The sequence below is a fragment of the Rhea pennata genome, chromosome 34 (genome assembly GCF_028389875.1).
Source record: "Rhea pennata isolate bPtePen1 chromosome 34, bPtePen1.pri, whole genome shotgun sequence".
Classification (NCBI taxonomy): Eukaryota; Metazoa; Chordata; class Aves; order Rheiformes; family Rheidae; genus Rhea; species Rhea pennata.
Genome location: NC_084696.1, coordinates 431,643 through 493,079, shown reverse-complemented (window position 1 = coordinate 493,079; position 61,437 = coordinate 431,643). Strand labels below are relative to the sequence as shown.

General features: G+C 70.8%; 5 protein-coding genes across 6 annotated transcripts in view; all 5 read left to right on the top strand.

The window, feature by feature from the left end:
• Positions 1 to 1,136: 1,136 nt before the first annotated feature.
• On the top strand, positions 1,137 to 16,346 carry VARS2 (valyl-tRNA synthetase 2, mitochondrial). Its single transcript, XM_062598535.1, is given in 22 exon segments — positions 1,137 to 1,212; positions 2,121 to 2,240; positions 3,921 to 4,032; positions 5,074 to 5,162; positions 6,050 to 6,094; positions 6,096 to 6,141; positions 7,049 to 7,098; positions 7,100 to 7,177; positions 8,214 to 8,238; positions 8,241 to 8,316; positions 8,423 to 8,504; positions 8,626 to 8,702; positions 9,150 to 9,244; positions 9,247 to 9,327; positions 10,356 to 10,426; positions 10,548 to 10,673; positions 11,637 to 11,741; positions 12,381 to 12,449; positions 12,535 to 12,613; positions 14,669 to 14,804; positions 14,871 to 15,055; positions 16,282 to 16,346. Coding segments are annotated over 22 exon segments (1,821 nt in total). The 5' UTR covers positions 1,137 to 1,203.
• LOC134152843 (valine--tRNA ligase, mitochondrial-like) lies at positions 14,827 to 20,484 on the top strand. Its single transcript, XM_062598534.1, has 5 exons — positions 14,827 to 15,024; positions 16,388 to 16,598; positions 16,737 to 16,848; positions 19,486 to 19,557; positions 20,267 to 20,484. The coding sequence occupies exons 2-5, from the start codon at positions 16,497 to 16,499 to the stop codon at positions 20,482 to 20,484; spliced, it is 504 nt and encodes a 167-aa protein (XP_062454518.1). The 5' UTR covers positions 14,827 to 15,024; positions 16,388 to 16,496.
• LOC134152858 (uncharacterized) lies at positions 20,340 to 28,007 on the top strand. 2 transcript variants are annotated; one of them, XM_062598557.1, is made up of 4 exons: positions 20,340 to 21,280; positions 22,325 to 26,163; positions 27,038 to 27,138; positions 27,793 to 28,007. In XM_062598557.1, exons 2-4 carry the CDS (start codon positions 22,335 to 22,337, stop codon positions 27,859 to 27,861), a joined length of 3,999 nt encoding a protein of 1,332 aa, XP_062454541.1. In that variant the 5' UTR covers positions 20,340 to 21,280; positions 22,325 to 22,334; the 3' UTR covers positions 27,862 to 28,007. The 2 variants fall into 2 exon arrangements, with proteins under 2 accessions (XP_062454541.1, XP_062454540.1); XM_062598556.1 differs by having other exon boundaries at positions 22,325 to 26,175.
• An 18,543-nt stretch (positions 28,008 to 46,550) lies between these two features.
• Positions 46,551 to 56,492, top strand: PPP1R18 (protein phosphatase 1 regulatory subunit 18). Its single transcript, XM_062598560.1, has 4 exons — positions 46,551 to 46,637; positions 48,419 to 51,246; positions 54,941 to 55,157; positions 55,933 to 56,492. The coding sequence occupies exons 2-4, from the start codon at positions 48,427 to 48,429 to the stop codon at positions 55,950 to 55,952; spliced, it is 3,057 nt and encodes a 1,018-aa protein (XP_062454544.1). The 5' UTR covers positions 46,551 to 46,637; positions 48,419 to 48,426; the 3' UTR covers positions 55,953 to 56,492.
• A 1,168-nt stretch (positions 56,493 to 57,660) lies between these two features.
• Positions 57,661 to 61,437, top strand: part of DHX16 (DEAH-box helicase 16) — a 23,060-nt gene continuing 19,283 nt past the window's right edge. The window contains 8 exon segments of the mRNA XM_062598559.1: positions 57,661 to 57,889; positions 58,433 to 58,483; positions 58,485 to 58,627; positions 58,629 to 58,682; positions 59,751 to 59,904; positions 61,045 to 61,101; positions 61,191 to 61,272; positions 61,275 to 61,437. The exon segment at positions 61,275 to 61,437 is cut by the window's right edge and continues 7 nt beyond it. Of these exon segments, the coding sequence (XP_062454543.1) occupies positions 57,686 to 57,889; positions 58,433 to 58,483; positions 58,485 to 58,627; positions 58,629 to 58,682; positions 59,751 to 59,904; positions 61,045 to 61,101; positions 61,191 to 61,272; positions 61,275 to 61,437 (908 nt within the window). The 5' untranslated portion in view covers positions 57,661 to 57,685.

Here is a 61,437-nt window from a genome sequence, read left to right as displayed (position 1 = left end):
TGTCCCCCTGTGTCCCCGTGTCCCCCCGTGTCCCCCCACGCCCCCCCCGTGTCCCCACGCCCCCCGTGTCCCCCCCACGCCCCCCCCACGCCCCCCCCGTGCCCCCCAGGCCGTGGTGGAGCGCTGGCTCTGGCAGCGCCGGGGGCTGCTCCCGTCCCCCATGTCCCCCCGTTCCCCGTGTCCCCCCGTGTCCCCACGCCCCCCCCCGTGTCCCCACGCCCCCCGTGTCCCCCCCACGCCCCCCCCCACGCCCCCCCCGTGCCCCCCAGGCCGTGGTGGAGCGCTGGCTCTGGCAGCGCCGGGGGCTCCGGCGCCAGGACCTGTCCGCGCGCGCGAGTTCCTCGATGAGGTCTGGGCCTGGAAAGAGCGGTGAGAGCTGGGGGGGGGGCACGGGGGGGGGGGCGACACGGGGGGGGGGGCGCGACACGGGGGGGGCACGCAGGGGGGACACGGGAGGGGGACGGGGGGGGACGCGGAAGGGATGTTGGGGACATGGAGGGGATGTGGGGAGACACGGGGGGATGTGGAGGGGACGGGGGGGGCCCGGGGGACGTGGGGGGGGGACACGGGGGGGTGGAGGGGACGGGGGGGGGCCCGGGGGACTTGGGGGGGACACGGGGGGGGGCGATGGGGGGGGACACAGCGGGGGTACGGGGGGGACACGGGGGGGTGTGGAGGAGACGGGGGGGCCCAGGTGACGTGGGGGGGACACGGGGGGGATGGGGGGGGGACACAGCGGGGGTACGAGGGGGACATGGGGGGGTGTGGAGGGGACAGGGGGGCCTGGGGGACGTGGGGGGGGGACACAGAGGGGACGTGGGGGGGACACAGGGGGGCGTGGAGGGGGTGTAGAGGGGACATGGGGGGGCGTGGGGGGGATGCGGAGGACCCGGGGGGACACGGAGGGGTCATGGGGGGGGCACGGAGGGGTCATGGGGGGACATGGGGGGGGCACGCAGGGGGGCATGGGGGGACACAGGCAGGGACACATGGGGGAAGACATGGGGGGGACACGTGAGGGGGGTCCGGGGGGGGGTCCCGAGGGGTCTCGGGGGGGTCGTGGGGGGGGGGGGGCGTGGGGGGGTCCCCGGGGGGGGGCCCGGGGGGGGGTCACGGGCGGCGCCGCAGGCAGGGGCGGGCGAAATCCTGCAGCAGCTGCGGGCGCTGGGGGCGTCGCTGGACTGGAGCCGCTGCACCTTCACCATGGACCCCGTGAGCCCCCCCCCCCACGCGGGACCCCCCCCCCACGGGACCCCCCCAAACCCCCCCCCCCCCGTGACCCCCACGGACCCACCAACCCCACCCCCCACCCCGGCGACCCCCGGGGCGCTGGGGGCGTCGCTGGACTGGAGCCGCTGCACCTTCACCATGGACCCCGTGAGCCCCACCCCCACGCGGGACCCCACCCACGGGACCCCCCCAACCCCCCCCCCGTGACCCCCCCACGACCCACCAACCCCCCCCCCACCGCGGCGACCCCCGGGGCGCTGGGGGCGTCGCTGGACTGGAGCCGCTGCACCTTCACCATGGACCCCGTGAGCCCCCCCCCCACGCGGGACCCCCCCACGCGGGACCCCCCCAACCCCCCCCCCCGTGACCCCCACGACCCACCAACCCCCCCCCCCCACCATGGCGACCCCCGGGGCGCTGGGGGCGTCACTGGACTGGAGCCGCTGCACCTTCACCATGGACCCCGTGAGCCCACCCACGCGGGACCCCCCCCACGCGGGACCCCCCCCCAACCCCCCCCCCCGTGACCCCCACGACCCACCAAACCCCCCCCACCCGCGGCGACCCCCGGGGCGCTGGGGGCGTCGTTTGGACTGGAGCCCGCTGCACCTTCACCATGGACCCCCCGTGAGCCCCCCCCCCACGCGGGACCCCCCCCCCACGCGGGACCCCCCCACGACCCCACCCATGACCTCCCCCACCGCGACCCACCAACCCCCCCCCCCCCACCGCGGCGACCCCCAGGGCGCTGGGGGGCGTCGCTGGACTGGAGCCGCTGCAACCTTCACCATGGACCCCGTGAGCCCCCCCCGTGACCCCCCCCCCCCACGCGGGCCCCCCCCCCACGCGGGCCCCCCCCCACGTGACCCCCCCCCACGTGCCCCCCCCAGGGCTTCTCGCGGGCCGTGGCCGAGGCCTTCGTGCGGCTCCAGCGCTCCGGGCGCCTCGAGCGCCGCCGGCGCCTCGTCAACTGGTCGTGCGCCCTGCGCTCCGCCCTGGCCGACGTCGAGGTGCGGGCCCCCCCCCCCCGCCCACGCGGGACACCCCCCACGGGGGACACCCCCCACGTGGGACACCCCCCCACACACATGGGACAACCCGCACAGGGGACACCCCCCACATGGGACACCCCCACGGGGGACACCTACCCACGGGGGACCACCCCTGCCCACGCGGGAAACCCCCACGGGGGACACCCACCCCACGTGGGACACCCCCCCCCACACACGGGACACCTGCACGGGGGACACCCCCCACGTGGGACACCCCCCCCACACACGGGACACCCGCACGGGGGACACCCCCCACGTGGGACACCCCCGCCCACGCGGGACACCCCCCACGTGGGACACCCCCCCCACACACGGGACACCCGCACGGGGGACACCACCCCCCACGTGGGACACCCCCCCCTCTACACACGGGACACCCCCATGGGGACACCCCCCACGCGGGACACCCCCCCCCACACACACGGGATACCCCCACGGGGGACACCCCCCACGCGGGACACCCCCCCACACACACACGGGACACCCCCATGGGGGACACCTCTCCCCACGTGGGATGGCCCCCACCCCCCACGCGGGACCACCCCCACCCACGGGGGACCCTCACCCATGGGGGCACCCCACCATGGGAGACACCCCCCCCACGGGAGACCATCACCACGGGAGACCCCCCACCCATGGGGACCCCTCCTATGGGACCCTGCCCCCCCCGGGGACCCTCCCTGGGGGACCCCCCAGGCCCCCCTGGAATCCTTTGGGACCCACTGGGACCCCCAACCCCCCCCCGGGGACCCCCCGCAGCCCCCTGGGTCTGTGCCGTGGGGGGGGGGTGGGTGCCATGGGGGTGCTGTGGCAGGGGTGCGGGTGCCATGGGGGGTGTGGGGGTGCCGTGGGGTGCTGTGGGGGATGCCATGGGTGCCGTGGGGGTGCTGTGTGGGGGGGTGTGGGTGCCGTGTGGGTGCCACATGGGTGCCGTGTGGGTGCCGTGGGGTGCTGCGGGGGTGCCATGGGTGCTGTGTGGGTGCCGTGGGGGGTCTGGGGGTGCCATGGGGGTGCCGTGGGGTGCTGTGGGGATGCCGTGGGGTGCTGTGGGGGTGCCATGGGTGCCGTGGGGGGTGCTGTGGGGGTGCCACGTGGGTGCCGTGGGGGGTCTGCGGGGGTGCTGTGGGGGTGCCGTGGGGTGCCGTGGGGGTGCCGTGGGGGGTCTGTGGGTGCCGTGGGGGGTGCCGTGGGGTGCTGTGGGGGTGCCACGGGTGCCGTGGGGGTGCCACGTGGGTGTCGTGGGGGGTCTGCGGGGGTGCTGTGGGGGGTGCCGTGGGGGTGCCGTGGGGGTGCCGTGGGGGGTCTCTGGGTGCTGTGGGGGTGCCGTGGGGTGCTGTGGGGATGCCGTGGGGTGCTGTGGGGGTGCCGTGGGGGGTCTGTGGGGTGCTGTGGGGGTGCCGTGGGGTGCCGTGGGGATGCCGTGGGGTGCTGTGGGGGGTGCCATGGGGTGCCGTGGGGGGTGCTGTGGGGGTGCCACGTGGGTGCCATGGGTGCTGCGGGGGATGCCGTGGGGTGCTGCGGGGGTGCCGTGGGGGTGCCGTGGGGGCGCCGTGGGGGGTCTGCGGGGGGCCGTGGGGGCGCCGTGGGGGTGCCGTGGGGGGGACCCCGCGCGGGGGGGCCCACGCGTGTGGGGCGCAGGTGGAGCGGCGGGCGCTGGGCGGCCCCACGGCGCTGCGGGTGCCCGGCTGCGCCCGGCCCGTCACCTTCGGCGTCCTCGTCACGGCGGCCTTCCGCGCGCCCGGCCCCGACGGTGAGCGCCGCCCGCGCACACGCGTGTGCGAGGCGTGGGCGAGGCAGTGGGCGACGCGTGGGCGGGCGTGTGCGTGCGCCCGGCGTGCGCGTGACGCGTGTGCACGGTGTGCGTGTGGCCTGGCGCGCGCCGGCGCGGCCCGTGCGTGTGCCCGGCGCGTGTGCCTGGCGTGTGCACGCGTGTGTGCTTGGCGCGTGCGAGGCGCGTGCACGTGCCCGGCGCGTGCGAGGCGTGTGCCGAGCACGCGTGAGCTGTGTACGAGGCGTGTGTGCGGCGTGTGCGTGGCATGTGCTCCGCGTGTGCGCGGCGTGTGCTCCGCGTGTGCGCTCCGCGGGAGCTTCGCGCGTGCTCGGCGCGGGCGGCGTGCACGCGCGCGGTGTTGCTCGCTCGCACTGACCCTCCCGCGGTCCCCCACGCGTGCCCGTCCTCGCACACGCGTGTCCGCACTGCCGCACACGCGTGTGGCCATGCTGGCGCGCACATAACTGCGCTGACGCACGTGTTCGCGCTCTTGCACGCGCGTGTAACTGCAGCCACGCGTGTGACTTGGGTCATACGTGTGCTCCCGCTGTCACGTATGTGGCGACTTGCACACGTGTTTGATTGCCTTAGCACACACGTGTGACTCTGCTCACACCCACGTGTGACAGCTCTTGCACACGCACGTTGTTGCCCTTGCACACGTGAACCTGTCACACACGTGTGACCCCCCTCGCACTCGTGACCCCCCTTGCACACGCGCGTGACCTGCTTTGCACATGCGTATGATCGCCCCCCCCCCACATGGCTCCGCTTGCACACGTGTGACCCCCTTTAAGCACACATGTGACCCCCCTTGCACACGCGCGTGACCCGCATGACCCCCCTTGCACACACGCGACCCCCCCCCCTTTGCACACGTGACCGCCCTTGCAGACCCGCCTGACCGCCCTTGCACACGCGTGTGAGCCCCGTTGCACGTGTGTGTGACCCCCCCTTGCACGCCCACGTGTGACCCCCCCCCTTGCACGCGAGCGCGTGACCCCGCCCCCCCCCCCGCAGACGTGGAGGTGCGCGTGGGCACCACCCGCCCCGAGACGATGCTGGGGGACGTGGCCGTGGCCGTGCACCCCCGCGACCCCCGCTACCAGGTGGGCGGGGCCTCGGCGCGGGGGGCGGGGCCTCGGCGCGGGGGCGGGGCCTGGGGCGGGGGGGGCAGGGCTGGGGGCGGGGCAGGGCCTGGGGAGTGACTGCGCTTTGGAGCAAGGGGTGGGGGGCGGAGTCAGGGGCGGAGCTTCCACCTGGGGGCGGGGCCAGTTGCCCTGGGGGCGGGGCCTCGGCGCGGGAGGGCGGGGCCTGGGGTGTGGGGGGGGTGACCTGGCCTTGGACCATGGGGTGGGGGCGGAGTCAGGGGCGGAGTTTCTGCATGAGGGGGCGGGGTCTGGGGGTAGGGGCGGGGCCTCTGCTCCGGGGGGTGGTGCCTGGGACTGGGCGGGGCCTGGGCGGGAGGGGGCGGGGCTCCAGGGTGGTGAGGCAGGACGCCGTGCCGCCATTGGTCGGCGCAGTGCTGAGGTCACACACCCTGGCTCCGCCTCTTCAGAGCCGTAAGAGGGAGGGGCGGGCTCTCGGCGGGGGCGGGGCTTCCTGATGGGTGGGCGGGGCTTGGCATTGGGTGGGCGGGTCTCGGCGGGGGGGGCGGGGCTTGCTGCTGTTGGGCAGGGATTACTGGGGATTGGTTCAGGGGGCTGTTTGGCCCCGCCCCTTTATTGAGGAAGGGGGCGGGGCCCGCAGCAGGGGAGGGGCGGGGGCTTGGCGGGAGAGGGGCGGGGCTTGGTAGGAGAGGGGGGGGCGGGGCCGGGCGGGGGGAAGCCTTAAAGGGGCGGGAGCGCGGCGGAGGCGTGGCTGGGTGGAAGGGGGCGGGGCCGGCGGGAGGGGGCGTGGCCCGCAGAGGGGGCGTGGCCGGGCGGGAGGGGGCGTGGCCCGCAGAGGGGGCGTGGCCGGCGGGAGGGGGCGTGGCCGGCAGTGACCCCGCCCCCAGCACCTGCACGGCCGCCGCCTGCTGCACCCGCTGACCGGGCGGGCTGCTGCCCGTCGTCACCGACCCGGCGGTGGAGCCGGCGCGCGGCACCGGTGCGGGGGGGGGGACTGGGACCCAGTGCGGGGGGGGCGCTGGGAGCGGGGGGGGCACTGGGACCGGGGGGGGGGACTGGGACCGGTGCGGGGGGGGGCACTGGGAGCGGGGGGGGGGACTGGGACCAGTGCGGGGGGGGCGCTGGGAGTGGGGGGGGGGACTGGGACCGGTGCGGGGGGGTCGCTGGGAGCGGGGGGGGGGACTGGGACCGGGTGCGGGGGGGGGCACTGGGAGCGGGGGGGGGAATGGGACCGGTGCGGGGGGGGGGCACTGGGAGCGGGGGGGGGGAATGGGACCGGTGCGGGGGGGGGCGCTGGGAGTGGGGGGGGGGGGCACTGGGAGTGGGGGGGGGGGGACTGGGAGCGGGGGGGGACTGGGACCAGTGCGGGGGGGGTACTGGGAGCAGGGGGGGCACTGGGACCAGTGCGGGGGGGGTGCTGGGAGCAGGGGGCACTGGGACCAGTGCGGGGGGGGGGCGCTGGGAGCGGGGGGAGGTGGACACTGGGACTGGGGGGGGGACTGGGAGCAGTGCCCCCAAGGGCGGTGCGGCTGACACCGGGTGACGCCCCCTGTCCCCCCCCTCCTGGGGCGGTGCGGGTGACACCGGGTGGTGCCGGGTGACACCCCTGTCCCCCCCAGGGGCGGTGCGGGTGACACCGGGTGACGCCGGGTGACACCCCTGTCCCCCCCAGGGGCGGTGCGGGTGACACCGGGTGACGCCGGGTGACGCCCCTGTCCCCCCCAGGGGCGGTGCGGGTGACACCGGGTGACGCCAGGTGACACCCCCTGTCCCCCCCAGGGGCGGTGCGGGTGACACCGGGTGACGCCGGGTGACGCCCCTGTCCCCCCCAGGGGCGGTGCGGGTGACACCGGGTGACGCCGGGTGACGCCCCCTGTCCCCCCCAGGGGTGGTGCGGGTGACGCCGGGGCACAGCCCCCCCGCGCTGGCGCCTGGCCCGGGCCCAGGGGCTGCCGCTGCTCTCGGTCATCGCCGACGACGGCACCATGCGGCCCCCCGGCGGGGGGTGGCTCCAGGTACCGCCCCCCCCCCGCACACCCCCGGACACCCCCTGACACCCCACGGCACCCTCAACACCCCACGGCACCCCCAACAGCCCACGGCACCCCCTAGACACCCCCCCGGCAACCCACGTCACCCGTGACAGCCCCCGACAGCCCACAGCACCCCCCAACACCCCCCGGACACCCCCCAACACCCCCCGGACAGCCTGTGTCAGCCCGCACTACCCCCTACCACCTGCTGTCACCTCCCAACACCCCACGTCACCCCCCAACAACCCCCAGACACCCCCTCACAGCCCGTGTCAGCCCCCAACACCCCCCACCACCTCCTGTCACCTCCCAACACCCCACGTCACCCCCCAACAACCCCCAGACACCCCCTCACAACCCGTGTCAGCCCCCAACACCCCCCACCACCTCCTGTCACCTCCCAACACCCCCCGGACACCCCCCAACAGCCCGTGTCACCCCCGACACCTCCTGTCATCTCTCGTCCCCCCCGTCACCCCCTGACGCCCCCATCACCCACCCTGTCACCCCCCAACACCTCTTGTCACCTCCTTCATCCCCCCGCGTCCCCCCCACATTTCCCCCCGCATCCCCACGTCTCCCCTGCATCCCCCGCGTCCCCCCCATGTCCCCATGTCCCCCCCACATCCCCCCCATCCCCCCCCACCTCCCCCCGGGTTCCCCCGTCCCCCCCCCCCACACCCCCCAGGTCCCCCCGTGTCCCCCCCCACATTCCCCCCGTCCTCCCCACGTCCCCTGGGTCCCCGTGTTCCCCCCACATCCCCCCCCGTGTCCCCCCATGTCCCCATGTCCCCTCCATCCCCCCCGTGTCCCCCCGTCCCCCCCGTCCCCCCGCGTCCCCCCCCCATGTCCCCCCCCATCCCCCCCCCGCGTCCCCTGGGTCCCTGCGTCCCCCCCACATCCCCCCGTCCCCCACCCACGTCCCCCCCACATGCCCCCCCATCCCCCCCCGCGTCCCCCGGGTCCCCACGCGCGTCCCCAGCTCCGTGTCCCCCCCCCGCTGCCCCCCCCCCCCCAGGGCGTCCACCGGTTCGAGGCCCGCGAGCGGTGGTGGCGGCGCTGGCCGACCGGGGCGTCTTCCGCGGCTGCCAGGACCACGCCGGGACGCTGCCGCTGTGCAGGTACCGCCAGCCCCACGGCGACCCCCCCACGGGGAGACCCCCCCCCCCACGGGGACCCCCCCCCTCATGGGGCCCCGCTGACGTCCCCCCCCCCCCATCCCCGCAGCCGCTCGGGCGACGTGGTCGAGCTGCTGCTCAAGAGCCAGTGGTTCCTGCGCTGCCGGGACATGGCGCAACGCGCCCGCGAGGTGACGTCGCCGCCGTGGGGCCGCCGCCGTGGGGCCGCCGTGGGGGGGGGGGGGGGCCGCGCCGGACGCCTGGGCCCCCTCCGGGCGCTCCTCCCCCCGCCCCAACGCTCGTCTGCTCTAGGCGGTGACGTCCGGGCGCCTCCAGCTCATCCCCAAGTTTCACGAGAAGAACTGGAAAACCTGGATGGACAACGCTGAGTGAGGGGCCCAGGCGTCCGGGGGCCGGGGGGGGGCGGGGGAGGGGGAGGATGGGGGCGTCCAAGGAAGGGAGGGCCCAGGCGTCCGGGCGCTGGGGTGGGGGGGGGGGGGGAGCACGGGGGCATCCGAGGAAGGGAGGGCCCAGGTATCCGGGCCGGAGGAGCCCAGGCGTCCGGGGCAGGGGGGGCCCAGGCGTCCGGGCCAGAGGGGCCCAGGCGTCCGGGCAGGGGGGGGCCCAGGCGTCCGAGCCAGAGGGGCCCAGGCATCCGGGACAGGGGGGCCCAGGTGTCTGGGGCCGGCCGGAGGGGCCCCGGCGTCCGGGGCAGGGGGGCCCAGGCGTCCGGGGCAGGAAGGGCTCAGGCGTCCAGGCAGGAGGGGCCCAGGCGTCCGGGCCCGGAGGGGCCCAGGCGTCCGGGCGGGGTGCTGACGCCGCCCGCCGGCCCGCAGGGACTGGTGCCTGTCGCGGCAGCTGTGGTGGGGCCACCGGGTGCCGGCGTACAGGGTGCTGGGGGGGCCCGGGGGGGCCGCCGGGGCGCCCTGGGCCGTGGGCGCAGCGAGGCCGAGGCCCGGGCCGCCGCCGCCGCCGCCCTCCGCTGCCCCCCCGAGCAGCTGCAGCTGCGCCAAGGTGAGAGACCCCCCCCCCCCCACGCCGCGACCCCCCTGAGACCCCCCCCGGGACCCCCAACCCCCCCCGGACCCCCTGAGACCCCCCCCGGGACCCCCAACCCCCCCGGACTCCCTGAGACCCCCCCGGGACCCCCAACCCCCCCGGACTCCCTGAGACCCCCTCGGGACCCCCACGCCTCCCTTGGGACCCCCTGAGACCCCCCGGGACCCCCAACCCCCCCTGGGACCCCCTGAGACCCCCCCCATGACCCCCAACCCCCCCCCCCGGACTCCCTGAGACCCCCTCGGGACCCCCAACCCCCCCTGGGACCCCCTGAGACCCCCTGGGAGCCCCTGAGACCCCCCCGTGACCCCCTAAACCCTGCCGCGACCCCCAACCCTCCCCTGGGACTCCCTGAGACCCCCCTGGGACCCCCCAACCCCCCCGGGACCCCCTGAGACCCCCCCGGGACCCCCAACCCTCCCCTGGGACCCCCTGAGACCCCTCCATGACCCCCAACCTTCTCCTGGGACCCCATGAAACACCCCTGCAACCCCCAACCCTCTCCTGGGACCCCCCAAATCTTTCCCAGCACCCCCAACACCCCCCGGGACCCCTAAGACCCCCCCCACACCCGCATATACCCCCCTGGCACCCCCTAAGTCTGCCCCGGGACCCCCAAATCTCCTCCCAGCACCCCCAAGTCCATCCCAGGACCCTCAAATCCCCCCCCCCGGCACCCCTAACCCCCCCGCACCCCCAAATGCTCCCTGCACCCCAAGTCCACCTTGGGACCCCAAGTCCCCCCCCCTCGGCACCCCCAATCCCCACTGCACCCCCAAGTCCACCCCGGGACCCCCAAGTCCCCCCCCCAGCACCCCGAAACGCTCCGCAGAGGCCCCCCCCCAACCAGAGCAGATTCTCCAGTGGCTGCTCCGGGGGTTGTGCCGCCCCCGTCGGGGGTGGGGTGGGGGGTCTCGGGGTGCCCCCCACCCAGACACCCCATTTTGGGGGGGCTCCGTCCCCCCCCCCCCAACGCCGCGCAGACCCCGACGTACTGGACACCTGGTTCTCCTCGGCGCTCTTCCCCTTCGCCGCCCTGGGGTGGCCCGAGGAGGTGAGACCCACGGCGGGGCGGGGCGGGGCGGGTGACACCGCGCCGGTGTCACCGTCACCGCGCCGATGTCACCGTCACCCCACCGCACGCCTGTCCTGTCACCCCCCCCCCCCCCCACCAGACAGCCGACCTGCGGCGCTTCTACCCGCTGAGCCTGCTGGAGACGGGCAGCGACCTGCTCTTCTTCTGGGTGGGCCGGATGGTGATGCTGGGCCAGGAGCTGACGGGGCGGCTGCCCTTCTCCAGGGTGCGCGTGGGGCGCGGGGGGTCCGGGGGGGGGTCCCCGCGGGGCGCCGCCCCCTGCCCGGCCCCCCTCGGCGCTCCCCGGAGGGTTCCGCGCTCCTCCGCCGTCTTCTCGGAGCTCCTCGGGGGCCCCACCGCGGGATTCTCGTATCTCCTTGGGGTTCCTCAAAGGGTGCCGTGAGCGTCTGGGGCGGCCCTGGTGCCACCTTGGGGTTCCCGATTGGTCCTCCATGTCCCCATGGACCTCCTGTCCCTCTCCTGGGGCTCCGTGCTGTCCCCACGGGACTGTCGTATCTCGTTGGGGTTCCTCAAAGGGTGCCGTGAGCCTCTGGGGCAGCGCTGGTGCCACCTTGGGGTTCCTGGTTGGTCCTCCATGTCCCCATGGACCTCCTGTCCCTCTCCTGGGGCTCCGTGCTGTCCCCACGGGACTGTCGTATCTCGTTGGGGTTCCTCAAAGGGTGCCGTGAGCCTCTGGGGCAGCGCTGGTGCCACCTTGGGGTTCCTGGTTGGTCCTCCATGTCCCCATGGACCTCCTGTCCCTCTCCTGGGGCTCCGTGCTGTCCCCGCGGGACTCTCGTATCTCCTTGGGGTTCTTCAAAGGGTGCCGTGAGCGTCTGGGGCGGCCCTGGTGCCACCTTGGGGTTCCTGGTTGGTCCTCCATGTCCCCATGGACCTCCTGTCCCCCTCCTGGGGCTCCGTGCTGTCCCCAGAGGTCCCCAGTGTCCCCATGCGGTCCCCCAGGTGTCCTCTCTGCGGGTCTCCAGCGTCCCCAGCGGTCCCCAGAGTCTCTGGGGAGGTCCTTGGTGTCACCTTGGGGTTCCTGGAGGGTTCTCCATGTCCCCATGGACCTCCTGTCCCCTTCCTGGGGCTCCCACGTGTCCTTGGGGGCCCCTCTGGGTCCCCACGGGCTCCAGGGGGTCCGCCCTGCCCCCCTCCGCGGTGCCACCCCCGCCCCCCCCCCCCGCAGGTGGTGCTGCACTCGCTGGTGCGCGACGCCCACGGGCGCAAGATGAGCAAGTCCCTGGGCAACGTCATCGATCCCCGGGACATCATCGCCGGCGCCTCCCTCCAGGTACCCCCGGGGGGTGGGGTGGGATGGGGGTCGGGTCCCCCCTGGCCGGACCCCCTGCTGTTCCCGGAGCCCCCCCGGCATTGACGGAGGTGCTTCTGGGAACCACCACCATGACCACCACCATCATCACCACCATGACCCCCACCATGACCACTATCACCATCATCACCACTGCTACCACCATCACCACCACCATCACCACTACCATCATCACCACCATGACCATGGGCACCACCATGACCACTATCACCACCATCACCACTGCTACCACTATCTCCACCACCGCCACCACCATCTCCATCATCACCACCATCACTGCCACCACCATCACCATCACCACCACCACTATCGCCATCACCACCACCATGATCGCCACCATGACCAATATCACACCATTGCCGGTGCTACCGCTACCACCATCACCACCATCATCACCACCACCATCATCACCACCATGACCACCACCATGACCACTATCACCACCATCACCACTGCTACCACCATCATCACCACCGCCACCATCACCGCCACCATCACCACCACCATCACCACCTCCCCCACCATCACCACCACGACCACCACCATCACCACAACCGCCCCCTACCACCACCACCGCTAACGGGTTCTGCTGGGTGGCAGGAGCTGCAGGAGAAGCTCCACCGCAGCATCCTGGACCCCCACGAGCTGGCCATAGCCACGGAGGAGCAGGTGGGACCCGTCCTCACCCCCGTCCCTCCCCGCCTGTCGTCCCCGGCCCCGTTCCCGCCTCATCCCGCTCCGGCTGCTCCCGCAGAAGCGCCAGTTCCCGCACGGCATCCCCGAGTGCGGCACCGACGCCCTCCGCATGGCCCTGTGCGCCCACAACGTCCACGGTGAGGACCGAGCCCACGCCGGGGAGCCGGCGACCCCCGCCCTGAGGGGGACGTTCCCGCCCTGGGGGGGCCGTCTCCACCTTGGGGGACCCATCTCCACCTCAGGGAGAGCCGTCCCCACCTCGGGAGGTCCCATCTCCACCTTGGGGGCCCACCTCCACCTCAGGGAGACCCATCCCCACCTCGGGAGGTCCCATCTCCACCTTGGGGGCCCATCTCCACCTCAGGGAGACCCATCCCCACCTTGGGAGGTCCCATCTCCACCTTGGGGGCCCCCACCTCCACCTCAGGGAGAGCCGTCCCCACCTCGGGAGGTCCCATCTCCACCTTGGGGGCCCACCTCCACCTCAGGGAGACCCATCCCCACCTCGGGAGGTCCCATCTCCACCTTGGGGGCCCATCTCCACCTCAGGGAGAGCCGTCCCCACCTCGGGAGGTCCCATCTCCACCTTGGGGGTCCATCTCCACCTCAGGGAGAGCCGTCCCCACCTCGGGAGGTCCCATCTCCACCTTGGGGGCGCATCTCCACCTCAGGGAGAGCCGTCCCCACCTCGGGAGGTCCCATCTCCACCTTGGGGGGCCCATCTCCACCTCAGGGAGAGCCGTCCCCACCTCGGGAAATCCCATCTCCACCTTGGGGGACCCATCTCCACCTCAGGGAGACCCGTCCCCACCTCAGGAGGTCCCGTCTCCACCTTGGGGGCGCATCTCCACCTCAGGGAGAGCCGTCCCCACCTCGGGAAATCCCATCTCCACCTTGGGGGACCCATCTCCACCTCAGGGAGACCCGTCCCCACCTCAGGAGGTCCCGTCTCCACCTTGGGGGTGCATCTCCACCTCAGGGAGAGCCATCCCCACCTCGGGAGGTCCCATCTCCACCTTGGGGGGGTCCATCTTCAAGGGTTCCATCCCGACCTTGGGGACCCCTCTCCACCTTGAGGGTCCCATCCCCACCTCGGGGACCCTTCTCCAGCTTGGGGACCCATGTGCAGCTCAAGGGTCCATCTCCACCTCGGGGACCCATCCCCACCTCAGGGAGTCCCATCCCCACTCCAGGGACCTGTCCCTGCCCCGAGGACCTGTCCCCACCTCAAGGGGTCTCATCACCACCTTGGGGGACCCATCCCCACCTCAGGAGACCCATCTCCACCTCGTGGGGTCCATCCCGGCCCCAGGGACCCAGCTCCACCCCAGGGACCCAGCTCCACCTTGTGCGTCCCGTCTCCACCTTGGGGTCCCGTCTCCACCTTGGGGTCCCATTTCTACCTTGGGGGTCCCGTCCCCACCCTGGGGACCCGTCCCCACCTCAGGAGACCCATCTCCACCTCGTGGGGTCCATCCCCGCCCCAGGGACCCAGCTCCACCCCGGGGACCCAGCTCCACCTCGTGCATCCCGTCTCCACCTTGGGGTCCCGTCTCCACCTTGGGGTCCCATTTCTACCTTGGGGGTCCCGTCCCCACCCTGGGGACCCGTCCCCACCTCAGGAGACCCATCTCCACCTCGTGGGGTCCATCCCCACCCCAGGGACCCAGCTCCACCCCAGGGACCCAGCTCCACCTTGTGCGTCCCGTCTCCACCTTGGGGTCCCGTCTCCACCTTGGGGTCCCATTTCTACCTTGGGGGTCCCGTCCCCACCCTGGGGACCCGTCCCCACCTCAGGAGACCCATCTCCACCTTGTGGGGTCCATCCCCACCCCAGGGACCCAGCTCCACCCCAGGGACCCAGCTCCACCTCGTGCGTCCCGTCTCCACCTTGGGGTCCCGTCTCCACCTTGGGGTCCCATTTCTACCTTGGGGGTCCCGTCCCCACCCTGGGGACCCGTCCCCACCTCAGGAGACCCATCTCCACCTTGTGGGGTCCATCCCCACCCCAGGGACCCAGCTCCACCCCAGGGACCCAGCTCCACCTCGTGCGCCCCGTCCCCATCTCAGGGGTCCCGTCCCCATCTCAGGGGTCCCGCCCTCACCCCGGTGACCCGTCCCCACCCCGGGGACCCGTGCCCACCTCGGGCTGGGGGTCCCGTCCCCACCTCCGCCTCCCCGCCCCGCCCCAGGTGACGACATCCGGCTGGACGTCCGCACGGTCCTGAGCTACCGGCACTTCTGCAACAAGCTCTGGAACGCCGTCAAGTTCGTCCTGGACGCCCTGGGCCCCGACTTCGTCCCCCAGCCCCCCGAGGAGGTACCGGGGCCGGGCCGAGGCGGGGGGGGCGGCGGCTTCCTCCTCCTCTTCCTCGTGCTCCTCTTCCTCGGCAGACGGAGCCCCCGGCACCCCATGGACCGCTGGGTGCTGAGCCGGCTGGCGCAGGCGGCGGGCGAGTACGGGCGGCGCATGGAGGCCTTCGAGCTCCACGGCGCCGTGGCGGCCGCCCACCACTTCTGGCTGCGGAGCTTCTGCGACGTCTACCTGGTGGGCGCCCCGTCCGTCCGTCCGTCCGTCTGTCCGTCCGTCCCGCCCCGTCCCGCCCGAGCCCCGAAACCGGCCCGGCCGCGCGCGTCCTTCCACCTGTCCCACCCGACCCAACGTATCTCCTCAAACGTTGAACCCGGCCGCGTCCTTCCGTCCGTCCCACCCGACCCAACGTATCTCCTCAAACGTTGAACCCGGCCGCGTCCTTCCGTCCGTCCCACCCGACCCAACGTATCTCCTCAAACGTTGAACCCGGCTGCGTCCTTCCGTCCGTCCCACCCGACCCAACGTATCTCCTCAAACGTTGAACGCGGCCGCGTCCTTCCACCTGTCCCACCCGACCCAACGTATCTCCTCAAACGTTGAACGCGGCCGCGTCCTTCCACCTGTCCCACCCGACCCAACGTATCTCCTCAAACGTTGAACGCGGCCGCGTCCTTCCACCTGTCCCACCCGACCCAACGTCTCTCCTCAAACGTTGAACCCGGCCGTGTCCTTCCGTCCGTCCCACCCGACCCAACGTATCTCCTCAAACGTTGAACCCGGCTGCGTCCTTCCGTCCGTCCCACCCGACCCAACGTATCTCCTCAAACGTTGAACCCGGCCGCGTCCTTCCGTCCATCCCACCCGACCCAACGTATCTTCTCAAACGTTGAACCCGGCCGCGTCCTTCCGTCCATCCCACCCGACCCAACGTATCTCCTCAAACGTTGAACCCGGCCGCGTCCTTCCGTCCATCCCACCCGACCCAACGTATCTCCTCAAACGTTGAACCCGGCCGCGTCCTTCCGTCCGTCCCACCCGACCCAATGTCTCTCCTCAAACGTTGAACCCGGCCGCGTCCTTCCACCTGTCCCACCCGACCCAACGTATCTCCTCAAACGTTGAACCCGGCCGCGTCCTTCCGTCCGTCCCACCCGACCCAATGTCTCTCCTCAAACGTTGAACCCGGCCGCGTCCTTCCGTCCGTCCCACCCGACCCAACGTCTCTCCTCAAACGTTGAACCCGGCCGTGTCCTTCCGTCCGTCCCACCCGACCCAACGTATCTCCTCAAACGTTGAACCCGGCCGTGTCCTTCCGTCCGTCCCACCCGACCCATCGTATCTCCTCAAACGTTGAACCCGGCTGCGTCCTTCCGTCCGTCCCACCCGACCCAACGTATCTTCTCAAACGTTGAACCCAGCCACATGCGTCCTTCTGTCTGTCCCACCCGACCCAACGTATCTCCCTTGAGCTTTGAGCCTGGCCCCGCTCAGCTTGGCTGACGGCGTCTGTCCGTCTGTCCACCCCCCATGACCCGTTGGGCCTCCTCGAGCGTTGACCCTCGTCCCGTTGACCGCGTCCGTCCGTCCGTCCGTGCAGGAGGCGGCCAAGCCGGAGCTGCGGGGGGGAGGACGCCGGGCGGCGCGCCGAGACCCGCCGGACGCTGCTGACCTGCGCCGAGCTGGGCCTGCGCCTCCTCGCCCCCTTCATGCCCTACGTGACGGAGGAGCTGTGGCAGCGCCTGCCCCGCGCCGGCCCCACGGCGGCCCCCAGCCTCTGCCTGGCCGAGTTCCCCAGCGGCGAGCGCCTGGTGAGCCGGCGCCCGGCGTGGGGTGGGGTGGCGGCACCTCGGGGACCCCCCCAACCCCTTGGCCCCCCCCCCCGCCCCCCGCCAGGCCCTGACGCCCTCCGTTGTGTGTCCCCACCCCACGCTTCCCGCTGCCCCAAGGCCCGCTGGCTCTGCCCCCGGGTCGAGGCCGACGTGGCGGTCCTGCAGGACGTGGTGAGGGCCGTGCGCGGCCTCCGCGACGCCTTCGGCCTCGGCGCCGCCCGCCCGCCCGGTAAGCGGGGCCGGCGCCGCCAAGATGGCCGCTCGGGGTGCGGGTGGGGGTGGGGGGGACTAGGTGGCCCAGCACGCACTGGAGGGGCTGCTCTAATATGGGTCCCGCATCCCCCAAGATGGCCGCTCGGGTTGGGAGGGACTGGGTGGCCCAGCATGTACTGGGGGGCTGCTCTAATATGGGTCCCGCATCCCCCAAGATGGCCGCTTGGGGTGGGATGGACTGCGTATCCCAGCATGCACTGGAGGGGGCTGCTCTAATATGGGTCCTGCATCCCCCAAGATGGCCGCTCGGGTTGGGAGGGATTGGGTGGCCCAGCATGCACTGGGGGGGCTGCTCTAATATGGCTCCCGCAGCCCCCAAGATGGCCGCTCGGGGTGGGGGGGCACTGGGTATCCCAGCATGTACTGGGGGGCTGCTCTAATATGGGTCCCGCATCCCCCAAGATGGCCGCTTGGGGTGGGATGGACTGCGTATCCCAGCATGCACTGGAGGGGGCTGCTCTAATATGGGTCCTGCATCCCCCAAGATGGCCGCTCGGGGTGGGGGGGACTGGGTATCCCAGCATGCACTGGGGGGGCTGCTCTAATATGGGTCCTGCATCCCCCAAGATGGCCGCTCGGGGTGGGATGGACTGCGTATCCCAGCATGCACTGGAGGGGGCTGCTCTAATATGGGTCCTGCATCCCCCAAGATGGCCGCTCGGGTTGGGGAGGACTGCGTATCCCAGCATGCACTGGGGGGGGCTGCTTTAATATGGCTCCCGCAGCCCCCAAGATGGCCACTCGGGGTGGGGAGGACTGGGTATCCCAGCATGCACTGGGGGGGCTGCTCTAGCGTGGGTCTCACCTCCCCCAAGATGGCCGCTGGGCACGGGAGTTATGGGGGGGGGGAAGGGAGGGAGCTGCCAAGATGGCGGCGGGCGCAGGGGGGCGGCCATGTCTCGAGGGCCAAGATGGCGACGTGCATGGGGGCGGCCATGTTTCGGGGGCGGCCGTGACAGGATGGCAGCCCGCGCGGGGGCGGCCATGTCTCGGGGGCGGCCATGTCTCGGGGGCGGGCCATGACAAGATGGCGGCCCGCGCGGGGGCGGCCATGTCTCGGGGGCGGCCGTGACAAGATGGCGGCGCGCGCGGGGGCGGCCATGTCCCGGGGGCCAAGATGGCGGCGCGCGCGGGGGCGGCCATGTCTCGGGGGCGGCCGTGACAAGATGGCGGCCCGCGCGGGGGTGGCCATGTCTCGGGGGCGGCCATGTCTCGGGGGCCAAGATGGCGGCGCGCGCGGGGGCGGCCATGTCTCGAGGGCCAAGATGGCGACGTGCATGGGGGCGGCCATGTCTCGGGGGCGGCCATGACAAGATGGCGGCGCGCGCGGGGGCGGCCATGTCTCGGGGGCCAAGATGGCGGCGCGCGCGGGGGCGGCCATGTCTCGGGGGCGGCCATGTCTCGGGGGCCAAGATGGCAGCGCGCGCGGGGGGCGGCCATGTCTTGGGGGCGGCCATGTCCCGGGGGCCAAGATGGCGGCGCGCGCGGGGGCGGCCATGTCTCGGGGGCGCGCTCCCATGGTGCCCTGCGCGCAGTGGCCGTGCGGTGCCCCGAGCCGGCCCGGGGGGCGCTGGGGGGGGCGCTGGGCCCCGCCCTGCAGGCCCTGGCCCGGGCGGGGCCCCTGCGGCTCCTCCCCCCGGGGGCGGGGCCTGACCCGGGGGCGGGGCCGGGGCCCGGCTGGGTGGGGGCCAGCGCCGGGCCCAGCGCCCACGTCTACGTCTGCCTGCAGGTGAGGGGGGCCCGGGGCATTGTGGGATATGGGGGGGGGGGCTGAGGGGCCCCGGGGCATTGTGGGATGTGGGGGGGGGCCTCGGGCACTATGGGATGTGGGGGGGGCCCCGGGGCATTGTGGGATATGGGGGGGGGGCTGAGGGGGCCCGGGGCATTGTGGGATGTGGGGGGGGGCCTGGGGCATGGTGGGATATGGGGGGGCCCGGGGCATTGTGGGATGTGGGGGGGGGCCTGGGGCATTGTGGGATATGGGGGGGCCCGGGGCATTGTGGGATACGAGGGGGGGGGCCAGGGGGGCCGGGGCATGGTGGGATATGGGGGGGCCCTGGGGCATTGTGGGATGTGGGAGGGGGGGCCTCGGGCACTATGGGATGTGGGGGGGGCCCCGGGGCATTGTGGGATATGGGGGGGGGCTGAGGGGGCCCGGGGCATGGTGGGATATGGGGGGGCCCTGGGGCATTGTGGGGGCCCTGGGGCATTGTGGGATGTGGGAGGGGGGGCAAAGGGCACTATGGGATGTGGGGGGGGCCCGGGGCATGGTGGGATATGGGGGGGCCCCGGGGCATTGTGGGATGTGGGGTGTGTGAGTGGGGGGGGGTGTCAGCCCCAAGGCATTGTGGGATGCTGGGGGCCCCCCTGGGGGATGGGGGGGGGGGCCCCGGGGCACTGTGGGATTGGGGGGGGGCTCTGGGGGGGGGGGGGCCATTGCGGGACCCCTCAGGGGGGTGGGGTGGCGCGGGGGTCACCCCAGGGCATTGTGGGACCCCCCTGGCGGGAGGGGGCGGGGGGGGGGTCGCCCCACGGCCTTGTGGGACGCCGCCCCCCCCCTCCACCCCCGCCCCATATCCCCCCCCCCCCGCAGGGGCTGCTGGAGCCGGGGGCCGTGCGGAGCCGCCAGCGGAGCCTCCGGCGCCGCCTCGAGGCCCTGGAGCGGGCCCAGGCGTCCGGGCGCCCCCCTCCCCCGCAGCGCCAGCAGCAGGTACCGCCCCCCCCCAACCCCCCCCAACCAGCACCGCTGTGCGCGGGGGGGGGGGGCTAATTAGGAGGAGCTAATTGTGGGGGGGGGGGGCTGCCCTCATTAGCACCCCCGGAGGCTCTCCGGGGTGGGGGGGCGGGGGGGGGGGTTGTGTCTCATTAGCCTCATTAGCGCCGTTGGCCTCATTAGCGCTGGGGTGAGGGGGGGGCGGTTTGAGGGGCTTCGTTAGCGCTGCCCTCGTTAACGCGTGTCCCCTGTGCCCCCCCCCCCCCCCCCCCGCGCAGGTGGCCGCGCTGCGCGCCGAGCTGGCCCGCCTGGCGCAGGCGCTGGAGGCCCTGGGCGCCCCCCCCCAACCCGGCCGGGGGGGCCCAGGCGTCCGGGCCGCCGCCCCCCACCCCCCGCCCAGCCCGGACGCCGGGGCCCCCCCCGGGGCCCCCCCCCGGAGCCACCGAAACCCAATAAACGCGTTGGAAACGGCGCCGCTTCGCCCGCCTCGTTCTTCGCGGGGGGGGGGGGAGGGCCCAGGCGTCCTGGGGGGGCCCAGGCGTCCGGGCGCCGCCCCCTCCCGCCGGCGCAGGCTGCTGCTGCGGCGGCAGCGCCTCGAAACCGGCGCCCGGAACGGGCGGAAAACGCCCCGAAAGCGGCAAAAACGCCCCGGAACGGGCAGAAAACACCCTGAAAGCAGCAGAAAACACCCCAAACCGGCAAAAACGCCCTGGAACGGGCAGAAAACACCCTGAAAGCGGCAGAAAACAACCCCAAACCAGCAAAAACACCCCAGAACGGGCAGAAAATGCCCTGAAAGCGGCAGAAAACACCCTGGAACGGGCAGAAAACGCCCTGAAAGCAGCAGAAACGCCCCGGAACGGGCAGAAAACACCCTGAAAGTGGCAGAAAACACCCCGGAACGGGCGGAAAACGCCCCGAAAGCAGCAGAAAACACCCTGGAACGGTTGGAAAAAACCCTGAAAGCAGCAGAAAACGCCCCGAAAGTGGCAAAAACGCCCTGAAAACGGCAGAACACACCCCCAAACCGGCAAAAATGCCCCGGAACATGCAGAAAACGCCCTGAAAGCGGGAGAAAACGCCCTGGAACAGGCAGAAAACACCCTGAAAGTGGCAGAAAACACCCCAAACTGGGCAGAAAACGCCCTGAAAGCAGCAGAAAACACTTCCAAATCGGCAAAACGCCCCAGAACGGGCAGAAAACACCTTGAAAGCAGCAGAATCGCCCCAAAAGTGGCAGAAAACGCCCCAGAACTGGCAGAAAACTCCCCGAAAGTGGCAAGAAAAGCCCCCAAACTAGCAAAAACGCCCCCAAAAGGGCGGAAAACGCCCCCGAAACGGCAAAAAACACCCCCAGAAGCGCAGGAACACTCTGAAAGCAGCAGAAACGCCCTGAAAAAAGCAAAAACGCCCCGGAACGGGTAGAAAACGCCCCGAAAGCTGCAGAAACACCTCCAAAACGGCAGAAAACGCCTCGAAAATGGCAAAAATGCCCCAAAAGCGGCTTTAACGCCCTGAAAGCAGCAAAAAACGCCCCGGAACAGGCAGAAACACCCCGAAAGCGGCAGAATCGCCCCAAAAGCGACGGCACCCGGCGCGGTGATGCCGTAAGCGACCCCCAAAACCGCCCGTTTGGAGCCCGAAACGGCGCCGGGAGCTGAAGCTGTCGCCCCAGGTACCCGCCGGGGCCCCTCCCCGCCCCCCCCCAACCCCGCCGGGTCCCCCCAACCCTCCTGGGGTCCCCCCATGTCCCCCCCTCCACCCTGGGGTCCCCCTGGGGGTCCCCATGTCCCCCCGTCCCTCTTGGGGTCCCTCCATGTCCCCCTGTCCGTCCTGGGGTCCCCTTGGGGGTCCCCATGTCCCCCCATGGTCTCTCCTGGGGTCCCCCCATGTCCCCCTGTCCATCCTGGGGTCCCCCTTGGGGGTCCCCATGTCCCCCGGTCCTTCTTGGGGTCCCTCACGTCCCCCTCCATGTCCCCCTGGTCCCCCCTGAGGTCCCCACTGTCCTCCTGCCCCTCCTGAGGTCCCCTGTGTCCCCCCATGGTCCCCATGGCCCCCGGTCGCTCTTGGGGTCCTCCATGTCCCCCCATGGCTCCCATGTCCCCTGGTCATTCTTGGGGTCCCCCTTGGGGTCCCCATGGCCCCTGGTCGCTCTTGGGGTCCTCCATGTCCCCCATGGTCTTCATGTCTCCTGGTCATTCTTGGGGTCCTCCATGTCCCCCATGGCTCCCATGTCCCCTGGTCATTCTTGGGGTCCCCCTTGGGGTCCCCATGTCCCCTGGTCGCTCTTGGGGTCCTCCATGTCCCCCATGGTCTTCATGTCTCCTGGTCATTCTTGGGGTCCCCCTTGGGGTCCCCATGGCCCCTGGTCGCTCTTGGGGTCCTCCATGTCCCCCCATGGCCCCCATGGCCCCTGGTCACTCTTGGGGTCCTCTGTGTCCGCTGTGGTCCCCATGTCCCCTGGTCCCTCCCGGGGTTCCCACTGTCCCCCCACGGTCCCCATGTGCCCCGATCGCTCTTGGGGTCCTCCATGTCCCCCATGGTCCCCATGTCCCCTGGTCCTTCTTGGGGTTCCTCATGTCCTTCTCCATGGCCCCTGGTCCCTCCCGGGGTTCCCACTGTCCCCCCATGGTCCCCATGGCCCCTGGTCCCTCCGGGGGTCCCCCAGGTCCGTCCCCCCCCCCCTCCGGTGACGTCCCCGTCCCCTCTGTCCCCCCAGGTGCCCGCCCATGGCCGAGGGCTTCTCGCGCGCCGTCCCCCCGCCGGACCCCGGGGACGTCCCCACCCCGCCCGGCGGCGTCACCATCACCATCACCGTCACGGCGGCCCCGGCCGACGACGACGTCCCCAGCTCCGGGGACGAGGACGTCGGGGACAAGGACGTCCCGGCCCCTGGGGACGCAGGCCGTGGGGACGACCCTGCCCTGGGGCACGGTGACGCGCGGGCCGAGGGCGTCGGGGACGGGGGCGTCCCGGCTCCCGGGGGCGAGGACGCTGGGGACACGGAGGTCCCAAGCTCAAAGGACATCGGGGACGGGGGTGTCCCGGCTCGTGGGGACAAGGATGTCCCAGGTCTAAGGGACACTGGGGACAAGGACGTCCCAGCTCATGGGGACAAGGACATCTGGGACAAGGGTGTCCCGGGTCTAAGGGACATCTGGGACAGGGATGTCCTGGGTCTAAGGGACATCGGGGACAAGGATGTCCCAGCTCATGGGGACAAGGACATCTGGGACAAGGATGTCCTGGGTCTAAGGGACATCAGGGACAAGGATGTCCCAGCTCGTAGGGACAAGGACATCTGGGACAAGAATGTCCCGGGTCTAAGGGACATCGGGGACAAGGACGTCCTAGCTCATGGGGACAAGGACATCTGGGACAAGGGTGTCCCGGGTCTAAGGGACATCGGGGACAAGGATGTCCCAGCTCCTGGGGACAAGGACATCTGGGACAAGGATGTCCCGGGTCTAAGGGACATCTGGGACAAGAATGTCCCGGGTCTAAGGGACATCGGGGACAAGGACGTCCTAGCTCATGGGGACAAGGATGTCCCGGGTCTAAGGGACATCGGGGACAGGAATGTCCCAGCTCATGGGGACAAGGACATCTGGGACAAGAATGTCCCGGGTCTAAGGGACATCGGGGATGGGGATGTCCCAGCTCCTGGGGACAAGGACATCAGGAGCAGAGATGTCCCAGGTCTAAGGGACATAGGGGACAAGGACGTCCCAGCTCCTGGGGACAAGGACATCTGGGACAAGGGTGTCCCAGGTCTAAGGGACATCGGGGACGGGGATGTCCCAGCTCATGGGGACAAGGACGTCTGGGACAAGGGTGTCCCGGGTATAAGGGACATCGGGGACAGGGACGTCCCAGCTCGTGGGGACAAGGACATCTGGGACAAGGGTGTCCCGGGTCTAAGGGACATCGGGGACGGGGACATCCCAGCTCCTGGGGACAAGGACATCAGGAGCAGAGATGTCCCGGGTCTAAGGGACATCGGGGACAGGGATGTCCCCAGCCCAAAGCGCATCAAGGACGAGGATGTCACAGCCCTAAGGGACTTTGGGGACAGCGACATCCATGTCTCTGGGGACAAGGACATTGGGGTCAAGGATGTCCCGGGTCTAAGGGACATCAGGGACAAGGATGTCCCAGCACCTGGGGACAAGGACGTTGGGGTCAAGGATGTCCCGGGTCTAAGGGACATCAGGGACAAGGATGTCCCAGCACCTGGGGACAAGGACATTGGGGTCAAGGATGTCCCGGGTCTAAGGGACATCAGGGACAAGGACGTCCCAGCACCTGGGGACAAGGACGTTGGGGTCAAGGATGTCCCGGGTCTAAGGGACGTTGGGGGTGGGAATGTCCCAGCCCTCGAGGACGAGGACAGTGGGGACAGGGATGTGGCAGCTCCTGGGGACAAGGACGTTGGGGACAGGGATGTTGGTACCATCAGGGACACTGGGGACAGGGACATCAGGGAAGGGGACAAGGACATCGGGGACAGACACGTCCCAACCCCTGGAGACCTTGGGGACATCAAGGAGAGGGATGTCCCGGCCCTGAGAGAGGTGGGGGACAAGGACATTGGGGACGGGGACATCCCGGCTCTAAGTGACACGAGGCACAAGGACAGTGGGGACCGGGATGTCCCAACCCCTGGAGACCTTGGGGACATCAGGAACAGGGGTGTCACTGCCCCGAGGGAGGTTGGGGACAAGGACCCTGGGCATAGGGATGTCCCAACCGCTGGGGACACCGGGGACAGGGACGTCTCAGAGCTTGGGGACATCGGGGACAGGGATGGCCCAGCCCCTGGGGACATCGGGGACGGGGATGTCCTGGCCCTGAGGGACGTTGAGGACAGGGCCACCAGGGACAGGGGTGTCCCAGACCTTGGGGACAGGGGTGTCCTGACCCTGACGGACATCGGGGACACAGATGTCACCGCCCCAAGGGGGGACGAGGACACCGGGGACCTCCCAGGCCTGAGGGACCTTGGGGACGTCCCAGCCCTTGGGGACAGCGGTGTCACTGCCCTGAGGGACCTTGGGGACAGGGATGTCCCAGCCCTGAGGGACCTTGGGGATGTCCCAGACCTTGGGGACAGCGGTGTCCCTGCCCTGAGGGACCTTGGGGGCAGGGATGTCACTGCCCTGAGGGACCTTGGGGACGTCCCGGACCTTGGGGACAGCGGTGTCACCGCCCTAAGGGACCTTGGGGACATCCCAGACCTTGGGGACAGGGATGTCCCAGCCCTGAGGGACCTTGGGGATGTCCCAGACCTTGGGGACAGCGGTGTCCCTGCCCTGAGGGACCTTGGGGGCAGGGATGTCACTGCCCTGAGGGACCTTGGGGACGTCCCGGACCTTGGGGACAGGGATGTCCCAGCCCTGAGGGACCTTGGGGGCAGGGATGTCACCGCCCTGAGGGACCTTGGGGACATCCCGGACCTTGGGGACAGTGGTGTCCCAGCCCTGAGGGACCTTGGGGACGTCCCAGACCTTGGGGACAGCGGTGTCACTGCCCTGAAGGACCTTGGGGACATCCCGGACCTTGGGGACAGCGGTGTCACCGCTCTGAGGGACCTTGGGGATGTCCCAGACCTTGGGGACAGGGATGTCCCAGCCCTGAGGGACCTTGGGGACATTCTGGACCTTGGGGACAGCGGTGTCACCGCCCTGAGGGACCTTGGGGCCGCCGCGGCCGCCGCCGCCATCACCATCACGGTGACGGCTCCACCCGGGCAGGACGAGGACGAGGACGAGGCGGGCGCCGCGGGCGGTGATGTCATCGCCGCCGCCGGCGACGTCACCGCCCAGGTTGACGCCGGTCCCTCCTTGCCCGGGAACGACCTCGCCGGTGACGTCACCGCCCAGGTTGACGTCATTTCCTCCTTGCCTGAGAATGACCTCGCTGATGACATCACCGACCAGGTTGACATCGGTCCCTCCTTCCCTGGGAGTGACCTCACTGATGACATCATCACCCGGGTTGACATTGTTCCCTCCTTGCCTGGGCGTGACCTCACTGATGACATCACTGCCCAGGTTGATGTCATTCCCTCCTTGCCTGGGCGTGACCTCACTGATGACATCATCGGCCAGGTTGACGTCGTTCCCTCCTTCCCTGGGAACGACCTCACTGATGACATCACCGCCCAAGTTGACATCATTGCCTCCTTCCCTGGGAATGACCTCACTGATGACGTCATCACCCGGGTTGACGTTGTTCCCTCCTTGCCTGGGACCGACCTCGCTGATGACATCATCAGGGAGGGAGCCGCGGCTCTTCCTGGCACCGCCCCCGCCGGTGATGTCATCGCCAGGGCCGAGGTCACTTCCTCCCCCCCAGGAGGCACCGCCCCCTCCTGGGAGGACATCGCCGATGACATCATCGCCGGGGGCGGAGCCGTGGGTGACCTCAGCGCTGACGTCAGCCCCGGGGGGCGGGAGCCGCCGCCCCCTCCCGCCCCCCAGGACGCCGTCGCCCCGGCGGGTGACCTCACCGATGACATCACCACCGACACGCCCGGCGAGGGCGTGGCCGACCGAGGTGACGCCCCGGGTAAGGGGGCGGGGCCTGAGAAGGGCAGGGGGTGTGGCTTAGACCGGGGTGGGGCCTGGCCCGAGGGGAGGGCGGGGTCTGACTCTAGGGGGCGGGGCCAGGGTGAGGGGCAGGGCGAGGCCCGGTGGGAGGGCGGGGTCTGGATCCGGGGGGTGGGGCCAGGGTGAGGGGGCGGGGCCAGGCCCGGTGAGAGGGCGGGGTCAGGCTCTGGGGGGCGGGGCCGGGGTGAGGGGGCGGGGCCAGGCCCGGTGGGAGGGCAGGGTCTGGATCTGGGGGGCGGGGCCAGGCCTGGTGGGAGGGCAGAGTCCGGCTCTGGGGGGCGGGGCCGGGGTGAGGGGGCGGGGCCAGGCCCGGTGGGAGGGCGGGGTCCGGATCTGGGGGGCGGGGCCGGGGTGAGGGGGCGGGGCCAGGCCCGGTGGGAGGGCGGGGTCCGGATCTGGGGGGTGGGGCCAGGCCCGGTGAGAGGGCGGGGTCAGGCTCTGGGGGGCGGGGCCGGGGCGAGGGGGCGGGGCCAGGCCCGGTGGGAGAGCGGGGTCCGGCTCTGGGGGGCGGGGCCGGGGCGAGGGGGCGGGGCCAGGCCCGGTGAGAGGGCGGGGTCCGGCTCTGGGGGGCGGGGCCCGGGTGAGGGGGCGGGGCCAGGCCCGGTGGGAGGGCGGGGTCCGGATCCGGGGGGCGGGGCCGGGGCGAGGGGGCGGGGCCAGGCCCGGTGGGAGGGCGGGGTCCGGATCAGGGGGGCGGGGCCCGGGCGAGGGGGCGGGGCCAGGCCCGGTGGGAGGGCGGGGTCCGGATCCGGGGGGCGGGGCCGGGGCGAGGGGGCGGGGCCGGGTGACCCCGCCCCCTCGCGCCCCCCCCCCCCCCCCAGGCGCCCCCCAGGCGCAGACGCCGGCCCCCCGCTGCCCCCTCGTCTTCCTCGCCCTCGTCTGCCTCGTCCTCACCCTCCTCCTCCTCACCGGCGTCTTCGCGGTACGGCCCGGACGCCTGGGCCCCTTGGGTGGGGGGGTGGGGGGGGGGAAGCCCGGACGCCTGGGCCCCTCGGGTGGGGGGGTGGGGGGGGGAAGCCCGGACGCCTGGGCCCATCGGGTAGGGGGGCGGGGGGGGGGATGCCCGGACGCCTGGGCCCCTCGGGAGGGGGGAGCGGAGGGGGGGGGGAAGTCCGGACGCCTGGGCCCATCGGGGGGGTGGGGTGGGGGGCGCCCGGATGCCTGGGCCCCTCATGGTGGGGGGGGGGGGGGCGGGCACCAGGACGCCTGGGCCCCTGCCGGGGGGGGGGGGGTGGGGACACCCGGAAACCTGGGTCCTTTGGGGAGGGGGGGGATGAGCAGCACCCGGACGCCTGGGCCCCTCGGGGGGATGGGGGACTCCTGGGCCCCTCGGGGGGGATGGGGGGGGCACCCGGACGCCTGGGCCCTTTCGGGGGGGGGGGTCTTGGGGGGGGGGCCGCAAATCCTGCAGGTTGGAGCCTGGATCCCCAGTGACCGGGGGGGGGGGGGGGGGGAAGGAGTGGGGGATCATTGGGGGTGCCCGGACGCCTGGGCCCCTCGGAGGAGAGGGGGGGGGCGATAGGGGGCCGCCCGGACTCCTGGGCCCCCCCTTGACCCCCCCCGACCCCCCCCCCAGGCCGTCCATTACATCAAGGTTTTCCTCATCGGCTCGGCCCCCTTCTCCGTGCCCGAATCCTTCCCATGAGCCTTTGCGGCGGCAGCGGGGGGGGGGGGGTGTGACACGGGGACATGAGCGTCACCCCCCCCGTGTCACCCCCCCTCCCGTGTCACCCCCCCCCCCCGTGTCACCCCCCCCAACACGTGGCAATAAACCTCCCCCCTCCCCCCCCCCCCGGCTGCCCTGAGCCTCCCGGACGCCTGGGCCCCCCCACGGGGGGGGACACGGATGGGGACACGGACACGTGTCACGGGGGGGGGGGGAACGGACACACACGGCCGCACACGCGTGTGCGACGCCGTCACGGCTCGGCGCCCCCCCCCCCCCCGCCAAGTCCTGCCCGGGCTTGTCGACCCGCCCGGACGCCTGGGCCCCGTGGGCGGCTGCTGGGCGACGGGGGACAAAGGGCCATTGTCACCCCCCGGGTTATCGGGGGGCCATCGGCCACCGGGGGGGGGGGCGGGACACCGGGGAGGGGCGGGGACGCTGGGGACACCGGGGCCCTGGGGACACCGGGGGGGGGTGGGGACACTGGGGACACTGGGGACATTGGGGGTGGGGACACCGGGAGGGTTGGGGGACACCAGGACACTGGAGACACTGGGGGGGGGTTGGGGACACTGGGGACACTGGGGAGGGTTGGGGGACACTGGGGACATCAGGACACTGGGGACACCGGGGGGGTTGGGGACGCTGGGGACATTGGGACACTGGTGAGGGTTGGGGGACACTGGGGACATCAGGACACTGGGGACATTGGGGGGGTTGGGGACACTGGGGACATTGGGGGTGGGGACACTGGGAGGGTTGGGGGACACCAGGACACTGGAGACACTGGGGGGGGGTTGGGGACACTGGGGACATCGGGACACTGGGGACACTGGGGAGGGTTGGGGGACACTGGGGACATCAGGACACTGGGGGACATTGGGGAGTTGGTGACACCAAGGGACATCAGGACACTGGGGACATCAAGGAGGGTTTGGGGACACCAGGACACTGGGGACATTGGGGGGCTGGGGACACTGGGGACATTGGGGACACTGGGAGGTGGGGAGACACTGAGGACACCAGGACACTGGGGACACTGGGGGGGGGGTGGGAGACACTGGGGACATTGGGACACTGGGGACACTGGGGAGGGTTGGGGACACTGGGGACATCAGGGCACTAGGGGACATTGGGGAGTTGGTGACACCAAGAGACATCAGGACACTGGGGGGGCGGGGACACTGGGGACACTGGGGGGGGTTGGGGGCACTGGGGACACCAGGACCTTGAGGACACTGGGGAGGGTTGGGGGACACCGAGGGACATCAGGACACTGGGACATCGAGGAGGGTTTGGGGACACTGGAGGGGGGGGGATTGGGGACACTGGGACTTCAAGGAGGGTTTGGGGGGACTGGAAGGGAACTGGGGGGCGTTGGGGGATGTCAGGACATTGGGGAACCTTGGGGACGGGGGCTTGGGGACACCAGGGCTTGGGGACACCAGGGCTTGGGGACCTTGGGGACGGGGGGGCTTGGGGACACCAGGGTTTGGGGACACCAGGGCATGAGGACACCAGGGCGTGGAGACCTTGGGGCCGGGGGGGGTTGGGGACACCAGGGTTTGGGGACACCAGGGCTTGGGGACCTTGGGGACACCAGGGCTTGGGGACCTTGGGGATGGGGGGGTTGGGGACACCAGGGCATGAGGACACCAGGGCTTGGAGACCTTGGGGGGGGGGGTTGGGGACACCAGGGTTTGGGGACACCAAGGCTTGGGGACACCATGGCTTGGGGATCTTGGGGACCTTGGGGACACCATGGCTTGGGGATCTTGGGGACCTTGGGGACACCAGGGCTTGGGGACCTCGGGGACGGGAGGGGGGTTGGGGACGCCGCGGCCGGGCCAAGGCCACCTCGGGGCCCGGCGTGTCCCCGCCCCGGGGCCGGGCCGTGTCCCCTCCCCGGGGGACGTCCCCGTCCCCGTCCCCGTCCCTATAAGCGGGGGGCGCCGGGGGCCGGGGCAGCGCCATGGGGGCGATGGGGACCCTGGCGGTGGCCCTGGGGGCTCTGCTGCTGCTGCCACCACCGGGTGAGGGGACACGGGGGGGGGGGGACATGGGGGGACATCAGGGACGGGGGGATATTGGGGACATCAGGGACTGGGGGGACATTGGGGACACGGGGGAACATCAGGGACATGGGGGGACATCGGGGACCAGGGGGGACACGGGGGGACATTGGGGACCAAGGGGGACATCAGGGACACGGGGGGACATTGGGGACACGGGGGACCAGGGTGGACATCGGGGACCAGGGGGGACATGGGGGGGACATCAGAGATGTTGGGGGACATGGGGGACCAGGGGGGACATCAGGGACACAGGGGGACATCAGGGACATGAAGGGACATTGGGGACATGGCGGGACATCGGGGACCAGGGGGGACATTGGGGACCAGGGGGGTCATGGGGGATATAGGGGGACAATAGGGACATGGGGGGACATTGGGGACCAGGGGGGACATTGGGGACCAGGGGGGTCATGGGGGTCATGGGGGGACATTGGGGACATGGGGGGTCATGGGGGGACATCGAGGATGGAGGGACACCAAAGGACACGAGATATGAGGGGACCTTGGGGACACTGAGGGACCGTGGGGGCATGGGGGGGGCAGGAGGGGACAGGGGACACCAGGGGAGGGAGGACACGGTGGGGGGCTTGAGGGGACACGGGGGGGCATTGAGGGACACTGGGGGACACCGAGGGACACGGGGACGGGGGTGGGGACATCGAGGAGAGGGACCCGGGGAGGGGACCTGGGGGCGGGGGGGGGGGGACACGGACCTGGGCCCCCCTGGGGACGCCCGGTGCCACCTCCCCGCAGGCCGGGCCGAGCCCGTCCCCGTCCCCGTCCCCGTCCCCGAGCGGCGCTGGGGACAGACGATGGCCTCGCTGATCCAGCTCCTCCAGCAGCTGCAGCTCCGGGGGCCACCGCTGCGTCCCCAAGGGCCACCACCGCATCCCCAAGGGCCACCACCGCGTCCCCAAGGGCCACCACCTCCCCAGGGGCCACCGCTGGCGTCCCCGGGGCCACCACCACCTCCCCGAGGGCCACCACCGCATCCCGAAGGGCCGTCACTGGGTCCCCAAGGGCCACCACCACTTCTCAAGGGGCCACCACCAGCCCCCCAGGGACCACCGCCACGACCTCAAGGGCCACCACCACGTCCCCGAGGGCCTCCACCACGTCCCCAAAGGCCACCACGTCGTCCCCAAGGGTCACTGCTGCATCCCAAAGGGCCACCACCACCTCCCCAAGAGCCACCACTGCATCTCAAAGGGCCACCACTGCGTCCCCAAGGGCTACCACGTCCCCAAAGGCCACCACCACATCCCCAAGGGCCACCACCACATCCCCAAGGGTCACTGCTGCATCCCAAAGGGCCACCGCTGAGTCCCAAAGGGCCACCACCACCTCCCCAAGAGCCACCACTGCATCTCAAAGGGCCACCACGGCCCCAAAGGCCACCACCACGGCCCCAAAGGCCACCACCACGGCCCCAAGGGTCGCTGCTGCATCCCAAAGGGCCACCGCTGAGTCCCAAAGGGCCACCGCCACTTCCCAAAGGGCCACCACCACCTCCCCGAGAGCCACCACTCCATCTCAGAGGGCCGCCACCACCATCCCAGGGGCCACCACCACGTGCCCAAGGGCCACCCCATGCCCAAGGGCCACCACCACCTCCCCAAGGAGCAAGCACATGGTCACTGCCACCCAAGAGACGTCCCCAAGGGCCACCACCACGTCCCCAAGGAGCAAGCACATGGTCACTACCACCCAAGAGACATCCCCAAGGGCCACCGCCGCCTCCCCAAGGAGAGGACACTCCCCATGGGCCCGGCGCCCGGCCCCGGAGACCCAAGGGACGTCGCCGAGGAGCTCCCCGACGTCCCCGAGGACGGGGTCCCCGGCCACGGCCAACCCGGAGGCGTCCCAAGCTGCCGGCCCGGCCCCGGGGCTGGGGGAGCCGTGCCCAAGGAGCGGTCCGACGTCCCCTGGACTTGGGGACACCTCCCTTGGGACTGAAGACACGTCCGATGGGATCAGAGACACGTCCCGTGGGACCAGGGACACGTCCCATGGGATTGGAGACACGTCCCTTGGGACTGGAGACACGTCCTATAGGATCTGGGACACTTTCCTCAGGCTTGGGGACACCTCCCTTGGGACCGGGGACACGTCCCATGGGATTGGAGACACGTCCCTTGGGACTGGAGACACATCCTATAGGATCTGGGACACTTTCCTCAGGCTTGGGGACACATCCCTTGGGACCGGGGACACGTCCCATGGGATCAGAGACACATCCCATGGGATCGGAGACACATCCCATGGGATCGGAGACACGTCCCACGGGATTGGAGACACGTCCTATAGGATCTGGGACACGTTCCTCAGGCTTGGGGACACATCCTTTGGGACCGGGGACACATCCCATGGGATCGGAGACACGTCCCATGGGACCAGGGACACATCCTATGGGAGCAGGGACACATCCCATGGGATCAGAGACACGTCCTGTGGGACCAGGGACACGTCCTGTGGGACCAGAGACACATCCCGTGGGACCAGGGACACGTCCTGTGGGACCAGGGACACGTCCTAAGGGACCGGAGACACATCCCGTGGGACCAGGGACACGTTCCTCAGAGCTGGGGACACATCCCTTCAGCTCGGGAACACGTCCCGTGAGACCTGAGACACGTCCTATGGGACCAGGGACACGTCCCATGGGATCAGGGACACGTTCCTCAGAGCTGGGGACGCATCTCCTGGGCTCGGGGACACGTCCCATGGGACCAGGGACACGCTCTTCGGAGCTGGGGACACATCCCTTCAGCTTGGGGACACGTCCTATGGGACCAGGGACACATCCTGTGGCACCAGGGTCGCGTCCCATGGGATCAGGGACACGTTCCTCAGAGCTGGGGACACATCCCTTCAGCATGGGAACACGTCCCATGAGACCAGGGACACGTCCTATGGGATCAGAGACACGTCCTATGGGACCAGGGACACGTCCAGTAGGAGCAGCGTCACGTTCCTCAGAGCTGGGGACGGATCTCCTGGGCTCGGGGACACGTCCTGTGAGACCAGGGACACGTCCCATGGGATCAGGGTCGCGTCCTGTGGGACCAGGGTCGCGTTCCTCAGAGCTGGGGACGCATCTCCTGGGCTCGGGGACACGTCCCGTGGGACCAGGGACACGTCCTGTGGGACCAGGGACACGTCCTATGGGACCAGGGTCACGTCCCATGAGACCAGGGTCACGTCCTATGGGATCAGGGTCGCGTTCCTTGGAGCTGGGGACACATCTCCTGGGCTCGGGGACACGTCCCGTGGGACCAGGGACACGTCCTGTGGGACCAGGGACACGTCCCATGAGACCAGGGTCACGTCCTATGGGATCAGGGTCGCGTTCCTTGGAGCTGGGGACACATCTCCTGGGCTCGGGAACACGTCCCATGGGACCAGGGACACGTCCTGTGGGACCAGTGTCACGTTCCTCAGAGCTGGGGACGCATCTCCTGGGCTCGGGGACACGTCCTGTGGGACCAGGGTCACGTTCCTCAGAGCTGGGGACGCATCCCCTGGGCTCGGGGACACGTCCTATGGGACCAGGGTCACGTCCCATGAGACCAGGGTCACGTCCTATGGGATCAGGGTCGCGTTCCTTGGAGCTGGGGACACATCTCCTGGGCTCGGGAACACGTCCCATGGGACCAGGGACACGTCCTGTGGGACCAGTGTCACGTTCCTCAGAGCTGGGGACGCATCTCCTGGGCTCGGGGACACGTCCTGTGGGACCAGGGTCACGTTCCTCAGAGCTGGGGACGCATCTCCTGGGCTCGGGGACACGTCCTATGGGACCAGGGACACGTCCCATGAGACCAGGGTCGCGTCCTGTGGGACCAGGGTCGCGTTCCTCGGAGCTGGGGACACATCTCCTGGGCTCGGGGACACGTCCCATGGGACCAGGGACACGTCCTATGGGACCAGGGTCGCATCCTGTGGGACCAGGGTCACGTCCTATGGGACCAGGGTCACGTCCTATGGGATCAGGGTCGCGTCCTATGGGATCAGGGTCGCGTTCCTCGGAGCTGGGGACGCATCTCCTGGGCTCGGGGACGCGTCCCCAGGGATGTCCCCCGGCCCGGGGCCGGCCGGGGGCCTCGGGCGAGAGCTGCAGCGAGGCGACGTCCCGCGGGCCGGGCTCCGGGGACGCCGGGGACGCCGGGGACGCCGGGAGCCGGGACGCGTCCCGGGACCTCGGAGACGGCGACAGCCACGGGGGGAGGCGGCGGTGGGACCGCGGCGGCGGCGGGGACGCGGGCTCCGGCCGGGGCCATCAACATGTCCCCTCCGCAGGTCGGCGACGCTCCGAGGAGCTGCCGTAGCGTCGGGACCCGGCCCGGCCCCGCGGCCCCGCCGCGGTCCCCGTGTCCCCAGCCCCACGTCCCCACCCACCTCCGTGTCCTCGTCCCATCAACATGTCCCCACCATGGTCCCCATCCCCATGTCCCCACCCACCTCCGTGTCCTCATCCCATCAACATGTCCCCACCATGGTCCCCATCCCCACGTCCCCACCCATCTCCGTGTCCTCGTCCCATCAACATGTCCCCACCATGGTCCCCGTGTCCCCATCCCCACGTTCCCACCCATCTCCGTGTCCTCGTCCCATCAACATGTCCCCACCATGGTCCCCGTGTCCCCAGCCCCACGTCCCCACCCATCTCCATGTCCTCGTCCCATCAACATGTCCCCACCATGGTCCCCATCCCCATGTCCCCACCCATCTCCGTGTCCTCGTCCCATCAACATGTTCCCACCACGGTCCCCAGCCCCATGTCCCCACCCATCTCTGTGTCCTCGTCCCATCAACATGTCCCCACCACGGTCCCCGTGTCCCCAGCCCCACGTCCCCACCCACCTCCGTGTCCTCGTCCCATCAACATGTCCCCACCATGGTCCCCATCCCCATGTCCCCACCCATCTCCATGTCCTCGTCCCATCAACATGTCCCCACCATGGTCCCCAGCCCCGTGTCCCCACCCATCTCCGTGTCCTCGTCCCATCAATATTACCCCACCATGGTCCCCATCCCCACGTCCCCACCCATCTCCGTGTCCTCGTCCCATCAACATGTCCCCACCGCGGTCCCCATCCCCATGTCCCCACCCATCTCTGTGTCCTCATCCCATCAACATGTCCCCACCATGGTCCCCAGCCCCGTGTCCCCACCCATCTCCATGTCCTCATCCCATCAACATGTCCCCACCACGGTCCCCGTGTCCCCAGCCCCACGTCCCCACCCATCTCCATGTCCTTGTCCCATCAACATGTCCCCACCATGGTCCCCATCCCCACGTCCCCACCCACCTCCATGTCCTCGTCCCACCAACATGTCCCCACCACGGTCCCTGTGTCTCCATCCCCACGTCCCCACCCATCTCCATGTCCTCATCCCATCCCCACGTCACCGACACGGTCCCCGTGTCCCCATCTCCCCCCCATGCCCCCTGTCCTGTCCCCGCGTCCCCACCTCTGTCCCCAACCCACGTCCGTGTCCCGTCCTCGCCCTCGGCCCCATGTCCCCCCACACACCCCATGTCCCCATTAAAGGTGGAAGCAGGCGCCGTCCCTGTCCCTGTCCTTTGGCTTTGGGCTGAACTGGGAGCACTGGGACATCCCCCATCAGCAGTGGGGGGAGGGGCCGGATGCCTGGGCTCCTCCCACCCCAACCCCAAAGGGGACCCAAGATGGCACCGAGACCTGGACTGGTCAAGGCCTTTAATGGGGACCAGGAGGGAGGTGGCTCTTCTTGGGGACGTCCCATGGATCCAGGAGGGTCAAGAGTGTCCATGGGGCCAGGACAGAGGTGGCTCTTCTTGGGGTCATCCCATGGGTCCAGGAGGGTCAATGGGGTCTATGGGGCCAGGACGGAGGTGGCTCTTCTTGGGGTCGTCCCATGGGTCCAGGTGGGTCAAGGGGGTCTATGGGGCCAGGACAGACGTGGCTCTTCTTGGGGACATCCCATGGGTCCAGGAGGGTCAAGAGGGTCCATGGGGCCAGGACAGAGGTGGCTCTTCTTGGGGACGTCCCATGGGTCCAGGAGGGTCAATGGGGTCTATGGGGCCAGGACGGAGGTGGCTCTTCTTGGGGTCGTCCCATGGGTCCAGGTGGGTCAAGGGGGTCTATGGGGCCAGGACGGAGGTGGCTCTTCTTGGGGACGTCCCATGGGTCCAGGTGGGTCAAGAGGGTCTATGGGGCCAGGACAGACGTGGCTCTTCTTGGGGTCGTCCCATGGGTCCAGGAGGGTCAAGAGGGTCCATGGGGCCAGGACAGAGGTGGCTCTTCTTGGGGACGTCCCATGGGTCCAGGTGGGTCAGGGGGGTCCATGGGGCCAGGACGACGGCGGCTCTTCTTGGGGATGTCCCATGGGTCCAGGAGGGTCAATGGGGTCTATGGGGCCAGGACGGAGGTGGCTCTTCTTGGGGACGTCCCATGGGTCCAGGTGGGTCAGGGGGGTCCATGGGGCCAGGACGACGGCGGCTCTTCTTGGGGTCGTCCCACGTGTCTAGGGGCTCCGCGGTGGCTCCCTGTCCTTGTCCTTGTCCCCGTCCCCGTCCCCATCCCACACGGGCAGGGGCGGCCATGGGGCCACGGGGATGCCGGGCCCTGGCGGCTTGGGGTCGCTGGGCCGTGGGGGCCGGTCAGCGGGGGGGTCCCCGGTCGGGGGGTCCCCAGTTGGGGGGTCACTTGTGGGGGGGGCCGCGGCCTTGGACATGCTGTGGGGAAGGGGGGGGGGGGAAGGAGAGGGGAGTCAGCGAGGGGAAGGGGCCCAGGCGTCCGGGCCAGGGGCCCAGGTGTCCGGGCAGGGCCAGGCATGGGGGGGGGAGGGGTAGTGTCCGGGGGGGGGCCCAGGTGTCCGGGCAGGGCCAGGATTGGGGGGGGGGAGGGGCAGTGTCCGGGGGGGGGGGGCAGGCTTCCGGAGGGGCCCAGGCGTCCGGGGGAGGGACCCAGGTGTCCGGGGGGGCCCAGGCGTCTAGGAGGGACTGGGGCATTTTGGAGGGGCCCAGGCATCCGGGGGAGGGGCCCAGGTGTCCGGGGAGGGGTCCAAGTGTCTTGGGTGGGGCCCAGGCGTCCGGGGGGGGGTCCCAGATGTCCAGGTGGGACCTTGACATCCAGGGGAGGGGCCCAGGCGTCCAGGGGGGACCCAGGTGTCCGGGAGGGGCCCAGGCGTCCGGGAGGGGCCCAGGCGTCCGGGCGGCCCTACCTGGCGGTGGCCGGCTCCACTGGTGGCACTGGGAGCACTGGGAGGCCCCCGGGGCTCTTATGGGTGCCCCACAGCGGGGGCGGGGCCGCCCTGGCGCGCCCGGACGCCTGGGCCCCTGGGGCGGGTGGCTGGGGCCGGCTCGCCCGGACGCCTGGGCCCCAGCGGGCTGGGGGGGGGGGGGAAGGGAGGCGCCCCATGACTCAGGGTTCCCAGCATGCATTGCGCCCCCCCCCCCCCCCCCCCCAAAAAAAAGAAAACTCGCCCCAGGGGGCCCAGGCGTCCGGGGCGGGGGGAGGGGGTCCTTGCTCCCCTCCAGGCTGTGGATCAGCCCCTATAGCCCTGGGCCCTATAGAAACGAGCCCTATAGCCCTGGCCCCTATAGCCCTGGGCCCTATAGCCCTGGGCCCTATAGAAACGTGCCCTATAGCCCCGGCACCTATAGCCCTGGGCCGCATGGACTTGGGCGCTATAGCCCAGCCCCTATAGCCCTGGGCCCTATAGAAACGAGCCCTATAGCCCCGGCCCCTATAGCCCTGGGCCGCATGGACTTGGGCCCTATAGCCCCAGCCCCTATAGCCCTGGGCCCTATAGCCCTGGGCCCTATAGAAACGTGCCCTATAGCCCCGGCACCTATAGCCCTGGGCCACATGGACTTGGGCGCTATAGCCCGGCCCCTATAGCCCTGGGCCCTATAGAAACGAGCCCTATAGCCCTGGCCCCTATAGCCCTGGGCTCTATAGACCCGGTCCCTATAGCCTCACGCCATAGCGCAGCCCCTATAGCCCCAGTCCCTATCGGAAGGGGCCCTATGGGACCCTATAGCGCCCCCCCCCAAGCCGGCAGCCCCACATGGGATCACGGTCACCAGATACAGAGCCGAGGGGGGGGGATATGGGGGGTGCCCGGACGCCTGGGTCCCTCCTCCCGCCCCACGGCTGAGCGGGAAGGTCGTGCTCCAGGGGGGTGCCGAGGGCCCAGGCGTCCGGGAGCCCCTGGCCATCCCCTCCATAGACCCCGGGGAAGGGGCCCAGGCATCCGGGAGCCCCTCCCACGATCACCTGTCCTCCCCCCACCCAGGGAAGGGGCCCAGGCGTCCGGGTCCCCCCCCACCCCATCCCAGATCACAGAGGGGCCCAGGCGTTCGGGTCCCCCCCACCCCATCCCAGGCCAGGGAAGGGGCCCAGGCGTCCGGGCACCTACCGAGCGGGGCGAGGAGGCGGAGCAGGACCCCACCGCGGGCCCCCATGGCCGCTGCCCGGCGGAACTGGGAGCACTGGGCGCACTGGTTTTGTGGCTGGGCGGCAGCGTCAGTCCCGGGCGCAGCCGCCCACGCCCGGGTGGGGGCCCAGGCGTCCGGGGATCAGCGCCGTCCCCGAGGTCCCTCCGCCCTCCCCGGGGCTCCTACTGGTCCGTACTGGTCCGTGTGGGAGCAATACTGGTTCCTACAGGGCTCATACTGGTGCCTATAGGGCCCATACTGGTGCATGTGGGGCCCATACTGGGCTATGTGGGGCTCCTACTGGTTCATGTGGGCCCACACTGGTCCCTGTGAGTCCATACTGGTTCCTATAGGACCCTTGCTGGTGCGTATGGGGTCCATACTGGTCCATACTGGTTCCTACAGGGCCCATAATGGTCCATGTACGGCCTGTACTGGTGCATATGGGGCTTATATGGCCCATACTGGTTCCTATAGGGCCCAACTGGTTCTTACTGGGACCATACTGGTCCCTGTGGGTCCATATTGGTTCCCGCATGGCCCATACTGGTTTCTATGGGGCCCAGCTGGTGCCTATAGGGCCTGTACTGGTCCCTGTGGGTCCATACTGGTTCCCGTATGGCCCATACTGGTTCCTATGAGGCCCATACTGGTGCGTGTGGGGCTGAACCCGCTGGTGCCCCCGTCCCCGTCGCCCCCCTGCCCCAGGGCAGGTTTGGGGGCACCCGGCTCTGCCCCACGGTGGCCCCACAGGTGCCCCCGACGTCCCCGAGGTCCCGTCCCACCTCCAGCATCTCCAACGTCCCCATCCCATCTCCAACGTCCCCGTCCCAACCCCGACGTCCCCGAGGTCCCGTCCCACCTCCAGCATCTCCAACGTCCCCATCCCATCTCCAACGTCCCCGTCCCGTCCCTGACGTCCCCGAGGTCCCGTCCCACCTCCAGCATCTCCAACGTCCCCATCCCGTCTCCAACGTCCCCGTCCCGTCCCCGACATCCCCGAGGTCCCGTCCCACCTCCAGCATCTCCAACGTCCCCATCCCGTCTCCAACGTCCCCGTCCCGACCCCGACGTCCCCGAGGTCCCGTCCCACCTCCAACATCTCCAACGTCCCCATCCCATTTCCAACGTCCCCGTCCCAACCCCGACGTCCCCGAGGTCCCGTCCCACCTCCAACATCTCCAACGTCCCCATCCCATCTCCAACGTCCCCGTCCCGTCCCCGACGTCCCCGAGGTCCTGTCCTACCTCCAACATCTCCAACATCCCCATCCCGTCTCCAACGTCCCCATCCCGTCCCCGACGTCCCCGAGGTCCTGTCCTACCTCCAACATCTCCAACATCCCCATCCCGTCTCCAACGTCCCCATCCCGTCCCCGACGTCCCCGAGGTCCCATCCCACCTCCAGCATCTCCAACGTCCCTGTCCCATCTCCAACGTCCCCATCCCATCTCCAACGTCCCCGTCCCGTCCCCGACGTCCCCGAGGTCCCGTCCCACCTCCAGCATCTCCAACGTCCCTGTCCCATCTCCAACGTCCCCATCCCGTCTCCAACGTCCCCGTCCCAACCCCGACGTCCCCGAGGTCCCGTCCCACCTCCAGCATCTCCAACGTCCCCATCCCGTCTCCAACGTCCCCGTCCCGACCCCGACGTCCCCGAGGTCCCGTCCCACCTCCAACATCTCCAACGTCCCCATCCCATTTCCAACGTCCCCGTCCCAACCCCGACGTCCCCGAGGTCCCGTCCCACCTCCAACATCTCCAACGTCCCCATCCCATCTCCAACGTCCCCGTCCCGTCCCCGACGTCCCCGAGGTCCTGTCCTACCTCCAACATCTCCAACATCCCCATCCCGTCTCCAACGTCCCCATCCCGTCCCCGACGTCCCCGAGGTCCTGTCCTACCTCCAACATCTCCAACATCCCCATCCCGTCTCCAACGTCCCCATCCCGTCCCCGACGTCCCCGAGGTCCCGTCCCACCTCCAGCATCTCCAACGTCCCCATCCCGTCTCCAACGTCCCCGTCCCGTCCCCGACGTCCCCGAGGTCCCGTCCCACCTCCAGCATCTCCAACGTCCCCATCCCGTCTCCAACGTCCCCGTCCCGACCCCGACGTCCCCGAGGTCCCGTCCCACCTCCAACATCTCCAACGTCCCCATCCCATTTCCAACGTCCCCGTCCCAACCCCGACGTCCCCGAGGTCCCGTCCCACCTCCAACATCTCCAACGTCCCCATCCCATCTCCAACGTCCCCGTCCCGTCCCCGACGTCCCCGAGGTCCTGTCCTACCTCCAACATCTCCAACATCCCCATCCCGTCTCCAACGTCCCCATCCCGTCCCCGACGTCCCCGAGGTCCTGTCCTACCTCCAACATCTCCAACATCCCCATCCCGTCTCCAACGTCCCCATCCCGTCCCCGACGTCCCCGAGGTCCCATCCCACCTCCAACATCTCCAATGTCCCCGTCCCGTCCCCAACGTCCCCGAGGTCCTGTCCTACCTCCAACATCTCCAACGTCCCCATCCCGTCTCCAACGTCCCTGTCCCGTCCCCGACGTCCCCGAGGTCCTGTCCTACCTCCAACATCTCCAACGTCCCCATCCCGTCTCCAATGTCCCCATCCCGTCCCCGACGTCCCCGAGGTCCCATCCCACCTCCAACATCTCCAACGTCCCCGTCCCGTCCCCAACGTCCCCGAGGTCCTGTCCTACCTCCAACATCTCCAACGTCCCCATCCCGTCTCCAACGTCCCCATCTCGTCCCCGACGTCCCCGAGGTCCCATCCCGCGGGGGGGGGAGGGCAGGGACCAGCCCAGCCGGCACCAGGACATGTGGGGGTGACACGTGGGGGGGGGCAGTGACACGTGTGAGGGGGGGGTGACACGAGGTGACACGTGGGGACGCGGCCGAGCCCGGTGCAACCACTTTATTGGGACGCGCGAGGCGGAGCCCGCCGGGGCCCAGGCGTCCGGGAGGGCCCAGGCGTCCGGCCCTCCCCCCCACCCCCAAGCCCTACAGATCGACCCTCCCCCCCAAAAAAACTCCAGGAAAGGGGCCCAGGCGTCCGGGCACCCCGCCCCCAGCCCCTACTTGTCGCAGTCGGATTGGGACCGGCTGGAGTCGGAGCCGGAGCCGGAGCCGGATCCCGTCTCAGGGCAGGATCCGGCTCCGGATCCCGTCCCGGATCCCGTCCCGGAGCTGTAGGAGGATCCGGCTCCGGATCCCATCCCGGATCCCGTCCCAGAGCCGTAGGAGGATCCGGAGCCGGATCCCATCCCGGATCCAGTCCCGGAGCCGTAGGAGGATCCGGAGCCAGATCCCATCCCGGATCCCATCCCGGAGCCGAAGGCGGAGCCGGATCCCACTCTGGAGCCGTAGGTGTAGCCGGATCCCGTCGCAGAGCTGAAGGCGGATCCGGATCCCCCGGCGGGACCCCGCCACAGCGGGATGTGGCCCCCGATCCGGGCGGGATCCCGCAGCCCCGGCACGAAGGGGATCCCGGGATTCTTGTACACGGGGCGCTGGACCACTCTGGGGCCCCCGTAGGATCCCGATCCACTTCCGTAGGATCCTGGGAATCCGTAGGATCCTGATCCACCCCCGTAGGATCCTGGGAATCCATAGGATCCTGATCCGCCCCCATAGGATCCAGGTAATCCATAGGATCCAGATCCCCCATAGGATCCCGATCCGCCCCCATAGGATCCCGGTAATCCATAGGATCCAGATCCGCCCCCATAGGATCCGGATCCTCCGTAGGATCCGGATCCCCCTTGGGATCCGGGTCTGCCCGATCCGGATCCACTTCCGTAGGATCCAGATCCGCCCCCATAGGATCCCGATCCACCCCCATAGGATCCAGATCCGCTTCCCCCTTGGGATCCGGGTCTGCCCGATCCAGATCCGCTTCCCCCTTGGGATCCAGGTCTGCCTGATCCGGATCCGCTTCCGTAGGATCCAGATCCACCCCCATAGGATCCCGATCCACCCCCATAGGATCCAGATCCGCTTCCCCCTTGGGATCCGGGTCTGCCTGATCCAGATCCGCTTCCGTAGGATCCCGATCCACTTCCATAGGATCCCGATCCACCCCCATAGGATCCAGGTAATCCATAAGATCCTGATCCACCCCCGTAGGATCCATATCCGCTACCATAGGATCCAGATCCCCCATAGGATCCGGATCCAGATCCCCCTTGGGATCCGGGTCTGCCTGATCCAGATCCACCCCCATAGGATCCAGGAAATCCATAAGATCCTGAATCGCCCCCATAGGATCCAGGAAATCCATAAGATCCTGAATCGCCCCCATAGGATCCAGATCCCCCATAGGATCCAGATCCAGATCCCCCTTGGGATCCAGGTCTACCCGATCCGGATCCAGATCCCCCTTGGGATCCGGGTCTGCCTGATCCGGATCCAGATCCCCCTTGGGATCCAGGTCTGCCCGATCCAGATCCGGATCCCCCTTGGGATCCGGGTCTGCCTGATCCGGATCCAGATCCCCCTTGGGATCCGGGTCTGCCTGATCCAGATCCAGATCCCCCTTGGGATCCGGGTCTGCCTGATCCGGATCCGGATCCCCCTTGGGATCCGGGTCTGCCTGATCCAGATCCGGATCCAGATCCCCCTTGGGATCCAGGTCTGCCTGATCCAGACTCAGATCCCCCTTGGGATCCGGGTCTGCCTGATCCGGATCCGGATCCCCCTTGGGATCCGGGTCTGCCTGATCCAGATCCGGATCCAGATCCCCCTTGGGATCCAGGTCTGCCTGATCCAGACCCAGATCCCCCTTGGGATCCGGGTCTGCCTGATCCGGATCCACCTCCGTAGGATCCAGATCTGCCCCCGTAGGATCCTGATCCATCCTCTTGGGATCCAGATCCCCCTTGGGATCCAGGTCTGCCCGATCCGGATCCGCTTCCATAGGATCCAGATCCGCTTCCATAGGATCCTGATCCGCCCCCGTAGGATCCAGATCCGCTTCCCCCTTGGGATCCGGGTCTACCCGATCCGGATCCGCTTCCATAGGATCCAGAGCTGCCCCCGTAGGATACAGGTAATCCATAAGATCCCGATCCGCCACCGTAGGATCCAGATCCCCCCTGGGATCCGGGTCTGCCTGATCCTGATCCGCTTCCATAGGATCCAGAGCCGCCCCCGTAGGATACAGGTAATCCATAAGATCCCAATCCACCACCATAGGATCCAGATCCCCCCTGGGATCCGGATCCACTTCCCCCTTGGGATCCAGGTCTCCTCAATCCCGATCCGCTTCCATACGATCCGCCATAGGATCCCGATCCACCACTGTAGGATCCCGGTCCGCTTCCATAGGACCCGGATCCGCCGTAGGATCCCGATCCGCCGCCGTAGGATCCAGATCCGCCTCCGTAGGATCCCGATCCGCCGCCGTAGGATCCGGATCCGCCATCTCCGAGGGCTCCGGAGCTGGATCCCCCCTGGGATCCGCCGGGATCCTCGCAGGGATCCAGCCCGGCCGGCAGCGGGTCCGCGCGGGAGCCGGTCGGGACGCAGCGGCCGGCGGCGCCTGGCGGCCAAGGGCAGGGGGGGGGGGGGGTCAGGGCGCCCGGACGCCTGGGCCCCTCGGGGGGGGGGGGGGGTCAGGGCGCCCGGACGCCTGGGCCCATCGGGGGAGGGGTCCCCGACGCCTGGGCCCCAGGGGGGATGGGGGGGCACCCGAAGGCCTGTGTCCCTTGGGTGGGGGGGGGGGGTTCCCGGACGCCTGGGCCCCTCGTGGCTCCAGGATGGGGCCAGGGGGATTGTGGGCAAAGTGGGGGCGGGGGGGGGTCCCACGGGTGCAGGGGAGTCCCACGGGTGTCGGGGGGGTCCCGTGGGTGCCCTGTGGGTTCCCCATGGGTGCCTGGGGGATCCCGGGGGGGTTTCTGTGGGTGAGGGGAGGTCCTGGGGGTCCTGGGGGGGGGTCCTGGGGTGTCTCAGGGGTCCCGGGGGGGTCTCAGGGGTCCCAGGGGTGTCCCGTGGGTCCCGGGGGTGCCAGGGGGGGTGTCTGTGGGTCCCATGGGTCCCAGGGGGGTCCTGTGGATGCCAGAGGGTCCCAGGGGGGTCCCGAGGGTGCTGGGGGGATCCTGTGGGTGCGGGAGTGTCCCGGGGGGGGGGGGAGGTCCCGTGGGTGTCCTGTGGATCCCGTGGGTCCCAGGGGTGTCCCAGGGGTGCCAGGGGGGTCCCATGGGTGTCCCGTGGGTGCCAGGGGGGTCCCGTGGGTGCCCCACGGATGCCAGGGGGGTCCCATGAGTGCCGGGGGGGGGGTTCCGTGGGTCCCGTGGGTGCTGGGGGGGGTCCCAGGGTTGCCAGGGGGGGTCCCGTGGGTGCCCTGTGGGTGCCCTGTGGGTCCCGTGGGTGCCCCGTGGGTGCCCTGTGGGTCCTGTGGGTGCCGGGGGGGGGGGTCCCAGGGTTGCCGGGGGGGGGGGTCCCGTGGGTCCTGTAGGTGCCCCGTGGGTGCCCCATGGGTCCTGTGGGTGCCCCGTGGGTCCCGTGGGTGCCCCGTGGGTGCCCCGTGGGTCCCGTGGGTCCCGCGGCACCTGGCAGGCGCAGGCCGAGCAGCAGGAGCGCGAGGGCGAGGGGCAGCGGGGCGGCGGCCATGGCTGGGCGGGGGCCGGGGGGCCGCGCCGGGGCCCCTAAGTAGGGCCCGGGGTGGGGGGCGGGGACCCCCCCGGCGCCCCCGCCCCCGCCGCTGACGCAGCCCGGCCCGCTTGGCGCCCGGACGCCTGGGCCCCTCCCGGGGCGGGGAGGTGGCAAGGGCGCCCGGACGCCTGGGCCCCTCCTAGGGTGTGAGGGGGTGGGGGTGTTGAGGGCGCCCGGACGCCTGGGCCCCTCCTAGGGTGGGGGTTGGGGGTGTCAAGGGCGCCCGGACGCCTGGGCCCATCCTGAGGGGAGGGGGTCTGGGGTGGCAAGGGTGCCCGGACGCCTGGGCCCCTCCTAGGGTGGGGGTTGGGGGTGTCAAGGGCGCCCGGACGCCTGGGCCCATCCTGAGGGGAGGGGGTCTGGGGTGTTGAGGGCGCCCGGATGCCTGGGCCCATCCTGGGGGGAGGGGGGCTGGAGTGGCTAGGGTGTCCGGACGCCTGGGCCCCTCCTAGGCTGGGGGTTGGGGGTGTCAAGGGTGCCCGGACGCCTGGGCCCCTCCTGGAGGGGGGGGGTGGCAAGAGTGCCCGGATGCCTGGGCCCATCCCGGGGGGGGGGGGGTCAAGGGTCACCCAGACGCCTGGGCCCTCTCTGCGAATGGGGGTCAGGGGTCACCCGGACGCCTGGGCCCTCTCCAGGCCGGGGATTGGGGTCAGGGCGGCTCCCGGACGCCTGGGCCCTCCCGGGCGCGGCGCGGGGTGGGTGTGGGCCCGGACGCCTGGGCCCCCGGGCTGGCAGGTGGACGAGGTCAGGGTGGGGCCGCCCGGACGCCTGGGCCCCTTGCTCATCCCCCGCCCCACCCCCCCCCCCCCCCGCACCGGAAACGGGCGATTAAGGTCGGCGCCGCTAATTGCAGCCGCCCGCGGCGGGGGGGGGGGGGGGGGGAGGGGGTGTCCCAGTCCGGACTGGGGGGAACTGGGCGGTACTGGGACCCCTCCCCCCCCCCCCCACCTCGGGGCGAGGGGCCCAGGCGTCCGGGCCGCGGTGACACCCGGCGGCCACGAGGTGGCGCTGCCCAGAGGGGGGGGGGGGGGCGCGACCCTACCATGACTCCCCCCATTAGCCCCGCCCCCTTCCTTAGCCCCGCCTCCTTCCTTAGCCCCGCCCCCTGGGTAAGCCCCGCCCCTCGCTCTTCTTCCCCCCCCCCCCCTTTTCTGTGCACAAAGACCCCCCCCCCTCCGGGGGGTCCCGGGGTCCCTCCGGGACGCCTGGGCCCCCCCCCCCCCTCCATCCCCGGACGCCTGGGCCCCCCCCCCCCGCTTCCCCCCCCCCCGGATTTCTGGGTTCCGGGCGGATTTTTCGGATTTAACCCCGCCCTCCCCCCCCCCCCCCCCCGGACGCCTGGGCCCCTGCGAGCCCCCGCCGGGCGGGGAACAAAGGGGGGGGGGGGCCCGCCCGGACGCCTGGGCCCCTACGAGTCATCCCCCCCCCCCCGCGACAAAAGCCGCTTTCATCCCTCCCTCCCTCTTTCCCTCCTCCCCCCCCCCCCCCCCCCCCCCACGCCATCGTCTCGGACGCCTGGGCCCCTCCGGGGTCGGAGCGCCGCCGCCGCCGCCGCCCCGGACGCCTGGGCCCCCCCTGCTGCTTCCCGGGGTGAGTAGGGGCGGCCCGGACGCCTGGGCCCCCACCCCTCCCCCCGGGCAGTGGGGGGCTGTGATTTCCCCCGCGCGACAAAGCGAGCGCTGCCGCCCGGACGCCTGGGTCCCTCTGGCCACACCCCGCCCCGGGCCGGGGTGCCCGGACGCCTGGGCCCCTCCCTTCCCCCCCCCTCCTCAACCCGGCCTGCGATTATCCCGGACGCCTGGGCCCCTTCCCGAGCCCGGGGGTGTCTCGTCTCCCGCCCCCCCCCGTGTCCCTGGAATTCCCCCGGCAGCGCGTGGCCGGGAGGAAATTTCCCGGACGCCTGGGCCCCCTGCTCCTCCCCCCCCTCCGCCTCCCGGGTAAAGACACCTAGGTTCCCCTCCCGGACGCCTGGGCCCCTCCCGGACATTGGGGTTCCTCCCAGACACGAGGGTTCCCCTCCCGGACTCCTGGGCCCCTCCCGGACACGAGGGTTCCCCTCCCGGACTCCTGGGCCCCTCCCGGACTCCTGGGCCCCTCCCGGACGCCAGGATTCCCCCCTGCCCCCCGCCCTCCCGGACTCCTGGGCCCCCCTCCCCTCCAGACATCAGGGTTCCCCCTCTCCCGGACGCCTGGGCCCCTCCCGGACTCCTCCCCCTCCCCTCCGGACATCAGGGTTCCCCCTCTCCCGGACGCCTGGGCCCTCTCCCGGACACCTGGGCCCCTCCTAGACTTTGGGGTTCCCCACTCCTCTCCCAGACACTGGATTCCTCTGTCCACCCCCCTCCCCGGACGCCTGGGCCCCTCCTGGAAACCAGGGCCCCCTCCCAGTCCCGGATGCCTGGGCCCCTCCCAGCCATGAGGGTCCCCCCTCCCCCGGACTCCTGGGCCCCTCCCGGCTTCCTGGGCCCCTCACAGACAGTGCCCCCCCCCCCCCCCCCCGGCGCCTGAGCCCCTCCCGGACACCAGTCTTCCCCCCACCTCCCGGACGCCTGGGCCCCTCCCGGACACCAGTCTTCCCCCCACCTCCCGGACGCCTGGGCCCCTCCTGGACACCAGACTCCCCCCCCCCATTTCCAGGATGCCTGGGCCCCTCCCGGACGCCTGGGCCCCTCCCGGACACCAGTCTTCCCCCCACCTCCCGGACGCCTGGGCCCCTCCCGGACACCAGGCGCTCCCCCCTCCCGGACACCAGGGTCCCCCCTCCCGGACGCCTGGGCCCCTCCCGGACACCTGGGCCCCTCCCGGACACCAGACGCTCGCCACCCCAGTCCCTGGGCCCCTCCCGGACACCAGGGTCCCCCCTCCCGGACGCCTGGGCCCCTTCCGGACGCCTGGGCCCACCCCGGACACCAGGCGCTCGCCACCCCAGTCCCTGGGCCCCTCCCGGACGCCTGGGCCCCTCCCGGACACCTGGGCCCCTCCCGGACGCCTGGGCCCACCCCGGACACCAGGCGCTCCCCACCCCAGTCCCTGGGCCCCTCCCGGACGCCTGGGCCCCTCCTGGACACCTGGGCCCCTCCCGGACACCAGACGCTCGCCACCCCAGTCCCTGGGCCCCTCCCGGACACCAGGGTCCCCCCTCCCGGACGCCTGGGCCCACCCTGGACACCAGGCGCTCCCCACCCCAGTCCCTGGGCCCCTCCCGGACGCCTGGGCCCCTCCCGGACACCTGGGCCCCCCATCCACTAGGCAACCCCCCCCCCCCAACCCAGGGACGGGCGCGCGTGGGGCCGGCCGGTGGCCCCGTCCCACCCGGTCCGACCCGGTCCGACCCGGTCCGACCCGGTCCCATCCCGCCCCGCGCGGCGCAGCCGGGACCATGGCGGTGCCGGGCTGGAAGCGGGAGCTGCTGGAGCGGCGGCGGCGGGAGGAGGAGGCGGCGCGGCGCCGGGAGCGGGAGCAGCGCGACCGAGCCGCCCAGATGCCGGCCTGGAAGCGGGAGCTGCTGGAAAGACGCCGGGCCAAAGCCGGAACCGGCGCAACCGAACCGCGACAGTCGGCAGAACAGTCGGAACCGCCGGAGCGGCGCCGGGGCGGGTTGGCGCCGGGGCTGAGCCGCAGCGTGGAGACGCTGGAGAGCTGCGGGGAGGCGGAGGCGGCGCGGGGCCGCGTCAGCCGCCTGCTCAGCCGCTTCTCCGGGCGCCCGCCGCCGCGTTCGCTCAGCACCGAGGTTCTCCCCGAGGGTCCCCGGCCCCCTGGCCCGGGCCGCCCCCGGGCTCGCCGCCGCCCCGGCGAGGGTCTGGGGGACGCCGAGGACCGGGGGGGCGCGGACGAGGACTTGGGGGTCACTGAGGACCGGGAAATGGTCAAGGACTTGGTGGCCACCAAGGACCGTGCGATGGTTGATGACCTGGGGGTCACCAAGGGCCAAGGGACGGTCGAGGACTTGGTGGTCACCAAGGGCCGTGGGGTGGTGGAGCACCTGGGGGCCACCAAGGGCCAAGGGACGGTCGAGGACTTGGTGGTCACCAAGGGCCGTGGGGTGATGGAGCACCTGGGGGCCACCAAGGGCCAAGGGACAGTCGAGGACTTGGTGGCCCCCAAGAGCCGTGGGGTGATGGAGCACCTGGGGGCCACCAAGGGCCAAGGGACGGTCGAGGACTTGGTGGCCACCAAGGACCGTGCGATGGTTGATGACCTGGGGGCCACCAAGGGCCAAGGGACGGTCGAGGACTTGGTGGTCACCAAGGGCCGTGGGGTGATGGAGCACCTGGGGGCCACCAAGGGCCAAGGGACAGTCGAGGACTTGGTGGCCCCCAAGAGCCGTGGGGTGATGGAGCACCTGGGGGCCACCAAGGGCCAAGGGACGGTCGAGGACTTGGTGGCCCCCAAGAGCCAGGGAATGGCCAAGGACTTGGTGGCCCCCAAGGACCGTGCGATGGTTGAGAACCTGGTGGCCGCCAAGAACCAGGGGATGGTTGAGGACTTGGCGGTCACCAAGAGCCAGGGGATGGTCAAGGACTTGGTGGCCGCCAAGAACCAGGCGATGGTTGAGAACATGGTGGTCCCCAAGAACCGGGGGACAGTTGAGGACTTGGTGGTCACCAAGAACCAGGCGATGGTTGAGAACCTGGGGGCCACCAAGAACCAGGGGACGGTTGAGGACTTGGTGGCCACCAAGAACCAGGGGACGGTTGAGGACCTGGTGGTCACCAAAAGCTGGGGGGCAAGCAAGGACCTGGTGGTCACCAAGGGCCATGGGACAGCTGAGGACCTGGCGGCCACCAAGGGCCGGGGGATGGTCGAGGATTTGGTGGCTACCGAGAACCAGGGAATAGTTGAGGACTTGGGGGCCACCAAGGGCCATGGGGCAGCTGAGGACTTGGGGACCCCCAAGGGCTGCGGGACGGTCAAGGGCCGTGGGGCAGTCGAGGACTTGGTGGCTGCCAAGGGCCGGGCAACGGCCGAGGGCCGTGGGGTGGTCGAGGGTCCGGGGACGGTCAGGAGCTGGAAGAGCTTGGAGGGCCGTGGGGCGGCCGAGGGGTTGGGGACAACCAGGAGCTGGAAGAGCTTGGAGGGCCGTGGGGCGGCCACAGGGCCGGGGACGGTCGAGGGCCGGGGAATGGCCGAGGGCCGTGGGTCAGCGGTGACCCTGGGGACGGCCGAGAGCCATGGGTCAACGGTGACCCCGGAGACGGCCAAGAGCTGTGGGTCAACCACAATCCTGGAGACGGTTGAGGGCCGTGGGTCAACGGTGACCCCAGGGGTGGCCGAGAGCCGTGGGTCAACAGTGACCCCAGGGACGGCCAAGAGCTGTGGGTCAACCACAACCCTGGAGATGGCCGAGGGCTGTGGGTCAACGGTGACCCCAGGGGTGGCCAAGAGCCGTGGGTCAATGGTGACCCCAGGGATGGCCGAGAGCCGTGGGTCAACCACAACCCTGGAGATGGTTGAGGGCCGTGGGTCAACGGTGACCCCAGGGACGGCCGAGAGCCGTGGGTCAACCACGACCCTAGAGATGGTTGAGGGCCGTGGGTCAACGGTGACCCCAGGGGTGGCCAAGAGCCGTGGGTCAATGGTGACCCCAGGGACGGCCGAGAGCCGTGGGTCAACCACAACCCTGGAGATGGTTGAGGGCCGTGGGTCAACGGTGACCCCAGGGACGGCCGAGAGCCGTGGGTCAACCACGACCCTAGAGATGGTTGAGGGCCGTGGGTCAATGGTGACCCCAGGGATGGCTGAGAGCCGTGGGTCAACCATGACCCCGGAGACGGTTGAGAGCCGTGGGTCAACCACGCCCCCGGCGGCGGCCATGACGCCGGGGCGGCGGGAGGAGGCGGGGGCGGGCGCAGGCCCCTCCCGCGGCCCCGGGGCGGCGCCGGGGGGCGGCGGCGGCATCGGCACCGGCGCGGCGGCGGCCATGATGCGTGGGGCGCCCCGCCGCGAGGCCGGCCCCCCGGCGGCCCCCACCCACCCGGCGCTGCAGCGGCGCAGCGGGAACACCATCACGGTGCGCCCGCGCCGGGCGGTGGCCAACGGCCTCGACGGCGGCTCCGGCGCGCCGCCCCCCACCGCCCCCGCCCCCCCGCCGGGGCCCCCCAAGAAGCGCTACCCCACGGCCGAGGAGATCCAGGTCATCGGCGGTTACCTGGCCCTGCCCCGCTCCTGCCTGGCCAAGAACGACCCCCACCGCAAGAAGGTAGGTCACCACCACCACCACCATGTCCTCCTTGGTGTCCCCCCACCTCCACCCCCGTGGCCCCCCCGTGGTCCCCAACGTTCTCCCGTGGTCCCCAACGTTCTCCCATGGTCCCCTACGTCCCCGTGGGTCTCCACCAGGTTCCCAACGGCCCCCCGTGGTCCCCTCTGTGGTCCACAACGTTCTCCCGTGGTGCCCTATGTCCCCATGGGTCTCCACCAGGTCCCCCGTGGTCCCCTCTGTGGTCCACAACGTTCTCCCGTGGTGCCCTATGTCCCCATGGGTCTCCACCAGGTCCCCCGTGGTCCCCTCTGTGGTCCACGACGTTCTCCCGTGGTGCCCTACGTCCCCGTGGGTCTCCACCAGGTCCCCCGTGGTTCCCCCCATGGTCCACAACGTTCTCCCGTGGTGCCCTACATCCCCATGGGTCTCCACCAGGTCTCCCATGGTTCCCCCCGTGGTCCCCTCTGTGGTCCACAACGTTCTCCCGTGGTGCCCTATGTCCCCGTGGGTCTCCATCAGGTCCCCTGTGGTCCCCCCCGTGGTCCACAACGTTCTCCCGTGGTGCCCTACGTCCCCGTGGGTCTCCACCAGGTTCCCCATGGCCCCCCATGTCTCCCTGTGTCCCCCCACCGTTGTCCACAAGGTTCTCCTGGGGTCCCCCATGTAACCCTTGATGTCCTCTGGGTCCCCGGCAGCCCCCCGGGTTCCCCACCCAGGTTGCCTGTGTCCTCCCGTGGTCCATGATGTCCTGCTGTGGCCCCCTGTGGCCCCACCAGGTCTTCTGCAGCCCCCCCCCATGCCCCCTCTTGCCCCCCAAGGTCCCTCCACGTCCCTTGGTGCCTTCAGCGTTCTCCTCCCCGTCCGTCCCTGCTCCCCATCTCTCGCCCCATCCTGGATGTCACCACCCCTGTCCCCGGTCCCTGCCTGGACCTTGTCCCTCGTCCTCATCTCCTGGACCTCTGTCCTTGTCCTCATCCCTTTCCACCATCTCCATCTTTGTCCTCTGTCCCTGTCCCTTCCTGGACCTCATCCCTGTCACCTCCTAGACCTCCATCCTTGTCCCTGTGTCACCTCCTGGACCTCCATCCTTGTCCTCTGTCCTCATCCCTCCCTGGACCTCCATCCCCATCACCTCCTGGACCTCCATCCTCATCCCATGTCCCTTCCTGGACCTCCATCCTTGTCCCGTGTCACCTCCTGGACCTCCATCCTTGTCCCCATGTCCCTTCCTGGGCCTCCATCCTTGTCCCCTGTCCCCATCCCTTCCTGGATCTCCATCCCCGTCACCTCCTGGACCTCATCCCTGTCCCATGTCACCTCCTGGACCTCCATCCTTGTGCCCGTGTCACCTCCTGGACCTCCATCCTTCTCCCTGTCACCTCTTGGACCTCATCCCTGTCCTGTGTCACCTCCTGGACCTCTGTCCTTGTCCCCGTGTCACCTCCTGGACCTCCATCCTTCTCCCTGTCACCTCCTGGACCTCCGTCCTTGTCCCCGTGTCACCTCCTGGACCTCATCCCTGTCCCCGTGTCACCTCTGGGGCCTCCATCCCTGTCCCCTCCTGGACCCCGTCCCCAGTTGCTGGTCCCTTTCTGTCCCCCCCCCCGGTGTCCCCAACCACCCGGACGCCTGGGCCCTCTCCGCTTCAGGAGAGCAGCAAGGTCCCAGGGCCGGGGGGGGGGGGGGGGTTGGGCGCCCGGACGCCTGGGCCCTCGCCGCCGCTTCCTCTCGGCTCCTCGCTGCCGCCCGCGCAGAGGAAGCCGTTGCCCAGCCCCGGACGCCTGGGCCCCTCCCCAGCTGTGGGGCGGTTAGAGCCTGGGGGGGGTGGTGTCTGCCCCCCCCCCCTTGGTACCCAGAATCCTCTGGGGCACCCCGAAAACAGGAACTGGGGGGTGGGGGCAGGAAGCGGTTCCTATGGCTTGGGGGGGGGAGGCGGGAGGCTGCCCGGACGCCTGGGCCCCTTGCATGCCACCCCCCCCAGACAGTCGTTGGGTCCATGTGACACCCGCCCCCCCCCCCGCCCCGCTCGTTAATAGGCTCCAGTTAATTGCGATTAAGCTGGGAGGGGATTAATCACCATGGGGATGGAGTGGGGGGGGGGACAGGACACACTTGGGGGGGGGTTGGGGACACGGTGGGGTCACCCCGGCGGTGTCCCCGTCCCCGTGGTGTCCCCACGGTGTCCCTCTCCTCCCCACGGTGTCCCCGTCCCCACGTGTCCCATCTCCAAGCCGTCCCCGTCCCCGTGGTGTCCCCGTCCCCGTGGTGTCCCCGTCCCCGTGGTGTCCCTCTTCTTCTCGAGGTGTCCCATCTCCATGGTGTCCCATCTCCAAGCCGTCCCCGTCCCCGTGGTGTCCCCGTCCCCGTGGTGTCCCTGTCCCCATGGTGTCCCTCTTCTTCTCGAGGTGTCCCATCTCCAAGCCATCCCCGTCCCCATGGTGTCCCCGTCCCCATGGTGTCCCTGTCCCCATGGTGTCCCCATGCCGTCCCTCTTCTTCCCGTGGTGTCCCCGTCCCCATGGTGTCCCATCTCCAAGCCATCCCCATCCCCGTGGTGTCCTGTCCCCATGGTGTCCCCATGCCGTCCCTCTTCTTCTCGAGGTGTCCCATCTCCAAGCCATCCCCATCCCCGTGGTGTCCTGTCCCCATGGTGTCCCCATGCCGTCCCTCTTCTTCCCGTGGTGTCCCTGTCCCCATGGTGTCCCATCTCCAAGCCATCCCCGTCCCCATGGTGTCCCTGTCCCCATGGTGTCCCCACGCCGTCCCTCTTCTTCCCGTGGTGTCCCCGTCCCCATGGTGTCCCATCTCCAAGCCATCCCCGTCCCCGTGGTGTCCTGTCCCCATGGTGTCCCCATGCCGTCCCTCTTCTTCCCGTGGTGTCCCCGTCCCCATGGTGTCCCATCTCCAAGCCATCCCCATCCCCATGGTGTCCCCATCCCCATGGTGTCCCCATGCCGTCCCTCTTCTTCTCGAGGTGTCCCTGTCCCCATGGTGTCCCATCTCCAAGCCATCCCCATCCCCGTGGTGTCCCTGTCCCCATGGTGTCCCCACGCCGTCCCTCTTCTTCTTGTGGTGTCCCCGTCCCCATGGTGTCCCATCTCCAAGCCGTCCCCGTCCCCATGGTGTCCCTGTCCCCATGGTGTCCCCATGCCGTCCCTCTTCTTCTCGAGGTGTCCCCGTCCCCATGGTGTCCCATCTCCAAGCCATCCCCATCCCCGTGGTGTCCTGTCCCCATGGTGTCCCCATGCCGTCCCTCTTCTTCTCGAGGTGTCCTTGTCCCCATGGTGTCCTGTCCCCATGGTGTCCCATCTCCAAGCCATCCCTGTCCCCATGGTGTCCCCGTCCCCATGGTGTCCCCATGCCGTCCCTCCTCGGGGTGTCCCCGTCCCCATGGTGTCCTGTCCCCGTGGGGTCCTGTCCCCACGATGTCTCATCTCCATGGTGTCCCATCTCCAAGCCATCCCCGTCCCCATGGTGTCCCCGTCCCCACGGTGTCCCCATGCCGTCCCTCTTCTTCTCGGGGTGTCCCCGTCCCCATGGTGTCCCCGTCCCCACGGTGTCCCCACAGTGTCCCCATGGTGCCCCCATCCCCGTGGTGTCCCCATGGTGCCCCCATCCCCATGGTGTCCCCACGGTGTCCCCGTCCCCACGGTGTCCCCACGGTGTCCCCACGGTGTGTCCCCCCCCCCCAGCTGAAGATCTGGTTCAGCGAGCGGGACCTGGAGCGCACGTTCTCCTACCCGTCGGAGGGGGCGGCGCTGGCGGCCTGGGGCCCCCCCGAGGAGCCGCCCCCCCCCGCGCCCCCCCCGGCGCCCGACGACGAGGACGAGGACGAGGACGACGACGACGCCGAGACCCCCCCGGGCCGGGGGCTCCCGGGGGGGCTGCGCGCCCGCGCCCTGCTCGTCGGTGAGCGCCCGGACGCCTGGGCCCCGGCGCCGGCGGGGGGGTGGGGGGGGCAGGTCCTGGGCCCCTGGGGGGGCAATAAGGCCTCAGGGGGGCAGATCCTGGGCCCCTGGGAGGGTAATAAGGCCCCTGGGGGGCAATAAGGCCTCGGGGGGGCAGATCCTGGGACCCTTGGAGGGCAATAAGGCCCTTGGGGGGCAATAAGGCCCCTGGGGGGGCAGATCCTGGGCCCCTGGGGGGGCAATAAGGCCCCTGGGGGGGCAATAAGGCCTCAGGGGGACAGATTCTGGGTCCCGGGGGGGGCAATAAGGCCCCTGGGGGGCAATAAGGCCTCAGGGGGGCAGATCCTGGATCCCTGGGGGGGCAATAAGGCCTTGGGGGGGCAGATTCTGGGCCCCTGGGGGGCAATAAGGCCTCGGGGGGGCAGATCCTGGGTCCCTGGGGGGGCAATAAGGCCTCAGGGGGGCAGATCCTGGATCCCAGGGGGGGCAATAAGGCCCCTGGCGGGGCAATAAGGCCTCGGGGGGGCAGATCCTGAGCCCCTGGGGGGGCAATAAGGCTCGGGGGGGGGGCCAAGTTGTGGGTCCCTGGGGGGGCAATAAGGCCTTCGGGGGGGGGGGGGCAGATCCTGGGGCCCTGGGGGGGTAATAAGGCCCCTGGGGGGGGCAATAAGGCCTCAGGGGCAGATCCCTGGGTCCGAGGTGTGTGTGTTGGGGGGGGGGGGGGGGGCCCGGACGCCTGGGCCCTCCCCCCCATCCCCCCCCCCCCCCCGCCCCAGATGAGTCCTGCCGGCGGTAACCCCGGCGCCCGCCCCGGGGCTGGGACCCCCCCCCCCCCGCCGCCGCCCCCCCCCCCGCCGGCGAAGGGGGGGACGGACGGACGGACGGATGGACAGACGGACCTGACCCCCCCCCCTCCCCGCCCCCCGGCGGGGCAGGACGGGGCCGGACACACGGACGATTCCCAGGAGGGGACACGAGGACTCAGCCCCCCCCCTCCCCCGCCATGGGTCCATTCTGCCCCCCCCCCCGGGAGCACATGGGGGGGGATTTTGGGGGGGTCTCGGGGGGGTCTCCGTGGGGGGGGGGGGCGCGGAGCTTTGCCCTCGCCCCGCCCGTTTTGTAGCTTTTTCTAGCAGCGCTGGGGGGGGGGGGGCAATTTTCCTTAACGAGGATTTTTTTAGCCCAATTAAGGGTCCCCCCCCCTTCCTTTTTTGTTACTTTTTTAGCTGGGGGGGGGGGCAAATCCGTCAGTATTGGGCCGGCTGCGGCCGTCCCAGTTAGGAACTGGGATGGGCCCAGTTGCAGCTGGGGGGGGGGGGCACAGCCAAGGCAGTATTAGCTGGGGAGGGGGCGGGTCCTTCGGCCGAGGGGGCGGAGCTAAGGCGGGGGAGGGGCTTGGATGTTGTGGGCGGGGCTTTGGGGAGGGGGGCGGGGCTTCCTGCTGGGGGCAGGAAGTGGATTTTTTGGGGGGGGGGGGGGCCGGGGTGGGGGGGGATTGGAGGCCGAGCGGGGCGGCCATGACGGCTCGGCCTGCTCCCGTCGCCATGGCGACGCGGCCCTGGGCCTGGCCCGTTTCCATGGCGACGCAGACCTGGGCCTGGCCCGTCGCCATGGCGACAGAGCCCTGGGGCCTATCCCTGTCTCCATGGCGACGCAGCCCTGGGCCTGGCCCGTTTCCATGGCGACACAGCCCTGGGCCTGGCCCGTTTCCATGGCAACGCAGACCCGGGCCTGGCCCGTCGCCATGGTGACAGAGCCCTGGGGCCTATCCCTGTCTCCATGGCGACGCGGCCCTGGGCCTGGCCCGTCTCCATGGCGACGAGGCCCTGGGCCTTTCCCGTTGCCATGGCGACCGGGCCGGGCCTGTTGCCCATCGGCTTCACCGCGCTGTAACGGGAAAAGCGAGAATAAAGCGAAATGGCGATTTCCACTGACTGAGCCGGCGTTACCGGGGGGGGGGGGGGAAGGGGGGAAATGGCCGCCGTACCGTAAATCACTGTGGGGGGGCGCAGCGGGATGGCAGGCTGGGGATGGAGGGGGGTGTCCGAGCTCGGGCAGGGGGGGGGATGGAGAGCGAGGGGAAGGTGCCGGTCGGCCGCGGTTGCCACAGCGGGCGCGTTGCGGTAGCGCGGCGGGGCGGCCGGCGAAGCGCTTTGGGGCGGCGCGGCCGCACGGCGCGTTACGGCGGGAGCCGGCGGCTGCCGGTCCGCCGCACTGCGCCTGCGCAGAGCGCGGCGGGAGGGCGAGGGGCGCAGGGTACGGCGGCCGGCGGGGGCCAATTAACGTGCTGCGCCTGCGCAGTGCGCGGCGGGAGGCGGCGCACGGCGGCCGGCGGGGGCCAGTCGGCAGGCTGCGCCTGCGCAGTGCGCGGCGGGAGGCGGGGTACGGCGGCCGGCGGGGGCCAGTCGGCAGGCTGCGCCTGCGCAGTGCGCGGCGGGAGGCGGGGTACGGCGGCCGGCGGGGGCCAGTCGGCAGGCTGCGCCTGCGCAGTGCGCGGCGGGAGGCGGCGCACGGCGGCCGGCGGCGGCCATGGCGGCGGCGCTGGAGCGGTGGGTGTCCGAGGAGCTGCAGGCGCTGCTGGGCCTCAGCGGCCGCCACGTTCCCGCGTTCCTGGTGGCGCTGGCGCGGCGCAGCCGCAGCGCGGACGAGCTGCTCGAGCGCCTGCGCGAGACCGAGGCGCTGCGCGTGGAGGAGCCGCGCGTGCGCGAGTTCGCGCGGGAGCTCTGGGAGAAGGTGGGGCGGGGCCTCCGGGAGGGGGGCGGGGCCTTCGGAACAGGGGGCGTGGCCTCCAGGCAGGGGCGGGGCTTCCAGGCTGAGGGTCCACGGGGGGGGGGGGGGGCCTGGGGCTCGTGGAGGGGGGCGTGACCGGCGGGTGGGAGGAGCCTCCGGGGAGGGGGCGTGGCCTCTGGGGAAGGCGGTGGGGCGCGGTCAGGGGAGGAGCCAATAGGAGGAGGGGGGCGGGGCTTGGGGCACCCGCCTGCCTGGTGCGAGGAGGGCGGTGAAGCGGAGGGGGCGGGGCCACGGCGGGGAGGGGCGGGGCTGTCAGGGGAAAGGGGGCGGGGCGGGAGGGGGAGGAGCCACGGGAGAAGGGGCGGGGCGTGAAAAGGGGGCGGTGCTTGAAAAGGGGAGGGGCCAGAGAAGGTTGGGCGGGGAACAGTAGCAGGATGGGGATTGAAAGTGGGGGGGGGGGGGGCGTGGCCGGGGCGAGGTGGGCGTGGCCACCCACGGAGTGGGGGGCGTGTCCTGATCTCGCCCCGCCCCCTGCGCCCGTCCCAGGTGCCGCGGGAGCCGCGGGCGGAGCCGCCGGGGCGGGCGGCCGAGCGGGCGGGCCCGGGAGCTGCAGCGCCGCAACCAGGGCTACCGGCTCCTCGACAGCGACGACGACGACGGCGGCCGTGGCCCCGCCCCCGGCCATGGCCCCGCCCCCGGCCCCGCCTCCTCGCCCCCCGCCAGCGCCCGCCGCCGCCGCCACCCTCCGCCGCCGCCGCCCCGACTCCCCGGAGCCGCCCAGCCCCGAGCCGCCGCCGTGAGTAACCCGCCCCCGCCGGGTCCTGGGGGCGCCCCCGGTTTTGGGGACCCCCCCCCCGAGGCCCCTGGGGTCCCCTCTGGTTCTTTGGGGACCCCCCCGAGACCCTTGGGGTCCTGTCTGGTCCTTTGGGGACCCCCCCCAAGGCCCCTGGGGTCCCCTCTGGTTCTTTGGGGACCCCCCTGAGACCCTTGGGGTCCTGTCTGGTTCTTTGGGACCCCCCCGAAGGCCCCTGGGGTCCCCTCTGGTTCTTTGGGGACCCCCCCGAGACCCTTGGGGTCCTGTCTGGTCCTTTGGGACCCCCCCAAGGCCCCTGGGGTCCCCTCTGGTCCTTTGGGGACCCCCCAAGGCCCCTGGGGTCCCCTCTGGTTCTTTGGGGACCCCCCCGAGACCCTTGGGGTCCTGTCTGGTTCTTTGGGGACCCCCCCAGGACATCTGGTGTCTCCTCTGGTTCTTTGGGGAACCCCCCCGAGACCCTTGGGGTCCTGTCTGGTCCTTTGGGGACCCCCCCGGGCCTCTGGGGTCTTCTCCAGCTCTTTGGGTTCCCCTGGTTTTAGGGACCCCCACAACCCTTGAGCCCCCCCCCCCGCAGTTCCTAGGGACACCCGTGATTCTGGGGACCCCCTTGGGCTTTGAGGTCTTCCCCAGCTCTCAGGGGCACCCCCGTTTTGGGGACCCCCCCCCCCGGGCCGCTTCTCCCAGGCCTTGGGGTCCTTCCTGGCTCTTTACCCCCCCCCCCAGTTTTGGGGTCTCCCTCACTCTTGGGGCCCCCTTAGCTCTTGGGGTCCCCCTCTTGCCCTCGAGGTTGTCCCTGTCTCTCAGGGCCCCCCTAATTTTGGATGCTCCCCCCTCACTCTTGGGGACCCCCCCCCCATTTTTCTGGGTTCCCTCTGTGGTTTTGCCCCCCCCCAAGACTCTCACCCCCCCCCTTTCTTCAGTCTCCTCCCCCTTTTGGGGGGGTTTCCCCCCCTTTTGGGGGGACTTTCCCTCCCTTTTGGACCCCATCATGCTTTGGGGTCCCCCGCCCCCAGTGTCACCACCTGCCCCCGCCCCCCCCCCCCGCCGCAGGGCGCCGGAGCCCCCCGAGGAGCCGGAGGCCGAGTGGGAGGCGTCGGAGCGGGAGCGCCTGCGGGACCTGGAGGAGCGCGACGCCTTCGCCGAGCGCCTGCGCCGCCGCGACCGCGACCGCACGCGCTCCGTCCTCGCCCGCCCCGACGCCAAGGTGCCCCCGCGGCCTTCGGGGTCCCCGGGTGGGAGGTGGGGGGGGGGGATCTGGGGTCCCTGGGGGCAGGTTGGAGGGGACTTGGGGGCCTTGGAGGGGCGTTTGGGGGCTCTGGGAGCGGGGGGGATTGGGAATTGCTGCCAGGTAGGGGTCCTTGGGTGGGATTTGGGGGGCCTTGATGCAGGATTTGGGGGGCCCTTGATGGGATTTAAGGTCCTGGCCAGGTTCCTGGAGGGTCCTGGATGGATTTGGGGGGCCCTCGATGGGATTTGGGGGCCCTTGATGGGATTTGGGGGGCCCTCGATGGGATTTGGGGGTCCTTGATGGGGTTTGAGGTGCTAGTCAGGTACCTGGGGGGCTCTTGGGATTTGGGGGCCCTCGATGGGATTTGGGGGGCCTTGATGGGATTTGAGGTGCTGGTCAGGTACCTGGGGGCTCTTGGATGGGATTTGGGGGTCCTTGATGGGATTTGGGGGGCCTTGATGGGATTTGAGGTGCTGGTCAGGTACCTGAGGGCTCTTGGATGGGATTTGGGAGTCCTTGATGGGATTTGGGGGGCCTTGATGGGATTTGAGGTGCTGGTCAGGTACCTGGGGGGCTCTTGGATGGGATTTGGGGGCCCTCGATGGGATTTGGGGGGCCTTGATGGGATTTGAGGTGCTGGTCAGGTACCTGGGGGCTCTTGGATGGGATTTGGGGGGCCCTCGATGGGATTTGGGGGTGCTTGATGGGATTTGAGGTCGTGGCCAGGTTCCTGGGGGCTTTTGGATGGGATTTGGGGGTCCTTGATGGGATTTGGGGGGCCCTTGATGGGATTTGAGGTCCTGGCCAGGTTCCTGGATGAGACTGTGGGGCCCTTGGGGGGGGATTTGGAGACCATAGATGGGATTTGGGGGCCTTCCAGGTTCCAGGGGATCCCTGCATGGGATGTGGGGCCTTGCCTGGCTCCTGGGGGGTCCCTGGGTGGCATTTGGGGGGCCCTGCGTGAGATTTGAGGTCCTTGAAGGGCTCCTAGGGATCCCTAGGAGGGATTTGGGGTTCCTGGAGGAGATTTGAGGTTTCTACCCAGCTCTGGAGAAGATTCAGAGCTGCGTTTTGGGGTCCCCCGCCCGTCCCTCACCCCTCTCGCTACCTCCGCAGGCCTACGAGGAGGCGCAGAAACGCCTCAAGGTGGCCGAGGAGGACCAGAAAGCCATGGTGAGCCCCGGGGAAGAGGGGACGGCGGGACAGGCGGCCGCGGGACGGACGGACGCCTCACCCCGCCGCCCCGGCCCGGCTCCCCGCAGGTGCCTGAGCTACGCAAGAAGTCGCGGCGGGAATATTTGGCCAAGCGGGAGCGGGACAAGCTGGAGGAGCTGGAGGCGGACATCGCGACGAGGAGTACCTCTTCGGCGACGTGGCGCTGACGGGCGCCGAGCGCCGCGAGCTCGACTACAAGCGCCGCGTGCGGGACCTGGCGCGCGAGTACAAGCGGGCGGGCGAGAAGGAGAAGCTGGAGAAGAGCAACCGCTACTACATGCCCGAGGAGACCCG

Excerpts from the sequence above, each read along its gene's own strand:
- LOC134152843 (XM_062598534.1), top strand. The coding sequence starts at position 16,497 with ATGCCCTACGTGACGGAGGAGCTGTGGCAGCGCCTGCCCCGCGCCGGC. Across the intron at positions 16,599-16,736 it reads TCCCCAGCGGCGAGCGCCTG|GCCCGCTGGCTCTGCCCCCG; the intron begins GTGAGCCGGCGC and ends CGCTGCCCCAAG. Across the intron at positions 19,558-20,266 it reads GCCTCGAGGCCCTGGAGCGG|AAAACACCCTGAAAGCAGCA; the intron begins GCCCAGGCGTCC and ends CGGAACGGGCAG.
- LOC134152858 (XM_062598556.1), top strand. The coding sequence starts at position 22,335 with ATGGCCGAGGGCTTCTCGCGCGCCGTCCCCCCGCCGGACCCCGGGGAC. Across the intron at positions 26,176-27,037 it reads CGACCGAGGTGACGCCCCGG|GCGCCCCCCAGGCGCAGACG; the intron begins GTAAGGGGGCGG and ends CCCCCCCCCCAG. Across the intron at positions 27,139-27,792 it reads TCCTCACCGGCGTCTTCGCG|GCCGTCCATTACATCAAGGT; the intron begins GTACGGCCCGGA and ends CCCCCCCCCCAG.
- PPP1R18 (XM_062598560.1), top strand. The coding sequence starts at position 48,427 with ATGGCGGTGCCGGGCTGGAAGCGGGAGCTGCTGGAGCGGCGGCGGCGG. Across the intron at positions 51,247-54,940 it reads ACGACCCCCACCGCAAGAAG|CTGAAGATCTGGTTCAGCGA; the intron begins GTAGGTCACCAC and ends CCCCCCCCCCAG. Across the intron at positions 55,158-55,932 it reads CGCCCGCGCCCTGCTCGTCG|ATGAGTCCTGCCGGCGGTAA; the intron begins GTGAGCGCCCGG and ends CCCCCGCCCCAG.